Source organism: Thamnophis elegans, chromosome 7 (genome assembly GCF_009769535.1).
Source record: "Thamnophis elegans isolate rThaEle1 chromosome 7, rThaEle1.pri, whole genome shotgun sequence".
Taxonomy (NCBI): Eukaryota; Metazoa; Chordata; class Lepidosauria; order Squamata; family Colubridae; genus Thamnophis; species Thamnophis elegans.
Window position 1 is genome coordinate 8939291 of NC_045547.1, and position 72089 is coordinate 9011379.

Sequence of the window (72089 nt, forward strand, 5' to 3'; positions counted from 1 at the left end):
GGAGTAAATATAAACCTGTTACCCTCAATTAAGAGAAGGAGGAAATGAAATGTATGTGTCTGTCTGTCTGTCTATCTATCTATCATCATCTATCTATCTCTCTCTATCTATCTATCTATCTATCTATCTATCTATCTATCTATCTATCTATCTATCTATCATCTCAGGTGTGGGTTTCAACCGGTACGTCTGAGGAAGAGGGAAGAGGCAGAGGGGCTAGAAGTGTGCGTGCTGTGCACAGGCTGTGGGTTTTAAAAATGTCTTGTGTGTGCACAGGCTGTGAGTTTTTAAAAACGTCTGAGTGAATCCAGAAAGAGGGAAAAGGCAGGGGCTGGAAAAGTGTGTGCTGTGCACAGGCTGTGAGTTTTTAAAACTTCGAGTGAATCCAGGAAGAGGGAAGAGGCAGAGGAGCTGGAAGTGTGTGTGTAAGGTGGTCAGTAATGTTGAAGACTGGCAAGGACAGCCATATTTCCTCTGCAAGTAGCTATTTTATTGTTTTGTGTACTTATTTTATTCTTATTTAAGTAGTAAGTGCACAAAATAATAAATTTCCTTTTTTATATCTTCTTTTTGTAGGTCATTCTTTGGGGCAAAGACTTCAGTGACATCGACTTGGCCACTCCCACCTGGTCACATGACCACGAAGCCACGCCCACAAAACAGGCCACAAATTTTTGAAACCCACCACTGATATATATATCTAATATATATCTATATATTATATATTATATATATATGTGTGTGTGTGTGTGTGTGTGGTGTGTGTGTGTGTGTGTGTGTGTGTGTGTTTTAATTTGTGCTGATAAATAAATAAAGGGAGACTGGTATAGATCTATTTCAAGCTATTTAGCTCTCATCAACTAGCCATACCCTTACTGGGATTTGAACCTGGCCTATATTACATACTAGGCAGACTTCTTAGCCATTAGGCCACAGGCTCTTATCCGTTATCAGCGAAGCCAGGGTGAAAGGTATCTATTAGATTTTTACAACCCCTGGTAAGCCCCAATTATGGGAGGAAGCTAACTGCTTCCATCATCTGTCAATCGGCTCGTCACAAGAGTCCATCACGACAGAAACCCAATGGACTTGTGACGAGCCGATTGACAGATGATGGAAGCAGTTAGCTTCCTCCCATAATTGGGGCTTACCAGGGGTTGTAAAAATCTAATATGTATGTATGTATGTATGTATGTATGTATGTATGTATGTACGTACATACATACCTGTGGTGATCAAGTACTAATGCAGGACTGCCCTGAGACCCTTCCCTACTGTCACAACTCCTTCCTTCCTTCCTTTTCTTCTTTCTCCTTCCCTCTTCCCTCTCTTTCTTCCTCCTTCCCCTCTTTCCTTATTTTTCCTTCCTTGTTCTCTTCCATCTTCCCTTCCTTTTCTTTGTCTTTCCTCTTTCCCTTTCTCCTTTCCTGCCCCTTCTTGCATGCTCCAATACAAAAGGGGAAACATTTCTCCTTTTGTTTTTAGTTTCTTTTGATAGCCCTCTGCCAGTGAAAACGGCAGAGGGCTGGTACTTTGCTGGCAGAAGGCTGCAGGAGGCCGTTGTGGCTGAAAATGGGGAACATGGGGGGGGGGTGTGTGTCTCCCCCAAGCTCCATTTTCACTGGCAGAGGCAGCATGGGCTGGTCTTTTGCGGCTTCCAGACTGGCCCCATGGGTGAGTTTGACAACCATGTCCTATACCATTCCAGACAAATGATTGTCCATCTTCTTAAAAACTTCCAGTGTTGGAGCACCAGGGGTGGGTTCCTGCCAGTTCCAACCTCTTCTATGAAGAGGTTCCACAAATCTACAGTGCTGTTTAGAACCAGTTCCAGCTCCCTCCCTCCCCTCCGTCTGCACATCATCAAGATGAAGAGCGAGAGGAGGAATTCGGGAGTTGAAGTCCACAAGTCTTAAATCTGTCAAGTTTGAACATCCCTGGGGTTTTTTCTCCCTAAAGGGTTAGGGGTGCAAGGGTCTTGTAACTTGACAGCTTTAAGACTTGTATACTTCAAATGCCAGAGTTTCTAAGCCAACATTTTGATTGCTAAGCAAGAGCGTTGTTAAGTGAGTTTCACCACATTTTACAAGTTGGCCCACCCACCCAGTCACATGGCCAGCAAGCCACTCCCGCAAAGCAGGCCACACCTACAGAAGAGGTTCTAAAAATTTTTGAAACCCACCACTGTGGAGCACCCACATCCATTAGATGACTGTTCTCACCCTTAGGAAATTTCTCCTTGCTTCTAGGTTGCTTGTCTCCTTGATTCGTTTCCATCCATTGCTTCTTGTTTTGCCTTCTGGTGCTTTGGAAAACAGGTTGAGCACCTCATCTTTGTGGCAGCCTCTCAAACCCTGGAACTGGAAATACTGGAGAGAGGACATTTCTCTCCTCTTTCCAGTCTCATGTTATAACTCCGTGATGGCGAACCTACGTGCCATAAGTAGCACGCAGCGCCCTCTCTGAGGGCCCGTGAGCTGTTGCCCCACTTCAGCTCTGCCATGCATGTCTCCTGCCAGCCAGTTGGTTTTTGGGTCTCTGCCGCACATGCGTGGGGTGGGGGCATGCATGGGGTTGCATGTGCATGCGCAGGCCCCATGCAGTGGTGCACGCATTACATTTTGGGGGCTTGGGGTGTGTGTGCACATTCACTTTGGATACTGATCAAAAAAGGTTAGTCCTCACTGTTATGACCTAACAGATCAATGTAGAGTCCTCACTCAAGGCACAAATGATTGGGCACAAATTATCTTCCTTTTGACACCTTGTGGCAAGACTTGGTTTTCTAAAAAAAAGTCTCTTGTCCTGAGTAAAATATAAAGTAGAAGAAGTTGAGGATGACAAACAGCAGTCTGGATGGAATCAGTTGCAAATGTGATGGGTCCGCCATTAGAAAATGCAAAGGACTAAATTAATGGCAGTTATGGAGAAAAACTACGCATATGGTTGCTGGGTCAACACTGACTTGTTGGCACATAATCAATCAGTCAAGCTTCCAAGAACTCCTTAGTTTTTGGCTGGAGCAAAGTTTGCTCTCTGTTTATATACAGTAGTCTATAACATGCTAGGGAATTCCTCGAAGCTTGGCATTCAGACAAATCAACCATCAACAGACACATAGAGATAAACCACATTTGCACACCATTCAAAGAAGACAATTAAAAAAAAAGTTAAGGAAACCAAAAGACCAGAACGCATAGTCTGCAGCCGCTTAAACCCCAAGAAGCAGGGATTAATACCAGAGAAAAATCCAGCAGACAGCAACACCTTAATTAAGGAACTACCGAAGGGAAAATCACATCCCCACCATCGTTGACAAGCCAAACTACTGTATATTAACAGGGAGCAAACCCTACACTCATCAGCACTGATGATGTTACTAGTTGTGTAATGAAACTTTCTGCAAGCAAACAGTACAGACTCCGCAGTACATTGACATTGCAATGAGTTTCCTCAACGGCTAAACTTGGTTTTGAACCAACTCCTTGGATTAGTTAAGATTAAGAGCCGAGGTGGCACAGTGGTTAAATGCAGCACTGCAGGCTACTTCAGCTGACTGCAGTTCTGCAGTTCGGCTGTTCAAATCTCACCGGCTCAGGGTTGACTCAGCCTTCCATCCTTCCGAGGTGGGTAAAATGAGGACCCGGATTATTGTTGGGGGCAATATGCTGACTCTGTAAACCGCTTAGAGAGGGCTGAAAGCCCTATGAAGCGGTATATAAGTCTAACTGCTATGCTATTGCTATTCAAAGTCACCCATGGCTTTCATGCTTAAGGCAGGATTAGAACTCACTTTCTCCCAGTTTCTAGTGTGGTGCCTTAACTACTACACCAAACTGGCTCCCATTCTCTTTTACTGCTTAGTGTTATAAGCAATAACTTTCCACAAAGTCTGCCGCAAGTATTTTATAGATAAAGACATTTTTCAGATGAAGACATTATATATGTTGGGGGAAGGGAGGAAAGAGAAGGAAAGGAATCATTTATCACCAACACTACACTTGAGTGACATTTAATAGTTCAGTCAAATATGTATATTGACTTAACTGAAATGCCCAGAAGCTGAACAATCTAAGTGATAAAACTCACACATCATTAAAAGTGAAAATTGATTATTGGACATGTAGCCAATGAAGTTATTCATCGTACAGTCGAGGTGAAAATTGGCAAATATGGGTACCCTTAAGGCAGTAACCAAAATGCAGACAGAGAAAGTATATTAGTGAGTGCCACTGAGTTGCTACTACTAGTTGCTGGGTAGCGTCAGTCTAGAACATTTAAGCAAAGAACAAGTAACATGACATCAGGATGATGCTGTCTTTGAGGTGGCCTCTTGGGAAGGCGGTCGGATTAATTAGAATTGATGGGCCTAGAAAGTCACATCTGCTTTGTAGAGTTATCACTAAAATTGCAATTTAATTGGAGGAAACAGGAATTGAAAAATCCTTCCACAGTTGACCAACTCATACAGACAGTCCTCAACTTATGACCATAATTATTAAATTTGCGGATGACACGACAGTGGTGGGGCTCATAATAAGAACAATGAGTCTGCTTATAGGAAGGAACAATAAGGGCGACATTGTGGTGTTAAGAAATAATCTTACACTTAACACCCTAAAGAACTTACAATTGAGTTCAGGAGGAAGAGAGATGTACATTTACCATTGTACATAAATGGCGAGGAGGTGGAGCGGGCTGGTATTTTAATTTTCTGGGCATTTATAACTCGGAGGACCTCTCATGGACCATGAATGCTAACATGCTTGTGAAGAAGGCATAGAAGAGGCCTGAATGCTAAGGAAATAAATCTATCTCAGCTACTTCTGCCCTACTATTCGCAGCACTATTGAGAGTGTCCTGACATATGGCATTCTTGCATAGGGAGAGCAGCTGTGCAGTGGACAAAAAAGTTCTACAGAGAATCATTAAAGCTGCCCAGAATATCACCGGGCTCCAGCTACCAGCCCTGGATGACATCTTCGCATCTCGCTGTTCGAGGAAGTTGCATAACATTCTCAGAGACTCTTCCTATCCTGCTTACAATCTTTTTAGACTGTTGTTTCTGGCAGAAGATACAGAAGAATTAAAACTAGGACTACACGTCTTCTGAATAGCTTTTATGCCAGAGCTATAATTGCACTCAACAATGAACTAAAAGGCCACCATCAGTGAGCTATTGGACAGCACTGCTTGGTCTGTTGTGTGGATGCTTAGGTGGTTTAGGGGTGGGGAATTATTTTTGGTGGGTCACATCTGTGGTTTTCGTGATCCACAGGCAACTACATTCTGAGATCACAGACTTTGTACCTGTGTGTTGCAAGAAATGCACAGGATGGTATATTATCGGCGGCCATGTAGTGAGCAGGATTATATACATTAGAGTCTTTCCGATGTAAAGTCTATGATCAGTGTCACCGAACTGGCTTCTACAATCAGAGCCTAAAATGTCCTATCTGCTTGCATTTGTGCCCATGGGTGAGATGTTTTATCCAAAGACCACAAGGGAAGTAGCTAAAACAACTCAATGTCCTTCCCACTGCAGTGGCTGGATATAACTCAATAGTAATTGCTAGCTTAAGGAAAAGCCAATACAGATGTCAGAGGGTATTATTACAAATACCATGATCTGACTATATTCCCCTGTATGTTATTGACAGCTGTAACTTCAACGATCCTAGGGCTTCCAATAGTTAGAATAACCAAAGCTTAGAAGTTCTGAAAATGTCTCCAGCAAGACGGATGGATGTCTCTGTTGGAATAATCTTTCTCCTACTGTTAGCTTTTGACCTGTAGTCCTTTATTTCAGAAGCAGTGAGTATTACAGAAGCTGTTGTGCTTGAAAACTAAGTGGTAACTTGGTACTTGACTGCTTTGAATGTTGTTGAATTGTCCCCTCATCATTTGTTTGGTACTCAACGTGCAAGATGGAACTTGTTGGAATAGGCTGCCTTGTGACTCGCTATCTGTGGTGGCGCAGCAGTTGGAAGGCAGTACTGCAGGCTAACTCTGCTGACTGCCGACTGCCGGCATTTTGACAGTTCGATCCTGAACTGGCTCAAGGTTGATTCAGCCTTCCATCCTTCCGAGGTCAGTAAAATGAGGACCCAGATTGTTGGGGGCAAGATTCTGACTCTGTAAACAGCTTAGAGAGGCGTGTAAACACTGTAAAGCGGTATATATGTCTAAGTGCTATTCAGAGGTGGGTTCCTACCAGTTCGCACCTATTCGGTAGAACCGGTTCATCAAATCTACCGAACCGGTTAGAAGAGGTTCCACCAGTGGACCCGGAAAGCAGGCCACACTTACAGAAGAGGTTCCAAAATTTTTTGAAACCCACCACTGACTGACCACACACACACACACACACACACACAAAGAGAGAGATACAGACAGACTGACAGAGAGAGAGGAGAGAGAGAGAGAAAGGAAGAAAGAAATAAAAAAAAAAAAAAAAGAAAGAAAAAGAGTGAGAGATGAAAGAAAAAAAGAAAAAGGGACAGAGAGACAAAGGAAGGAAAGAGAGAGAGAGAGGGAGGAAGAAAGCACATGGCTGGCAAGCCACTCCCACCAGGTCACATGGCCGGCAAGCCACTCCCACAAAGGAGGCCACACCCACAGAGTAGGTCCCAATTTTTTTGAAACCCACTGCTGGTGCTATTGCTATGAATGTTTTTGACACTCGTGACCATTGTAGCCTCTCCATGGTCACATGATCAAAATTCAGGCAACCGACTCATATTTATGATGGTTTCGGTGTCCCGGGGATGATTGTGACAACCTTCTGACAAGTAAAGTCATCGGGGAAGCCAGATTTGTCACTAACCTAATAACTGCTGTGTTCCAGTTAACATCTGAAGCAAGTAAGGTCTTAAAATGAGGCAACGCTTACTCAACTACTGTCTGTCAGACATTTTGGGCTTAATGGTGTCCATAAGTTGAGGACTACCTGTACTTTAATACTGTCCTCTATCTTCCTAAAAAGTAAACACAATGCCTGTAATTAAAACACGTCCATCTTCTTTAGCTGGGCTTCATTTGAATTGGGTTAATGGGTATGGCCTCTCGAGAAAAATGGAGAACTTCAATAGTATTTCTGCTTTTTGATGTATACCTTGGCTAGTTCTCAGGTATTAGGAGATTAAGGTTCTCCCATTAAAATGAAGGATTATGTGCAGCGCAGCTTCACTTGAAAATGGAGAGGTGAAAATCGAATGTCTTCTTGTGGAGTTGAGGAATTCCACGTTTCTAAACCCTCATGAATATAGATAAGCTGATTTTGGAACGGTGCTGTTAATTTCCTCCAATTTAACCAGACTAACTGACTCTAATGTACGATCCTATTTTTTTTTCTCCTTAACTAAAAAAAAAAAAAAAAAAAAGGCATCAGAAAACCACCAACGAGGGTATTCAATTCATCCCATTTCCAAGAAGTAGAGAAAGGAGATTTGTTTCTGATGTTTGCTTTCTCCATTTCAGTGAAGTTGTAGGATTTGGTCTCCCGTGGACTTCCCCCTCCTTTCTTTCTTTTCTTTTTTTTCCTATGGATTGTGGCGTAAAAAATATTTTGAGATAGAATTTGTAACCGTAATGAATAATAGATGAAAAATTCTAAACTTTTTGAAGTTTAAAATCCAATGCTGTTTGATTTGCTGTGTCTTTATAGTTGCTTTTTGGAATAATTCTATATTTTTCTTTCCCGCTCCAGGGCTATGACCAGATGGTTTTTTAAATAAATAAAGTCTTCGAGCAGATTTGGGACTCTGCTCTTTTCTTACTCTTGTTGCTACCTTTGAGTTTTGCAAATATATTCTCTATGTTATCCCTTGTCCCTAATTAGAACAATCTCAAAAGGCTAAATCCAAGATGACAACACATACATATTATTATGTCAATATATCTCTATCTCTCCATCTCCATCATCTATCTCCATTTCCATTTTTATCTTCTCCATCATCTACCTCCATTTCTATCATCTCACTCCCTTTCCATCATCTCTCCACTCCCCTCATGCTCCATCTCCATCATGTATATCTATCTCCATTATCTATTTCCATTTCCATTCTATCTCCATCTCCATCATCTCTCCACCTCTATCTTCTATCTCCACCTCCATCATGTATCTCCATCTCCACCTCCATCATATATCCCCATCCCCATCTCTGTTATCCATCTCCATCATCTATCTCCATTTCCACCATCCAACTGCATCTCCATCTCTATTTCCATCTCCATCTCTATTATCCATCTCCATCCATCTCCATTTTTAAATCCCCATCTCCATTATAGTATTATGAGCCGAGGTGGCGCAGTGGGTAGAGTGCAGCACTGCAGGCCACTTCAGCTGACTGCTATCTGCAATTCGGCGGTTCAAATCTCACCAGCTCAGGGTTGACTCAGCCTTCCATCCTTCCGAGGTGGGTAAAATGAGGACCCAGACTGTGCGGGCAATATGCTGACTCTGTAAACCGCTTAGAGAGGGCTGAAAGCCCTATGAAGCGGTATATAAGTCTAACCGCTATTGCTATTGCTATTTCTTTTTCAAGTAAGCAACTTCAGCAGATCCCAGTGCCTCCACAGCAAGCAAGCGCTAAGCTCCAAATTTATTGAGTAGTGGGTCCCGTTCAGACCAAACTGAAAAAGAAGCCAACACAGTTTTAATAAAACAGGAACATTTTTTCAGTGGACTTCTTTCAGTGGGGGAAGAAATGGACATAAATAAATTCAAAAGGCTGATAAATTTCTGCTTGGATTATTTTTGATTACTACCTAAATAATTTTGAAAGGAAGAAGGAAGAAAGGAGGAAGGGAGAAAGAAAGAAGGAAGAACGAAAGGAAGGAAGATAGAAAGAAAAAAAGAAAGAAAGAGAAAAGAACGGAAGGAGAGAGAAGGATGAAGGAGGAAGGAGGGAGGGAGGAAAAAGGGAGGAAGAAAGGGGGAGGGAGAAAAGAGGAGAGAGGGAAGAAGGAGGGAGGGAGGAAAGAAGGAAAAAAGGAGGGAGAGAGAGAGAAAAGAGGGGAGGTAGGGAGAAAGGAAGGAAAGAAGGACATAAGAAAGGAAGGAGAGAGGAAGGAAGAAAGAGGGGGAGAGAGAAGAAATGAAATAAGGAAAAAGAAGGGAGGGAGAAGGAAGGAGAAGGAAGGAGGAGGAGAGGAGAGGAGAGGAAGGAGGAGGAAGGGGGGGAGGAGAGGAGGAAGGAGGAAGGGAGGAGGAAAGAAAGAAGGAAGGAAAGAAGGAGGAAAGAAGGGGAGGGAGAAAGGAAGGAAAGAAGGACAGAAGAAAGAAGGAAGGCGAGAAGGAAGGAAGAAAGAAGAGAGGAGCGAGGGAGAGAAGAAAGAAATGAAATAAGGAAAAAGAAGGGAGGGAGAAGGAAGGAAGAAGGGAAGGAGGAGGAGGGAGAGAGGAAGGAAGGAAAGAAAGAAGGAAGGAAAGAAAGAAGGAGGAAAGAAGGGAGGGAGAATGAAGAAGGGAGGGAGAGGGAAGGAGGAAGGAAGAAAGGAAAAAAGGAAGAAAGAAGGGAAGGGGGAGGGAGGAAGGAGGAAGGAAGGAAGGAAGGAAAAAAAGAGACAGGTAGATGATTTCAGATTCCCACCATCCTTTCTTCAGCTTCTACTTAGTACAGTCTGGTTGTCCTACTACCCAAATGTCCTCCCAAACTCATATGAGCCGCTTCTAAGCTCACAACCAAGAAGAAACCCACACAAGGAGATGCTTTGTACGGGAGCTGGAAATTCCAAGGGGGGCCTGGCTGTCTAGCTTCTGCCATTTGCACCATCTCAGTAGCATGAGAAAAAAAAAAAAACTCATGCCAGCATACAAATGATGGCAACCTCCATGTAGCCTCTGTGTAGAGACACTCTCCATAGGAGCCCTGGCTGGCTGGGAGCCCAGCAGTCTGAGCCGCGTGGCAGCTATCTTCATCTCCCAGTTGGAGGACTCTATTAAAAAATTGACCTCAAGAAATCCAGCTGAACTATAAACACCTAATATAGGCTAACTATTCGTGTTGAAAAGAAAGTTTATTCGCTAATGAACAATGTTAAATATCCTCGGGAATAGGCTGGCTCAAAATGCATGGAAACTGGTCCAGGCTGTAAAACAGCCTTGCAGATAACATGAATGTAATCTGCAGGCTGACATAAGCCACATTTTAGATCAGTGTTTCTCAACCTTGGCGACTTTAAATCCTGTGGACTTCAACTCCCAGAATTCCCCAGCCAGCACAGCTGGCTGGGGAATTCTGGGAGTTGAAGTCCACAGGATTTAAAGTTGCCAAGGTTGAGAAACACTGTTTTAGACAGATGTTGGAGATGGAGGAGACAGAGATATATTAACATAATAGTACGTATGTGTTGCTATCTTGGATTTAGCCTTTTGAGATTGTTCTAGTTAGGGACGAGGGATAACACAGAGAATATATTGCTTTGTTGCTACCTTTTGAGTTTTGCAAAAAAACTGACCTTAAAACATTTCTGTAAACAGGTCACAACGCATATTGGTCATCACGATATGCAAAATAAAAAGATGTTGAGATTCTAGAAAGAGCACAGAGAAGAGCGAGAAAGATGATCAGAGGGCTGGAGGGTAAAACACATGAAGAACGGTGGCAGGAATTGGGTTACATCTACTGTAGTGAAAAGAAGGATTGGGATGGTAGCGGTCTTAGAATAGAATGACAGAGTTGGAAGGGACCTGGGCTGGAGGTCTTCTAGTCCAACCCCCTGTTTAGGCAGGAAACCCTACACCACTTCAGACAAATGGCTATCCAACATCTTCTTAAAAACTTCCAGTGTTGGAGCATTTATAACTTCTGAAGGCAACTTCTGTTCCACTGATTAATTGTTCTCACTGTCAGGAAATTTCTCCTCAGTTCTAAGTTGCTTCTCTCCTTGATTAGTTTCCACCCGTGCTTCTTGTTCTACACTCAGGTGCCTTGGAGAATAGTTTGACTCCCTCTTCTTTGTGGCAACCCCTGAGATATTGGAATGCTGCTATCAGGTCTCCCCTAATCCTTCTTTCATTAAACTAGACATACCCTATTCCAGCAACCGTTCTTCATATGTTTTTGTCTCCAGTCTCCTAATCATCTTTGTTGCTCTTCTCTGCACTAGAGTCTCCACATCTTTTTACATTATGGTAACCAAAACTGAATGCCGTATTCCAAGTGTGGCCTCACCAAGGCATTATAAAGTGGTATTAACACTTCTCGTGATCTTGATTCTATCCCTCTGTTTATGCAGCCTAGAACTGTGTTGGCTTTTTGGCAGCTGCAGCACATAGCTGGCTCTTCCACTATCTCAGGAGTTGCCACAAAGAAGAGCAGGTCAATCTATTTTCCAAAGCGCCTGAAGGTAAGACAAGAAACAATGGATGGAAACTAATCAAGGAGAAAAGCAACCTAGAACTAAGGAGAAATCTCCTGACAGTTAGTACAATTAATCAGTGAAATAACTTAGCTGCAGAAGTTGTGGGTACTCCATCACTAGAGACTTTTAAGAAGAGATTGGACATCTATTTGTCTGAAACAGTATAGGGTTTCCTGCTTGAGCAGAGGGTTGGACTAGAAGACCTCCAAGATCTCTTCCAACTCTATTATTCTGGTTCCAAGGTATATTGGCTGGAAGGAATGTACTGAAGCTAAGTAAGACAGTGCTTGGTAGTGGGTATCAAAAACTCAAAGTAATAACCCTATGAGTTAGACTAGATTAAGAAACCAACGCCATGCAGATTCAGAATTACTTTTATTGTAAGTCTGAATGAGGGCATTACCAAATCCGGAAGCTTTGCAAAGCTACATTAAAGTATATTTTTAAGGCACAGTATTTTAGTCTTTTATGAAGGTTCTGGTTTTCTAATATTTGTTTATAGCAATAGCAATAGCAGTAGACTTATATACCGCTTCATAGGGCTTTCAGCCCTCTCTAAGCGGTTTACAGAGAGTCAGCATATTGCCCCCAACAATCTGGGTCCTCATTTTACCCACCTCGGAAGGATGGAAGGCTGAGTCAACCCTGAGCCGGTGAGATTTGAACCGCTGACTGCTGATCTAGCAGTAGCCTGCAGTGCTGCATTTAACCACTGCGCCACCTTGGCTCTTTATAGGCTTCGATACATTATGGATACAGATTTTTGTGCGTTTTTCATTGATTTGCCAGCACAAGTGGAAAAATTTGAAAAGTGTGATTTCTATGTGCATGCACATTTTGAATTATAGATAGATTTGAGACAAATAGGGGTGACTTTTTCCTCCTAGCTACAGGAGAAAATTCTTTAGGAAACCACAAAATGCAGCTCCGTGGTGAAAAATGTGAGGTTTTGCACTGAGGCAGGAAAAACCAGTTTCACAAATTTACATTCTCAATTTGTTCATCATTTACCACCAAAGTAATTTCCATTTCCACATCTTTCCAAAATTTCTTAATGTTCCATAAAGGTCAAATATTTACAAATATGTCTGTTTCCAGCCACGTGGGAGAGCTTCAGAGTGAAACATATTTTTTAAATAATCGATCCAAGGCATTTTAAAGGGGGGTTCTCTTGGTAGTCCTCGACTTACAACCAAAATTGAGCCCAAAATTTTCACTGTTAAGTGAGACACTTGTTGAGTTTTTGCCCCATTTTACAACCTTTCTGGCCACAGTTGTTAAGTGAATCACTGCAAATCTTAAGAAAGTGACACAGCGGATAAGCAAATCTGGATTCCCCGTTAACTTTTCTTGTCAGAAAGTTAAATGTGATCATGTGACCTGGGGAACTGCAACTGTTATAAGTACATGCCAGTTGCCAAGCTTCTGAATTTTGATCATATGATCATGGATATGTTGCTACAGTTATGTGAAAAATAATCATAGCTTTGTAGCTTTGACCAAGCACTAAATGAATGATTGTTAGTTGACTCAGTGATGAACCGTAATATCTTCTCCGTACTTTTCGCCAAAGCTACCACCACAGTATAGCAATAGCAATAGCCCTTAGACTTATATACCACTTTACAGTGCTTTACAACCCTCTCTAAGCGGTTTACAGAGTCAGCCTATTGCCCCCCCAACAATCTGGGTCGTCATTTTACCCACGTCGGAAGGATGGAAGGCTGAGTCAACCTTGAGCCTGATGAGATTTGAACTGCCAAATTGCAGGCAGCTGGCAGTCAGCAGAAGTAGCCTGCAGTACTGCACTCTGACCACTGCGCCACCATGTGCAGTATCCTCAGGTGTTACTTGGGGTTCCACATCTTAACAAAAACCCCAGTCATTTCCTCTTGCGTGGGAAGACTGAGTTTCAGAACCCGCCATTTTGTTTCTCTTCCAACACACCGCATATTGTGGCGGTTCACCGAAGTGCTATTAAATCTGTGTTGCAGAAATACAGGTGGCCTCTAGATGGCAGCAAAGACTTTTCAACCTAGATATAATAACTTTATTGTGCCTGACAGGCCATTTAAGGGAAAAGAGAGATTATAACTGTTTTTCCCTGGAAATCCTATTCAGGTTTTGAACTTTCTTGTTTTTTTGCTTAAGATCTTATAAAACTATTGAATTCTGCCTAAAGACACAATACTAGTTCTGGAGATTTAGACTCATTACTAAAACAATGTACTGCATGAAAAACATGACAAAACAAATTATCTGGAGAAGAATGAACATATTAATAAACAGTTCTTATATTTATTTGTCTCTATATCTTTTCTAAGACAGACATTTGGCAAATTTTAACATTATGATTAATTAGAAAGTGAAATCCCAAATAGCTTATTCATTTTAGAAATAATCTCTCTCTTTTTTTTTTAACAGATTTTGGTCACTATTGTGACACCATTCTTTTAAATCATTCTATTCTTCCTCCTGAAGAGATTTCAAGTCTTAGCCTCTTAATTTGAGCTCATTTAAATGTATTTAACTGTTTGAATTCATGATAATATGAATACAATTAAGCTTAGCAGGCCTAATGAGTAATAGAAAAAGGCTTTTTTTTGTCCTGACAAAGAATAATTTTTGTAAAGAAAAAAAGAACAGAGAATAAGCATTGAGTGTGATGAAACTATTAAGTGAATATAGTCTCATGAAGGAAGAAATATATGAATAATTATAACTGTATTTGCATGTAGTATTTTCAGGAACAGAGACAGCAACCAAATTAACTTTTAGACAATTAACTAAATGTTTTGAACCAATTTAAGAAAGGTGTGAGAGATAATTATGTAAAGCAACTAAAATGAGAAAGATTATAAGAATTGTCAATATTCCTAAAAAGTTAAAAATATTAATTTTTGTCTATTCATTTGGAACTGCCCAGAATTGTTAGGAGTTGAACATCCTTATTTATTTTATTTTTATTTTACATCCCACTTTTATAATTTTTATAAGTAACTCAAGGCAATAAAGATAGCTAATATTCCTTCCTCCCCTTATGTTCCCCACAACAACAGCCCTGTGAGGTAGGTTAGGCTGAGAGAGAATGATTGACCTAAAATCACCCAGCTGGCTTTCATGCCTAAGGCGGGACTAGAACTCTCGGTCTCCTAGTGATTGGTCCAGTCACCCAGCTTGCTTTCGTGCCTAAGGTGGGACTTGAACTCTCAGTTTCCTGGTGATTGGTCCACAGTCACACAGCTGGCTTTCATGCCTAAGGCAGGACTAGAACTCTCAGTGTCCTGTTGATTGGTCCAAAGTCACCCAGCCAACATTCATGCCTAAGGCGGGACTAGAACTCTCGGTCTCCTGGTGATTGGTCCAAAGTCACCCAGCTTGCTTTTGTGCCTAAGGTGGGACTAGAACTCTCAGTGTCCTGTTGATTGGTCCAAAGTCACCCAGCTTGCTTTCATGCCTAAGGCGGGACTAGAACTCTCAGTCTCCTAGTGATTGGTCCAAAGTCACCCAGCTTGCTTTCGTGCCTAGGCGGGACTAGAACTCTCAGTCTCCTAGTGATTGGTCCAAAGTCACCCAGCCAGCTTTCATGCCTAAGGCGGGACTAGAGTTGCCTGGAGTAGAGCCATCTACAGTGAGATAGGCAGCAAATAAATTTAACAAATAAATCTAATAAATAAACAGAGTCTCCCCGGTTTTAGCCTAGTGGCTTTTAATTTTAGGTTTATATTTTATTTTTATTATTTTAATCTAATTTATTTCACTTGGCTTACAGACCACTCTTATAGAATGAGTGAAGTCAAGCATATAGCCAAGGCTATGGTTTTCCCAGTTGCAATGGATGGCTGTGAAAGTTGGACCATAAGAAAGGCTGAGCGCCAAAGAATGGAGGCCTTTGAACTATGTTGCTGGAGAAGACTCCTGCGAGTCCCTTGGACTGCAAGGCCATCCAACCGGTCCTAGAGGAGATCAACCCGGACTGCTCTCTAGAAGGCCAGATCCTGAAGATGAAACTCAAGTCCTTTGGCCACCTAATGAGAAGGAAGGACTCACTGGAGAAGAGACTCATGCTGGGAAAGATTGAGGGCAAAAGAAGAAGGGGACGTCAGAGAAGGAGGTGGCTGGATGGTATCACTGAAGCAGTCGGCGTGGGCTTAAATGGATTCCAGAGGATAGTAGAGGACAGGAAGGCCTGGAGGAACGTTGTCCATGGGGTTGCGATGGGTCAAACGCGATTTCACAACTAATAACAACATAGAATGAGTGACTCTACTCATTGACCTATAATACTCAGGAAGGGACATTGTATCAGTGTCCCTTCCTTTGCAGCTTTTCCAAAATCCATATGGCCTGTATGGGGCTCAGAAAAGCTTCATGTGGAGGATTTTATTCTTGCAAAAGCTACATGTGCCTTAAAAAAAAAAAGGACTGAAGTAAAGAGAAGAGCAACTCCTGATGGCCATAAAAAAAACAGTCCAGCTAGAAATACCATCCTGAAAATACACCAAATGGAAGAGGACCACAACAATAGAAGAGGAGAGGAAGAAGCGAGGAGAAGAGAGGAAGGAGAGGAAGATTGGGAGGGATAGGAAGAGGAGGAGAGAGGATATGAAGGGGAAGAGTTAGAGAAGAATAGGGGACAGGAAGGGGAAGAAGGAAAGGGAAAGGAGAAGAGGAAAGAAGAAAGTAGAGAAGAGAGGGAGGGAGGGAGAAAGGGAAAGGAAAGAAAAGTAGGATGATGATAAAACGAAGTAGGTGTATGGGATGGGAAGCAAAGCAATCCCGACAGTGGTGGGTTTCAAAAATTGTTCGAACCTACTCTGTGGGTGTGGCCTCCTTTCTGGGAGTGGCTTGCCACCCATGTGACCGGATGGGAGTGGCTTGCCGCCGATGTGATCGACGACACTTGTCAGAACCACCTTAAATTACCTCACGCACAGCACTGGCATGCATAAGAATATGATGTAAACTTATTTTTTAAAAGGCATCTTTGGTTTGCGTTAAAACAACTTCAACACCCGCAATGTTCTGATTGCACCACAAACGCAGTAGTCATCCTTACCTTTCACAGAGGCACTGAGTTTTATAAATATGAGCATGATAGTGTAGAATAATCCTATCCAAGGACCAGTGGTGGGTTTCCAAAAATTTTGGAACCTCTTCTGTAGGTGTGGCCTGCTTTCCGGGTCCACTGGTGGAACCTCTTCAACCGGTTCGGTAGATTTGACGAACCGGTTCTACCGAATAGGTGCAAAACTGGTAGGAACCCACCTCTGAATCCCGATTATATTTTCATTTTTATATGGAAAAATGAATGTTTAAAAGTGTTAAAATGTGAGAAGAAGAATAACCAAGAGAATGTATACTTGTAAATGTGTGTAGGAGACTAAAAATAAAAAAAAAACTTTTTAAAAAACAATTCAGCTACAGAAGCTCATTTTTCAGCCTCATCTTATAGACTCTTGATATACAACACATCCCTGTTTTAAAAAATTATTATTTCTTGGAAAGCTGCCCCCTGGGAGTGAAAAGTGCTCTCTAATTGTTCGGCACCTGTTTCCAAAAACCTCAGTGAAAAACTATTTAGTTTTCTCTGGTGAGAAGACTATACTATAAGTCCTGTTCAGACTTTTGACTCCCGGCCAAGCAAAACATTTGTTGATATAAACCCGAGCACTGTGGACTCTATTCAAACACTGAAAACGTGTGTGTGGTGTTAGAGGGTGGGTGGGGTGGGGGGGGAGAGAAATCTCTATACGAATTTTAACTGGGAATGGGACCATTTTAAAGATTTTTTTTTCCAGTTCGGGGGTGAACATTGAAGCTTTGTTAAAGCAACTGTTGAATGAGCACAGCTCTGTTATACATTGACCTGGCGTTCAATAGCAACAGTCAAAACCCTGGGCCGGAGGGGATCAGATAGCCATCACAGAAGATGGAAGTGAAGAAGTAGGCAGCAGGGACACTTCCAAACAGTGGCTCCAGTGTCCATGGGCTCGTGTCATATCTCCTTTTGCCTATCGCCATCGAGCTGAGTTTGCCTTCCCCCACAGCCAGTCCAGAGGTGGTATTCAGCAGGTTCTGACAGGTTCTGAGAACGCGGTAGCGGAAATTTTGAGTACTTCAGAGAACTGGCAAATACTACCTCTGGCTGGCCCTGCCCCCATCTATTCTCTGCTTTCCAAGTCCCAGCTGATCGGGAGTGAATGGGGATTTTACAGTATCCTTGCCCTGGATTGGGGAGGGAATAGAGTTTTTACAGTATCCCTCCCCTGCCATGCACACCAAGCCACGCCCACCAAGCCATGCCACGCCCACCAAGCCATGCACACAGGACCAGTAGTAAAAAAACTTTGAATCCCACCACTGAGCCACTTCCACTCTCCATGCTTACATTCCAGGCCCAGATCTTCCTATTCCAACCCCACCCCCATATCTACAGTAACTCAATCTCCTTCCAACCACCTACTTTCTCCCACTGGGAACCCAACCATCACCAAGTGCACTGATCAATGGTATTTTGGCCATCTTGGCAGGATAGACAGGGAAGGGGGTTCCAAGCCCAATGGATTAGGGACTGCTCAAGCTCTGCCCTCCACCCCAACCCAGACCCTTAATGATGAAATGTCCAGAGCAATGCCACTTTCTGGAACATCTAACACTCAGAAAGCTTGGACAGCTGGATCCACTCCGCCGATGTCCAGAGGTTGCTTCAAAATAGAATGGAGATACAAGCGATGGCTTTGGCAACTCCCAAAGTGCCTCTTGTACAGAGGTGGGGTTCAGCAGGTTCTGACCAGTTCTGGGGAATCGGTAGCAGAAAATTTGAGTAGTTTGGAGAACCTGCAAATACCACCTCTGGCTGGCCCTGCCCTCATCTATTCTTTGCCTCCCAAGTCCCAGCTGATCAGGAGGGAATGGGGATTTTGCAGTATCTTTCCCCTGCCACACCCATGAAGACATGCCCACAAAGCCACACCCACAAAACTGTAGCAAAAATTTTGAATCCCACCACTGCTCTTGTAGATAAGACTGTGATGAACCTGACTTCCTGGACATGGATGCAAAGGTCTGTGAAGAGCCCCTCTGTGAGGGAGATGGATGGCTAGGAAGTTTGATAAATAGAAAAGAAAGAAGATCATAAATGGAACAATTGTTAAGTAAGGATAGAGAATCTATTGGCTTCAGGCTGGTGATGGTTTCATATCATTCAAACAATGCTTTGGTGGACGGTGGTTGGGTTCCATACCTAGCTCCTAATTGAATGTAAGTCTAGAATGAAAATGTACACAAAATATTTATTCCAAAATAAAGCTATTAGTTGGAACAGGGTCTAGGACAATTTACTGCCAACTTGCCATGGCCAACTCACCATAGCCAACTCACTGTGACCAACTTGCCAACTTGCCATGGCCAACTCATCAAAGCCAACTCACTGTGGCCAACTTGCCATGGCCAACTTGCCATGGCCAACTTGCCATGGCCAACTCACTGTGGCCAACTTGCCATAGCCAACTCACCATGGCCAACTCACTGTGGCCAACTTGCCATGGCGAACTCATCAAAGCCAACTCACTGTGGCCAACTTGCCATGGCCAACTTGCCATGGCCAACTCATCAAAGCCAACTCACTGTGGCCAACTTGCCAACTTGCCATGGCCAACTCATCAAAGCCAACTCACTGTGGCCAACTTGCCAACTTGCCATGGCCAACTTGCCAACTTGCCATGGCCAACTTGCCATGGCCAATTCACCACAGCCAACTTGCCATGGCCAACTCACCACAGCCAACTTGCCATGGCCAATTCATCACAGCCAACTTGCCATGGCCAACTTGCCATGGGACAATGCACTGCAAGACAATTCAACAGTGTATTAATTGTTTCATTCAGGTACTTGTATTATTGGTGACCACGTTTTTGTGGAAATTATTGTAACTCTTGTATTTCTGGATTGTTTTTTTATTATTGGGCATGGTTCTATCAAAATTAATTTAACTTTTGTATTTGTTAAATTGTCCTGCGGAGAGTTGGCTACGGCGAGTTGACCCATTCTGATTGGAGAAGTACATGTTTCTGAAACTAAAAGTAGCTTGATTCCTAGTTTGATCTTATTTTAGAATGTATTTCAATCTAACCAACATTTTCTCTTCTGTTATTCTGGTTCTGATTATATTTTCAGGCTATTTTCTTTTTAAAAGAAAGATTTTCAGATGCCAGAAGACAGTCTGTTATACAACAGAGTGTAAATACCAAAAATAAACGAAAAGCACAATATTTTTCGTATTACAACAGTTCAGTCTGGGCAAGCCAACGTTTCCCCCTCTTCTAAGGTTTCTTATAACCTTTACTGGAGTTTGAAAATGCATTTCTAATTGTTCTGTCTTCAAGAAACAGCCTTTATCTTATCTCTGAGTAACAGATGAAGCTACCTAATTTAGTATTTATTTGATCCCAGGTTAAGGTGGAATTTTGCATTTCTTGCTGTGTGTGTGATTTGTGGCACTTTGGTGGTGATTATGGTGATGGCCGGAAAGGGCTGGGATCTGCTGAGGCCCAACTGGTTTTTTGTGTTGTTGTGGGCAACTTTCCTCCAGATCTTATAATTGCTAGATGTGGTCATTTTCTTATTGAGCAGCAGGTTGGGCTAGAAGATCTCCAAGGTCCCTTCCAACTCTATCATTTCATATGCTATGTTCCTTGCACAGTCATTTTGGCACTGGGCACGTGTGCATTCATAAAGGACCACATGGGCTCTTGGTTTAGGTGGTCCCACAGTCTCACACCAGATCCCCAGGCGTGCATTAAAAATTGCGATTGATAGGCAGCGAGGATGCAGAATAGCACTGCCTGTCTTGGTCCTTGGGTAGCCTCCATCACCTCACTTCTGTAGATCAAGCACTGAATCCTCAGGATGGGTAGGAGATTCCAGATAGAAGAGCTATAGAAGATCTTGTGTCCTGCTTTATCACGAAGCCCTCAGCCATTTACTGCCTGATCCACCCGGGTGTTGTAACTAGGCTTTGCAAGGAAGTTCCCATGAATGCATGGCAATAAATCAGGATCTGCAGGTGATGTCTCCTGCTTTATCAGGGATCCCTCCTCCCCATTCCACTGATTAAGGCCGTGATGGTGAACCAATGGCACGCCCTCTCTGCGGCAGTGGTGGGTTTCAAATTTTTTTAGAACCTCTTCTGTAGGTGTGGTCTGGTTTGTGGGAGTGGCTTGCTGGCCATGTGACTTGGTGGGAGTGGCTTGCCAGCCATGTGACTGGGTGGACATGGCCAACTTATAAAATGTGGTGAAACTCACTTAACAACGCTCTTGCTTAGCAACCAAAATGTTGCCTCAGAAACTCGGCATTTGAAGCACGCAAGTCTTAAAGCTGTCAAGTTACAAGACCCTTGCACCCCTAACCCTTTAGAAAAAAAACCCCAGGGGTGTTCAAACTTGACAGCTTTAAGACTTATGGACTTCAACTCCCAGAATTCCTCCTCTCGCTCTTCATCTTGATGATGTGCGGACGGGGGGGGGGAGGAAGCTGGAACCGGTTCTAAAAGGCACTGTAGATTTGTGGAACCTTTTCTATAGAAGAGGTTAGAACTGGCAGGAACCCACCCCTGCTCTGCGGGTGTGTGAACTGTCACCCAGCTCAGCTCCACCGCGCATGCGCTTGTACCTCCCGCCAGCCAGCTAGTTTTTGGGTCTCTGCCATGCATGCAGGTGATGTGTGCACATCCATGGGAGGGCGAGGGGGTCACACACACATGTGTGTGGGGAGCATGGGGGCATGTGGTGCGACCCCCACACCCCGTTTTTTCTTTCAAGAGGCTTTAGGGGGACTTGCTAGGCCCAAAATGGAGTGTGTGGGCAGTGACACAAAAATCAGCTGACCCCATCTCTGCCTCCGACACAGAGCCCTCGTCAGAGCCTTCCCCAGACTCCAGGACTGTCCCATGCTCCTCCCCAACCTCCTCACTGTCTGAGTCTGCCCTCTATCTCTGCTGGCCACTGGCGGGCCACAACAGTCATGTGTCTCCTGCCATGTTGGGAGTCCTCTGTTAAAAAAAGAAACCCCCCGGCTATTTTAGATGTTGGGTCTGTTCGTTTATGACCATAACATCAAGCTGCGATATGAACGTCTTTTTGAGTTTGACTCTGGCTGTGGATTTCAGGACAAGTACGTCAAACTATTGGGGAGGAGCTGAAACAAATCTGAGCGGTAGACACTTATGTACTCTTGAACATAGATGCTAGAGTTGAAACCCAAACACATGGAGGGGAAAAAGTGAGTCTGGAAGCACTTGGGAACAGCTGGGTTTGATGACTAACGCAATTGGGTGCCATGAGGAACAAATTAAACAAGTGACTGCAGCCCGAACTGCTCCTGTGACAGACACTTTAATCAGGAAGTCAAAGGCTGATTGACAAGATGAAAAGCTGGACGACATGAAAAATGGAAACAGAAGGATCAACACAAGAAAAGGGCCCCAGGTCAGCGGGCTGACAAAATAATCAAGTACAACAGGCCATAATCCAATCTTTGAAGGCTTGGCAAAAGGCTAGTTGTGAGAGGAGCAGCTAAAAGGAAAAAGGAGAGGAAAAAAAAGAACAGCCGTTTTTAGAGCAAGAAACAGATTTCTGGGACTCAGGGCTCGTGTGAGTGAACCAATGAATCCCCTTCATCTTGAAAAGGGCTCCTGCTGAATTACAGGGGGTGATGTGTAAATGTGCCATTATATATGCGTGCATACAGCCAAGGTACCCAAAACGAGAAGAGTCCTCCGCTCCTCTGCTCACAATAGAATCCCTTGTGCCGCCAGGCTCGAAATTTGGGGCTTGGACAATCTGGAAGAGCCGTGGTGGCGCAGTGGTTATGGTGCAGTACTGCAGGCCACTTTAGCTGACTGTGATCTGCAGTTCAGCGGTTCAAATCTCACCGGCTCAGGTCGACTCAGCCTTCCATCCTTCCGAGGTGAGTGAAATGAGGACCCGGACTGTGGGGGGCAAGTTGTTGACTCAATTTGTTAAAAAAATTGTAAACCACTTAGAGAGGGCTGAAAGCCCTATGAAGCGGTATATCAGTCAAATAAATAAATAAATAAAAAACTGCGCCGTCTGCGGTTTGATCTAAGCCCAGTACACAAAACTGTCTGCTACAGCATCTTGCCTGTCAACAACTTCTTCATCTTCAACCACAACTATACGCGGGCAAACAGTAGATACAAATTCAAGGTAAACCGCTACAAACTCAATTGCAGAAAATACGACTTCTGCAACAGAGTGGTCAACGCCTGGAATGCTCTCCCTGACAATGATTGGTGAGCTAAATCCTGGTGTCTCGGAATGATTACACACACATTCTTACATATCCTTTACAGAGGTGGTATTTAGCCGGTGCTCTCTGGTTCGGGCGAACCGGTAACGGCGGTTGCGGGAGTCTCCGCCCGCCCTCCCCAACAATGCGCATGTGCAGACAAGGCATACATGAGTGAAGCAGTAGGGAAGGTAAGTGAATCCCACCTCTGCTTTATACATGTTCCTTCATTGGGCGATCTTGGCCTCGAGTGATAGTTTTGGTGGGATTCCATCGAGGACTTCTTTGATATTTTTTGCAGGCCAAGGAATGTGTAATAGTCATCTCCAGCACCATAGTTCAAAGGCACCCACTTTTCTCCTCTCTGCCTTTTTCAGAATCCGGGTTTCGCCGCCATAAGTTGCATTGCATTGGCATCCATCAGTAGTATCGTGTTCTGGAAAGAGGTAAAGCTGGAGTGTCGTCTCCAGAGCACGAGGCCTGGATAGATTAATATAGCAATAGCAATAGCAATAGCAATAGCAATAGCAATAGCAATAGCAATAGCAATAGCAATAGCAGTTAGACTTATTATCGCTTCATAGGCTTTCAGCCCTCTCTAAGCGGTTTACAGAGTCAGCATATCGCCCCCACAGTCTGGGTCCTCATTTCACCCACCTCGGAAGGATGGAAAGCTGAGTCAACCCTGAGCCGGTGAGATTTGAACAGCCGAACTGCAGAACTGCAGTCAGCTGAAGTAGCCTGCAGTGCTGCATTTAACCACTGCGCCACCTCGGCTCTTTATGGAGGATGGATTGTTACCCAAGCAGCAGATCCCCCTCTCCACATTGCTGAAATAGTCCAATGGAAAGGAAGAGACGATATGATTGGTTCTAGCTGCGTCGCAGGAGTTACCAGAACATGGTTATACACAGTCACAAACTGCTTCTGGGACTTCCGGCTCTGGATTTTGCCTCGAGGTTGACTCCGGAAGCCTTTTTCCAGTAGTGGATATAGCCACAAGGCAGTGGAGGTTTGTAATCAGAGTTTCTCTCCTTCTAGAAGATGGTTCTGCTGCTTTATCTGCCGTTGGGGCGTAGAGCCCTCTTCTGCCTTCAAAACCATTGACCGTCTTCTCCTGTAACCCTGGAAAGGGGCCCTTACGAGGTGCTACCAGCCGGGCCAGCTGGACCAAGGTTTTTTAAGGAGGTGTTACTCCTCCATCATTCACTTTTGTCCTGGCTTGTGACAGGCAGAGCCTGGCTTCCCAAACGTTGGGCCAAGGACGGCCGTAAGTAGCAATTGGAAAAAATGTTGCTAGTGAACTAGAATCTAGAGAGCAGCTGGGCAAAAGAAGCCAGCAACAGGTGTGAAGCAATGATGCGTGTGCTTTCCTCTACCACAGAGGTGCCAACTTCCCTGCCAAGCCCAACTAAAGTTTGCAGCCACCCATGTGGAAGTGTGCTCATTCCAGAATCAAAGCAGTTCATCCTCCGTATTGCTTTTCTTGTCCTGTTGATGAAGTCTACCATCAAGTATGACAGCAACAACTGTGATTCAGACAACAGGTAGTGATCATTGGCAAGTAATTAATTGAAAAATAGTCATTCCTCAATGGCTCATCAGGTGGTAGGGGGTTTAAGTTAAATTCTGTTGAGCAGTAAACTACAGGATGTTGGTTCTGGCAACATCATATTAATCAATGAACAGAGGTGGTTCCTACCAGTTCGCACCTATTCGGTAGAACCGGATTGTCAAATCTACCGAACCGGTTAGAAGAGGTTCCACCAGTGGACCTGGAAAGCAGGCCACACCTACAGAAGAGGTCCCGAAATTTTTGGAAACCCACCACTGGTCCTTGGATATGATTATTCTACACTATCATGCTCATATTTATAAAACTCAGTGCCTCTGTGAAAGGTAAGGATGGTTACTGCGTTTGTGGTGCAATCAAACATTGCGTGTGTTGAAGTTGTTTTAACGCAAACCAAAGATGCCTTTTAAAAAACAAGTTTACATCACATTCTTATGCATGCCAGTGCTGTGTGTGAGGTAATTTAAGGTGGTTCTGACAAGTGTGTCGGCATCTTCATATCCGGACACATGGGCGGCAAGCCACTCCCACAAAGGAGGCCACACCCACAGAGTACGTTCGAACAATTTTTGAAACCCACCACTGTCAGTGAAGGATGACACACATGTCAGTCTGGAAAAACTACCTTCTATCCTTCAAGGATGCGGTGGCTCAGTGGGTAAGATGCTGAACTTTTTGATCAGAAAGGGTGAGCTCCCATTACTTGTCCCAGCTTCTGCCAACCTAGCAGTTCGAAAGCATGTAAAAAAATGCAAGTAGAAAAATAGGAACCACCTTTGGTGGGAAGGTAACAGCGTTCCGTGCGCCTTCAGCAATCAGTCATGCCAGCTACTTGACCAAGGGCACATCTTCGGACAAAGCTGGCTCTTCGCGCTGGCTTTGAAACGGAGTTGAGCACTGCCCTCTAGAGTCAGGAACAAGTAGCACATATGTGTGAGGGAACCTTTATCTTTATCTTCTCCTTCAGTTAATGTGACAACCTGGCCTTAAATTCCCGTGTAGAGCTTTTAGTTTTATTTTAGATTGAAAATTTAGGATAAACTGGTAAGAAAAATATGAAAGACATGCTTTCCATCCTGCGACTGGTTACCACTCCCTAAAACTTCACACACTTTTGGGGAACTTCTTAATTTCAGTGAAAATCCCACCATGATATTTTCGTTGATGCATTTATCACTATTCCTCTCCATCTCCATGGATCTCAGGGTGAGATAATCAGTAAGAAGCGATAAAATTATTGTGCAATACTCAAGCTATTTAGAATATCAGGCCAAATTAGATAGCATTAGTAACAAGTGACCATGCTTTTGCACGCTTAACTGAATCAGTTAAAGACTCAGTGTTAGTATGTGTATAGTTGGTGAATTTGTTCAATTATAATCTTGATTAGATTTAGTGGCTAGCAGGTTGTTTGAATTTAGGTCATTGGGTTTACTTTAACGCAGTGGGCAAATCCAGTAAATATAATAATTTTGTACACAGTTAAGTGTATTATATGAATACAACCTTGATTAATTCAATTTCAATTTAATAAAATTTGTATGCCGCCCACAGTCCCTTGGGACTCTGGGCGGCTTACAGGCAAGATAAAAAAGCATTTAAAAATTTAAGATAAAAGATACAATTATTAAAATTACACACCATCCATTCGTCTAAGTGGGGCTGGATATTGATCAACAGCCTCAGGCCTGCCGGAAAAGCCAGGTCTTGGTGGCTTTACGGAAGCCGGGAGAGTGGTAAGGGTCTGGATCTCCACGGTAGATTGTTCCACAGGGCCGGAGCAGCTACAGAGAAGGCCCTCCCCCAGGGAGCCGCCAGCCGGCATTGTCCGGTCGACGGCACCTGGAGGAGGCCCAACCTGTACGATCGTATTGGTCTTGGGAGGTAAGTGACAGGAGGTGGTCTCTCAGGTAGCCAGGTCCTAAACCATGTAGGCTTTAAAAGTAATGACTAGCACCTTGAAGTGCGTTCGGAGACCAATAGGAAGCTAGTGCAGCTCGCGGAGGATGGGTGTAACATGGGTGTATCTAGGTACAGCCAATATCGCTTGCGCGGCTGCATTCTGGACCAACTGCAGTCTTCGAACACTTTTCAGGGGCAGCCCCATGTAGAGCATGTTACAGTAATGCAGTCTTGAGGTGATGAGGGCATGAGTGACCATTTGAAGTGCCTCCCGGTCCAGGTAGTGTCGCAACTGGTGCACCAGGCGAACCTGGGCAAAAGCCCCCCTAGTCACAGCTGACAAGTGGTGTTCTAACGTCAGCTGCGGTCCAGGAGGACACCCAAATGCGGGCCCTCCTGAGGGGTGTAATAATTTCACCCCCCAGGCTAAGAGGTGGAATGTCTGGACTATCCTTGGGAGGCAGCATCAATAGCCGCTCAGTTTTGTCTGGATTGAGTGCAAGCTTGTTCGCTCCCATCCAGACCCTGACAGCCTCCAGGCACTGGCACATCACTTCCACCACCTCGCTGAGTTGGCACCCCGAGTTGGATTAATTCATTGAGTACTGTCCCGTTGGTGCAAATCTTAGTAAGCGTAAAGTTAACAATTGCTGTTGCAAAGTTGGCCATTTAGGCATCTTTATGGGACTTTTCTTGCAGTCCCAATTGAGTCCATCCATCTTGCTGCTACTCAGTCTCTATTTTCTCTCAACTTCTAGAAGTCTATTATAGATTTCTCTAGATAGTTAGGTCTTCACATAATGTATAAATTATAATAATTTGAGCCCAATCATTTGTGCCATAAGCGATAACGCTGGATGGGCTTTTCTATGACCCCATTGTTTGATGATGTCAATGGTATGATGTCCTTAGGTATCTTCTCCAAGATCAAAGTTTAAAAGAGCCAATACTGTGTTCTATCCTTCTTCAAAGTACAACTTTTGCTTCCCTAGAATATCACAGAGAGTACCATTTCCTGCACATTTCTAATCTAGGTATGTCAGCATATATGAGTAGCTTTCCCAAGATCCATCCTTCCTTCCTTCCTTCCTTGCTTCCTTCCTTCCTTCCTTGCTTCCTTCCTTCTTTCCTCCCTCCCTCCCTCCCTCCCTCCCTCCCTCAGATATTATCATCACAGGATGTAAGCTATTTCAGATAAAGCTGCCTTTGCAATTGGCTATGTTGAATTGTTAATGCCAATAGTGTTCAAATGGTGTTGTATAATATGATTTAATTCCATTTCTTTCCTATCACCTAGTGGTCACCTCACCAGTTTCCAGCTTGCCAGTAAGCATGAAGATCTTCAGTTTCTCATCAACAGAGTCCACAGTATTTTTCAGGACTCTAAGACGCACGGGAGTATAACACACACCACGATTTGAAGAGGTAAATTTTTTTAAAAAAGTTTTTGCATTCTGCAGGGCCCCCCAAACCCTCTGCATGCCTCATTTTTTTTTTTGCAAAAAAGGGGCGGGGGCATGCAGAACTTGGGAGGCTTGTAGAGTGCTCCTAGGGCTGGCGGGGGAATGATCAAAAATGGCCCGTGTTTCTGTTCGTTTTTTGCCCTCCCCAACCCCCAAGAGCACTTTGCAGGACTCCCAAACCCTCTGCACATTCATTTTTGCAAAGGGGTGGGGTTTCGGTAGGCCAAAATGCTGTATTCAGTGTATAAGACGTGCCCAGAATTTCATCGTCTTTTTAGGGGGAAAAGGTGCGTCTTATACTCCGAAAATATGGTATCTGAAAAATACAGCTTGAAGCTTAACACCCTCAAAAACCAAGATCCTGGTCGTCAGCAGACAACCCATTAATTTACCACCATAAATTCGGAAAGAATACCGCTAGAAAAAGTTGAAAGGCTCACATACCTCGGTTCTAATTACATGAAAGCTGGGACATGACCCCTGAAGTAAAGACAAGGATAGAGAAAGCTCGAACAGCATTCTTCAAAATGAAGAAGGTCTTCTGCTGTCAAGACATAAGACTGAAAATGAGAAGTGTCAGATGTTACATCTTTGCTATCCTGCTCTACGGAGTGGAGAGTTGGTCTCCGACAGAAAGTCCCTTAAAGAGATTAGAAGCACTTGAAATGTAGATTTACAGGTTATGTATCAGTTGGGTTGACAAAATCAGAAAGGAGAAGGTGATAAGCCACCTGGGAAAGCCAAGGGAGATCATCAGAACCATTAAAAAGCAAAAGTTAGAATATTTTGGACATGCGATGCGACACCCAGAGAAATACACCATGCTTCACTTAATCCTCCAGAGAAAGACTGAAGGCAAATGAGGTACAGGCAGAAGAAGAACATCATGGCTTCAAATCTATCGGGCTGGTTTGGACAAAACTCAGCAGTTGTCAGGCCTTCAGCCATCTTTTCTTTTGGATCTTTGGCCTGCCACACTTTCTATTATTCCACTAGGCATTTTCTATCGTGGGAAAATAGGAGGGGGGGATTGTACTGAGTTAGATACTACGTAGCCATAACAACATTCTTTCTAGAAAGCCAAGGTCATCCTTTGTCTTTGCACCTCGGCACCTAACCGGAACTGGAATGGGTGGAACTGCCAGCATGGCAGTGGGAGATTGGACCATGTGATTGACCTGTGGGTGTGGGGGGAAAGATCATGAACTTTCAACTGGGTGGTGAAAACCGGGAAGCTTTCAGATTTGGATTTTCCTAGATGTGCCAACATGGCTCTCTTAATAATTGGAACTTTGAGCAATACTTTGCCTTGGACTCTGATTTACTTTTTGGGTGCTATTTGGAACCCTATCAGTAGCACTTTTTCAGGGAGCTGAGGTGGCGCAGTGGTTAAATGCAACACTGCAGGCTACTTCAGCTGACTGCAGTTCTGCAGTTCGGCTGTTCAAATCTCACCGGCTCAGGGTTGACTCAGCCTTCCATCCTTCCGAGGTGGTAAAATGAGGACCCGGATTGTTGTTGGGGGCAATATGCTGACTCTGTAAACCGCTTAGAGAGGGCTGAAGCCCTACGAAGCGGTATATAAGTCTAACTGCTATTGCTATTGCTATAAAAATAGGATCGCCAACATGATCGCCAACCTCCGATGATGGATATGGCACAAGAAGAAGAAGAAGTGGTCATCTGGTAGACCTAAGTTAGTGATCTCAATGGTTGTCATTGAACTATATTCCCCACTGGTTAGCATTTTATAATGGAAAATATACTGAAAACTGGTACACTGAAGTTCCTAAGCAACAATACAGAAAGTTTACAAAAGTGAATTGTTGTGCATTCACAGCACTTCCTGTAAAGTGAATACCAAAATTCAGGAAACAATTAACTTTTGAATGTTATCAATTACAGTTCGAACTACATGGGGTTTCCCCCCCCCCCTCCAAATGATCTATTAATTTTAAAAACCAGAGACACCTTTTTCATGCCATCTGTTAATTTTTAAAGGCAAAGGAAGCATTTTAAAGCATCTATTTTTAATTTTTGTACCAAACAATTTCAAGAAAACAAACAAAACATATTGAAGAGAGCTTGTGATGCTTCTTCTCCCTTCTTTACTGTTGAAAATCTGGATTTGAGGATCTATTCAATCTGCTAGTATCTGGTTGCTGGGGCATGCACTTTTTCCCCATTAATGTGCTCACTCACACATTTTTCTTTTTTTTCTTTTCTCCTCCCCCTCTTCCTAATTAACACATTTTACATTGGGGTAATTGGCTTGTTCTCTTCTAAACAAATCTCTTTCTCACTGTCCTGATTTGCTGCAGAAAAGAAAAACGTGGACGATTCTCAGTGATGCGGTCAAAAATGATAGATTTCTTTCTCTCACAGGATCTGCAGGGGGAAACTGAGGAAGGCAACTGAGGAATGCACAGAGCTCATTCCTTTGCATAAATGCAGTGTGTATAATCATGATCAGGGCAGAAGGAGGAAACCCACAAAGGGAGCATTCACACAACATGCATAACCAGACTCAAGTTGAGTGGCTGCATTCACACAACACACCAGTCATGGTTAAAGCTTTTATAGGAGCTTTTTTTAACATGTTGATCCAAAGACATTTGGTTTATATGGGACCACCATATTATGCAAACCCAGAATCTGGGTTAATTCATGAGTTAAGACACAACAAAAAGAAGCATGCAGGTATTGTAGGCTTATTGTCAAGTGCAAAGAATCAGGACCACATGGAAAGTTCTTCCAGTTAAGTTGATTTATTGCTCATGTCTATACACAAGAATCTAGTCAACTAAATATTATGGCTATTAGTTGACTAGATTCTTGTGTATAGGCATGAGCCATACATCAATTATTAAATTGTGGTTAAATAAGAGTTAACAGAATTCAAGAGCAGTTGGAAATAGATGCTTATGCAGCGGTGGGTTTCAACATTTTGTTACCACTGGTTTGTCACATGCACGCGGGCTTTGTGGGCAGACGTGCCCCTTCCAACCATGCGCCCGGCTTTCTGCGTATGCACTTTGCTCTCAACACACCTTCTCCACATGTGCCTGCCCTCAAAAACATGCCTAAATAGACAGCATAGAGCCAGGGTGGGCAGGCGGACCCACCCGCGATTTCTGCTACTGGTTCAGGCCAACCGGTTCTAACCGGCTGAATATCACCTCTGCACTTGTGGGAATGTAGCAAATCTAGGCTGCTTATTCTCTTGACTATGCTCTTAGGCTCTGCCTGTCCTTTTATCTTACCTATATAATAACTGAGTTCAATGCATGGTGTAATCAATGCAATCAAAGAGAAAGCTAGAGATTTTGGTGCATTGTGGTTCATGACAATGAGATCCATGGTTTTGTATAACCAATGTTAATGTAATTGTTAGGAATATAATCTAACGGTTGGGTTGGCAATATATAAATCATATAGCAGTGCTGTACCTGTTTCTTTAAATCATGCTGTAAAATGTGATTGGCTGCTGTGTTCCCCAATTGGCCATAAGAGGGAGCCAGAATGACTGTTAGCTCTCTGTTTGTTAGATGCTGGGCTGATCTGATCTGAGTGTTTTGGAAGCTGGCTGTTAGAAAGTGCTGTGAGCTATTGTAAGTTTTGCAACTGCTAGCAAACTTTGAGTACTGAACTGATTATATGATACTGGACTATGTTATTTGGATTATCCCTTAACTGAAAGACGTTGATGACTGACTGTCTTATCAGTGTATGACTTGGACTGTTTGATGGACTCTGATACCTCTATTTCCACGAAAGTAAAAGCCTATTTAAACTGCAGTGTCTCTGTATGCTGGTTTGTGTGTTCTCCAACACAACTCTCACAATGCTTCTCTGAACGCACTCGCTCTCCCAACGGGGAGCTTACCTAACAGTATGGTTAAGACAAAGGAAGGTTGGTGACTTCCCTGTCATTCTGAATGGATGGATGAATTGCTATTGACATGGACTCTATTTTTCAATGGTTTGAAAGCTTCCCCGGTGTCAAGATTATTCAACGTGTTATTTTCAGGGAAAGCAATCACCGGAGAACTTACAGTTCTTCTGTGGATTCCTTCTTCCTTTACTCATAAATACAACTTCAGCTGGCTTCACTTGGAAACATGCCGACATGAAGCTCCTAATAAAGACTGGATTTCTTTTGAAACTTGGCTCAAGGCTCATGATTTAATTAGATCATCCTGACACAGCATACTTTCACCCTTTCGACTTATAACTAGTTTGTTGGTGTAGAAACAGACCAGATCTAAACAGGTTATGGATTGATCAAAAATGTCATGCCAAACCATTTATTTCATCTTACTGGTTCTTTAACGCCTTCCATTTGAACAGTGTCTTCTTCTGATCTCTGTAACACCTTCTGGATAAGAAATAAGAGGGAGCTGCTTTGTGTATCCTATAATAACTTCCTTCTCAGTAAAATCATGAGGAGACATATGGATGTGAAACCTGTTGTTAACAGTTCTCACATGGACAGTTCATTTTTTATAGGATGTAAGTCTCCATATCATTTCAGAGCTTCGTATTCCAAATTTTCCTTCATTGCATCTCAAGAGAGTTATAAACACAGCATGTTCAAAATAGGTGTTATAAAGAAACAATGGAGAAAGTTTAGCCTCTCTGCAGGTATTTGACTATTAAAATATTTCAAGTTCCAAATTAAAAAGTAACCTTTTAATGGGAATGGGGAACACCCCATTTTCCTCATTCTTTTTTTTTAAAAAAATCAAATGCTCCTAGATTGATTTTAGATATTTTAGTAAAGAGTACAAAGACATGGATTTTACGTGATTTTGTCTAATGATTCCTTTAATAGAAGAGAAACACCTTCATAACATTTTAGTTCAGACGACGACCCTGGGGAGCTCAGTTTAATAAATCTTGAAGCCTCCTGGGGAATGAAGGCCTGAATTTCAGGAGATCAATCAACAACATTCATCAACCCATCCTCATTTGTTCTCCTTGGGTATCTAAACATGGGTTCAACACAAATGAGGCTGAAGGATCAAACGCTTCTGTGAGTTGAAATTGTCTTGTTGTTTAATGCACTTCAGTGTTACAAAAATATAAGCATGTTTGAACAAAGCTGCAGGGATCCTTTGAAAGTTTCACATAGATTGAAGAGAAAAGAACCAGATGTTTTCTTGCAGAGGGAATTCACAAAGACAAGATAAATATTTCATAGCCAGAGACATTCAACAGTTAACGCTATGGAACACAACAGTTTCTTTACTTTAATATTGTAAGTGTTGATCAAGCAAACCATGATTGATTCATATCAGTGATGGCAGTCAATTTTTGTATTACTGGTTCTGTGGGCATGGCTTGGTGGGCGTGGCATGGCTGGTGGGCGTGGCAGGGAAAGGATACTGTAAAATCTCCATTCCTTCCCTACTCCAGGGAAGCTTACTGAAAAATCTCCTTTTCCTCTCAATCAACTGGGACTCAGGAGGCAGAGAATAGATGAGGGCAGGGCCAGTCAGAGGTGGTATTTACCAGTTCTCTGAACTACTCAAATTTCCGCTACCAGTTCTCCAGAACTGGTCAGAACCTGCTGAATACCACCTCTGATTCAGATCAACTGCACTATAACATAGAGATGTGATCAGCATTCTCTTTTCATTCCTTCTCGTACCAGATTTTTGGTCCCATCTGCCAAACAATTAAACGCCATGAAGTCTACTTATTCTGAAGAACAACTTGCCTCCAGAAGTTGTGAATGCTCCAACAGTGGAAGCTTTTAAGAGAGATTGGACAACCATTTGTCTGAAATGCTATAGATTTCCCACTAAGCAGTGAGTTGGACTAGAAGACCTCCAAGGTCCCTTCCAACTGTGTTATTCTATATCTATTTGTGTAAAGGCTACGGATGTGCACACTGTTTACATTAGCTACTGTTGATGATGGGCACACTTGCAACCCATAATAAGCTACAGCGATGTGCCAAGGACAGCACCATATAATGCCACAGTTGCATATCTCATTCACAATATCTGACCAAGGAAATGTCACGATATTTGCATGTTGATCTCATCACCCATGCCATCACGTATCTTCATTGTGAAGGAAAGACCACGGATATTCTCAATGTTGCAAGAAATGACATTAGGAATTGTAATTAGCCAATCCTGGATGCTAAATTTAAATTGAGCTCCAGGATAACTCAGGCAATATTCTCAAAAGGCCATTTGTTCTACATCAGGACTAGCTGCACAGGTGGAGTACAATGCTTGGATCAGCCGGTGATGTCATGGAGATGGATTTGGATTTGCTAGGCGCTGGGGAAACAGGGGAGAATCCTTGCAAGAGAGATGGACTCCCCATTAATCCAAATGACACCCGTCCTTTCAAAATGAGCCACATCAAAAAGAGAGCAAAGCAGCTTGTTGGATGGAACTTTGGGGGGAAGCCAACAGGTGTGGTAACATCTGGTCCAAGAGGAGGAGATATTTCAGGAAATACCATAAAAGACAAACAGAGAAGAGAGTTGATAGTAACCATGACAATCACAAGACGGAAAGGAGACGAAAAACAGTGGAAAACCCATTTGCTAACAACATCTGGGGAAAAGATATGGGTGTAAGTATTTCTGTGACACTCCCAGAATCACAAAGAAGTGGCGCTCAGGAATAAAACCCTATTGAGTTCCAGAACTGGAGGCTTAAATGACCACTTTTGAACACCATTTGTCAGCTGTGACCAGGGGGGCATTTGCCCAGGTTCACCTGGTGCACCAGTTGCGCCCCTACCTGAACCGGGAGGCTCTCACAACAGTCACTCGTGCCCTTGTGACGTCTAGGCTGGAGTACTGCAATGTGCTCTACATGGGGCTGCCCTTGAAGAGTATTCGGCGACTTCAGCTAGTCCAGAATGTGGCCCGCAGAGTGATTGTGGGTGCACCCTCGCTTCACCCACATAACACCTATCCTCCGCGAGCTGCACTGGCTACCTGTCGATCTCCGGGTGCGCTTCAAGGTGCTACTTGTCACCTACAAAGCCCTTCATGGTAGTGGATCTGGTACTTGAGAGACTGCCTACTGCCAATTACCTCCTCGCAACACTATTAGATCTCATCGATTAGGCCTCCTCCGAGTTCATCTGCCGGTCAATGCCGACTGGCAACTACGCGGAGGAGAGCCTTCTCGGTGGCAGCTCCGACCCTATGGAACGATCTCCCGTGGAGATTCGTACCCTCACCACCCTCCAGACCTTCCGCACAGCCCTCAGAATCTGGCTATCCCGTCAGGCCTGGGGCTAAGATTGTAACCCGCCCGAATGGTATGAATGTTGTGTTTTTTAATTATGTATTGTCTTATATGTTAAAAGTTTGTCTCCCCCTTCCCCTTGGGTTGTGAGCCACCCTGAGTCCCCCAGGGAAAAGGGCGGCATATAAATAAACTTCAAACTGGAGGCTGGGGAGGGCAAAAAAACAGGCCCAACAGGCCAAGCGGAAATTTGGGAACAGTGTGCATTCAGTCTGTAAGACACAGCTAAATTTTCACCCATTTTTTGGGGGGGGGAAGGTGGGTCTTATACACTGAAAAATACAGTAAATGTGAGCGTTACTTGCAGTGGTGGGATTCAGCCAGTTCGCACCTATTCGGGAGAACTGGTTGTTAACTTTCTAAGCAGTTCGGAGAACAGTTGATGGAAGAAATCTCCTTTTGTTTTTTTCCACTTTACAGGGCTGATCCCTGTAAGGAAGAGGAGCCAAGGTGGCGCAGTGGTTAAATGCAGCACTGCAGGCTACTGCTAGATCAGCAGGTCAGCGGTTCAAATCTCACCGGCTCAGGGTTGACTCAGCCTTCCATCCTTCCGAGGTGGGTAAAATGAGGACCCAGATTGTTGGGGGCAATATGCTGACTCTCTGTAAACCGCTTAGAGAGGCCTGAAAGGCCTATGAAGCGGTATATAAGTCTACTGCTATTGCTCTACTGCTATTGTAAAGGAAGGCAGGAAGGAAACATTCTTGTGTTGTTTCTAGCCTCATCTTTATTGCCCTGCTTACAGAAACTGCCTCCGGTTAACCCTTATTACATTGTAACCGTTGATGCGAAGCGCCCATTGACGTGAGTGACGTTGAGTTGGCCACACCACCCAGTCACATCACCACCGAGCCATGGTGCGTATTTCTTTAAATTCAAGAAAGCTGTTTAGAACGTTCTTAAAATACACAGGAATGAGCCATTGAATGGAAAATTATCTGGGTGATGCAGGGGAAGTTTACACCCACACAATTCATTCAAGTTAATAGGAACAGTATGAAAACTTTTCTGTTTGGAAATTGTCCCCTTTGTCTACGAGAAGGAAAAGAACGAGAGCTGTGGGACTCTCAGTATTCTTTGCAAATGATCCATTCACACTGACGCTAAAAACTCACCAGTCAAAGGATTCATAGGGGTAAGCTTTGCCTTATGGAGGCTTCCTAATGTCTCGGTTGCATATCCATCCTTTTAGTCTCCTTTCTTTTCTCCAACCATCCTTGCGACTTGCATTAGACAAGAAGAGAAATATTCCAGAGTTAATTCAGTACTACTTGCCAATTTTGAGAAGGAAACAAGTCTGGTGTCTATTTTTTGAATCGCCTTGAAAAAGTTTACACATTCAGGCTCTCTGATTCTCAATTTACATGACTGCCCTGCAGAGATTTCATCTTGAAGCCGAATCTGATTAGCTGTGTAACATTTTGATGCATATTTGATGCCTATGTAGAAAGGAAACTAACTGCTTACAGTGTTCACATTGTTTTAAATAAACATTACATCTTGGAGAAGCAAAACTAGATTTTGCAGCAAAGGATTGCTTTATTCCATGCATGGCTAGAATGTGTAAGAAAAGAAAAGTACCTTGGAATTTTCAAATTTTGGACTATATTAGGGAGGCATTTGCTAAAGTGCATAAACTAAGCTTAACGTGTTGTGTGAACAAAGCAATTAGGTTTTTAATTGACTTGGTTAAACCCAATCACTATGGAACTATTGATCTCAACTCATTAAAGTTTACACTGTACAATGTGCAAATTTATTTATTTAACAAATTTATATAGCCCCCATCTATCCAAAGAACTCTGGGTGTGAACAGAAATAAAAGCAAATAGGTCTATTATCAAGAAACTGGGAAGAGGCCCCTAAAAATTTCATTATCAACTCATCAAATAAAAATAAAAAAACCCACATCCACAGAGTTCCATCCACTTCCTGACCTCAGCACCAAATCTTTACAGTTTTCCAGAATATTAATAGGCCCCCTTTCTCTTTCTTTTTTCTTCTTTCTTTCTTTCTTTCTTTCTTTCTTTCTTTCTTTCTTTCTTTCTTTCTTCCTTCCTTCCTTCCTTCCTTCCTTCCTTCCTTCTTTCTTTCCTTCCTTCTTTCTCTTTCTTTCTTTCTTCCTTCCTTCTTTCTTTCTCTTTCTTTTCTTCCTTCTTTCTTTCTTTTTCCTTCCTTCCTTCCTTCCTTCCTCTTTCCTTCTTTCTCTTTCTTTCTCCCTCCCCCTCCCCCTCCCTACCACAGTCAATAGAATACATGCTCTTGCACAGGAACAGGAAGCTCAAGGGCAAAGCCCAAGAGAAGATATAAAAACCCTTCACTCTCAATTCCAGGTGGTCAGCTACCCAGAACTCATGTGGTTCTGCTTTGTCATTAAACCCTCTTTTTTTTCCAATCAGCCTCCATGTTTCCAGTGTCTTTTTCCTGGCTTGGAACTGAACCAGATGGATATTTCTTCCAACACTGGGAAAGATGGAAAGCAAAAGAAGAAGGAGAGGGCTGAAGGATGAGATAGTTAGATAGGGCCATCAATGCAATGAACATGAATTTGGCCAAACTCAGCAGACAATGGAGGGTAGGCTGGCCTGGCATGCTATGTTGTGGCCCACCAGTAGCCAGCGGAGCTGGCAGCAGATTCGGACAGTGAGGAGGTTGGGGTGGAACCTGGGTCAGTCCTGGAGTCTGGGGAAGGCTCTGATGAGGGTTCTGTGTTGGAAGCAGAGGGGGGGGCAGGGCCGTCTAACAGTTATCAGCTGCCTTCGGAGTCAGACATCAGTGAGGCAGACGAACAGCTGGAGCCTGTTCCCAGTGTGCGCATGCACAGAGTTGCCAGACAAAGGAACAGCTAAAGAAAAGGGGTCGACTTGGGAGTAAGGCCGCAGGTGGACGATGAATGGTCCTTCCCAGAAGAAATAAAAGAGGAGTGAAAGGGGAGGGGTGTTTGCAGGAGACAATTAGTTCATTCTTGCATTCTTGCCTAGCACTGCGGCATCAGAAAGATAACAGCCTGGCCATTCTCCAAGCCTAATAAAGATTGGTAATTCTAAACTATCTTGAAAGACTGTGGGTCGGGACTTTGCTGGAGAGGAATTGACTGTAAATTAAATAAAAGGAGTTTATCGGGACAAGGACTCGGCTTCATGCTTCTGGGGAAGCCTAAGTGAGAACATGCTATTCCGTGGAATCAGATGTGGCTTAGCAACTATCATCAACAACCTGCATGTTCCGGAAAGGCCATAGGTAGCCAATAGGTCCCTGTCACCACCACAAAGTTGCCCACAACATGTCAACAGAATGACTGCAAGAACATCTACACCAGCCAGCAGACATATGGGAAGACTTCAGTGGTGGGTTTCAATTTTTTTTAGAACCTCTTCTGTAGGTTTGGCCTGCTTTGTGGGAGTGGCTTGCTGGCCATGTGACCGGGGTGGGAGAGGCTTGCTGGCCATGTGACTGGGTGGGAGTGGCTTGCCAGACATGTGACTGGGTGGGCGTGGCCAACTTGTAAAATGTGGTGAAGCTCACTTAACAATGCTCTTAAGTGGAACCCTTGCAGGGCAGAGCTGAGGATTATGCCCAATTCTTAGCGGACAAAATTGCTCAGTTTCGGTCGGACTTGGACTCTATCTCTGCAGTTCCAGCCGAGGCACAAGAGGATGAAGTAGACCACCTCTGGGTTGAGTTTCAGGATGTTGCTCCCGGGGATGTGGACAAGGCCATGAGGGCTGTAAGTGCCTCCACCTGTGTACTGGATCCGTGTCCCTCATGGCTGGTTACTAACAGCAGTGAGGTGACACGAGGCTGGATCCAGGCGGTTGTTACCGCCTCTCTTCGGGAGGGGAACTTCCCCACCGCGTTAAAAGCGGCGGTGGTGAGACCCCTCCTGAAGAAGCCATCTCTGGATCCAGCTGTTCTTAATAACTATCGCCCAGTCTCCAACCTTCCCTTTCTTGGGAAGGTTGTTGAGAAGGTGGTGGCCTTCCAGCTCCAGCGGTCCTTGGAGGAAGCAAGCTATCTTGACCCCTTCCAGTCAGGCTTCAGACCCGGTTACAGCACAGAAACCGCTTTGGTCGCATTGACCGATGATCTTTGGAGAGCCAGAGATGGAGGACATCCCTCCATCCTGGTTCTCCTTGACCTCTCAGCAGCTTTCGATACCATTGACCATGGTATCCTTCTGCGACGACTGCGGGAGGTGGGAGTGGGAGGCACCGTGTTGCGGTGGTTCTCCTCCTACCTCTCGGACAGGTCGCAGTCGGTGTTAGTGGGGGGGCAGAGATCGACCCCTAGGCCCCTAACATATGGGGTGCCTCAGGGTTCGGTCTTATCCCCCCTACTATTCAACATCTACATGAAACCGCTGGGAGAGATCATCCGCAGGCACGGGATAAGATACCATCAATATGCGGACGATACCCAGTTGTATCTGTCCGCCCCGTGCCAACTCAATGAAGCGGCAGATGTGATGAACCGAGGCCTTGAGGCCGTTATGGACTGGATGTGGGCTAACAAGCTTGTACTCAACCCAGAAAAGACCGAGTGGCTGTTGTGCTTCCCTCCCAAAGATTCGACCAATATTCCATCACTCAGGCTGGGGGGTCAAATTTTACACCCCTCAGAGAGGGTTCGCAACTTGGGAGTCCTCCTGGATCCACAGCTATCCTTTGACCACCACCTGACGGCTGTGACCAGGGGGGCATTTGCCCAGGTTCGCCTGGTGCGCCAGTTGCGACCCTACCTGAATCGGGAGGCTCTCACAACAGTCACTCGGGCCCTTGTGACCTCTAGGCTGGAATACTGCAATGTGCTCTACATGGGGCTGCCCTTGAAGAGCATCCGGCGACTTCAGCTAGTCCAGAACGCGGCCCGCGCGAGTGATTGTGGGTGCACCTCGGTTCACCCACATAACACCTATCCTCCGCGAGCTGCGCTGGCTACCTGTCGATCTCCGGGTGCGCTTCAAGGTGCTATTAGTCACCCATAAAGCCCTTCATGGTAGTGGATCTGCGTACTTGAGAGACCGCCTTCTGCCAATTACCTCCCTGCGACCAATTAGATCTCATAGATTGGGCCTCCTCCGAATTCCATCTGCCAGCCAGTGCCGGCTGGCAACTACAAGGAGGAGGGCCTTTTCAGTAGTAGCTCCGACCCTTTGGAACGAGCTCCCCGTGGAGATTCGTACTCTCACCACCGTCCAGGCCTTCCGCATAGCCCTTAAGACCTGGCTAGCCCGTCAGGCCTGGGGACAAAGATAGCCGCCCCTCCCGAATGATGAATGAATGTTGCCTATTATTTTTACTTATGTGTGTCTACGTTATTGTTTGTATTCCCCTTCCTGATTTTATGTGAGCCGCCCTGAGTCCCCTCAGGGAAAAGGGCGGCCTATAAATGTTAATAAACTCTAAACTCTCTTGCTTAGCAACCAAAATGTTGGCTCAGAAACTCTGGCATTTGAAGCACGCAAGTCTTAAAGCTGTCGAGTTACAAGACCCTTGCACCCCTAACCCTTTAGAAAAAAAAACCCAGGGGTGTTCAAACTTGACAGCTTAAAGACTTGTGGACTTCAACTCCCAGAATTCTTCCTCTCACTCTTTATCCTGATGATGTGCGGACGGGTGGGGGGAGGGAGCTGGAACCGGTTCTAAACAGCACTGTAGATTTGTGGAACCTCTTCTATAGAGGTCTTAGGACTGATAGGAACCCACCCCTGGTAGACTTCCTATTGAAGGGACAGGGATCTCTGTTTTCCTTTAACAAACAGTTTAGAAAAGGGTGTTGAAGAACAAGAAGGAACATTGCAGGAGTTACTTGTCCTTCTATGGCGTTCCCACGAAAGACTTAATTACTGTGGTACCAGGAAACACACAGTCATCTGCCATTATTTGGCCAAACCAAACAATGAAACAAAGCCATAAATTGCACATTTATTTAGTCAGGGAGGTGGGAGAGCTGGGTGAATTTATTACTCCAGGGTGTTCTCAAGGAAAAGCATGACACAAGATTCGGTCAGCTGCATAAGGCCACAAAACAAAACATATTAGTTAGTATTTCACTTTTCCTTTCCTATGTTGCTAATAAATTATGAAGTCCCCCCGTTGAAGGCTGGGAAGGAAATGACACATTGGAGAGAAATAAAGATTGTCGTGCCTCACTCCTCTTGCCCCACAAGAGTGTGTTCATAGTTTACTCAGCCAGAGAACAAAACCAACACCCTAAGCCTAAACAAGTCATAATGATGCCCTACTGCGTGGTATGCACTTCTATTGCCAGCAAGGATCTGTGGGCAGGACAGCTGATCTGTGCTTTTTTCATGTTTTATTTATTTTATTTATATACTTTCCATTTCCAACCAACAGTGTGAGATCTGGGTTTTAAACAATCAAAAATCCACATATTTGCTATAATATTCATTACAATACTATTAATAATATAAGTATTTTTCCATACAATTGCAATAGTGCATAACATCTTCATCCTCAATTTCCCTCCACATTAACATGTCCTTTTATTTAATATTCCATCCTTTCTAACTTCTGTTTCTATTGTCTAACCATTGGTAGAATACATCCTACATCAAGAAGTATTCCGTTTCTTGTTTATCCTTAATAATGAGCGTTAATCTGTCCATTTCTGCACATTCTAATATTTTCTTAATTACACTTCTACCTAAAGGTATTTCATCATTTTTCCATTGCTGTGCAAATACAATTCTAGCTGCAGTTAATATTTGTAAAACCAGATACATATTCTTTTTGTCATGTTTTTCTGGTAGAATGCCTAACAAAAATATTTCATGTTTCAGATCAACATGTTGCTTTATCCTTTTTTCCAACCAAGTATGTATTTTCGTCCAAAATGTTTTGGCTTTTGAGCATGTCCATCACATATGATAATATGAACCTACTGATTGATTACATTTCCAACAGTCAGCAGATCTGATTCGAAGAGCAATATCATCTCCAAGGGACATACAGGTGGTTCTCAACTTAACGTCCACAGTGGGACTAGAACTTCCATCGTTAAGAGATGCTGTTGTTAAATGCCAGATTTTACAACCTTTGTTTTCTTTGCTGTGGCCGTTAAGTCAATCATCACAGTTGTTAAGTGGTTTAGCAAATCCAGCTTCCCCATTGATTTTTGCTTCTTGGAAGACTCCTGGGAAAGTGGCACACGCAACACCAGAATGCTGAGAACTGTTGTACAGAACGATAGTCATATGCCATAATGCCAAGCATGTCAAATTCTGATCGTGTGACATTGTGAATGCTGTGATGGTCGTAAGTGTGAGGACCATTTATAACCTACTAATAAGCACCGTTATAACTTTGAAGGGTTGTTAAAGAAATAGTCATGGAACTACTGAGCCGAGGTGGCGCAGTGGTTAAATGCAGCACTGCAGGCTACTTCAGCTGACTGCAGTTCTGCAGTTCGGCTGTTCAAATCTCACCGGCTCAGGGTTGACTCAGCCTTCCATCCTTCCGAGGTGGGTAAAATGAGGACCCGGATTGTTGTTGGGGGCAATATGCTGACTCTGTAAACCGCTTAGAGAGGGCTGAAAGCCCTATGAAGCGGTATATAAGTCTAACTGCTATTGCTATTGCTACTATAGGAGATTGCCTATAGTGAATCAACGTTGCTATGTTCAAGTTCAGGGGTGTCAAACTTGATTTCATTGAGGGCCACATCAAGGTTGTGTTTGCCCTCAGAGGGCTCTCTCTCTCTCTCTCTCTCTCTCTCTCTCTCTCTCTCTCTCTCTCTCTCTGTGTGTGTGTGTGTGTGTGTGTGTGTGTGTGTGTGTGTGTGTGTGTGTCTGGGGGCTGGTCATGGTCATGGTGGGTGTTTGACACAGGCTCAAGATCAGAAGTGGATCGTTCCTGATTCGGCCTAGTTTAGCCAAACTGGTAGTGGTGGCAGAGGGAGGTGCAGAAGTGTTGCGCGTGCGAACATGAGCCAACCAGTAGTAAACCGCTTAGCAAATCACCACTGCTCCAAATGCATTTTTCCCCTTCTCTTCTTTCTTTCCACGGTTCTTTACTGTAACCATTTTCCTATCTCTTCTATCAGATATTACTGGCAAGCGTTTATTACTTATTCTTCAAACTCCAATAAACTTTTTATTTCAAAAATGTACACCCCCTTTGTTTAATAGTAGATTGCTTTTCCAGGCCGAAAAGCTATTTATCCTATTGTTATTTTTACTATCCAACTAATAATAAAAATACAATAGCATAAATAACATGATAATACAAGATCTAACAGCAGAAGTAGATTTCCAGGATAGAAAATAGAAATGGCTGTCAATCATAAATTGTTGATTGTAGATTAAATGGATCTACAGTATATAAAATCTGGCATTAATCTGTAGTATTAACATAGGATGTTGCTTGTTTTCTATCCAGATCAGGCACTTATTTGAGGCTTCTTGTTCTGTCTTCAGATGCTTTGGAGAACAGGTTGATCCCCTCCTCTTTGGGGCAGCCTCTGAAATACTGGAATATTGCTATCATGTCCCCTCACTAGTCCTTCTTCCCTCTGGACTAGCCAAACCCCAATCCTGCAACCGTTCCTCATAGGCTTTTAGTCTCCAGGCCTTTGATCATCTCGTTGCTCTTCTTTGCCCTTTTCCCAAAGTCTCAATGTCTTTTTTGTAATGTGGGGACCAAAGCCAGATGCAGAAACCGATCAGCGACAGGAAGGCTTCATCCAGTGGTGGGATTAAAAAAGTTTTACTACCGGTTGTGTGGGTGTGGCTTGCCTTGGTGGGTGTGGCTTGGTAGGCATGGCAGGGGAAGGATACTGTGAAATCTACATTCTCACCCCACTCCAGGGGAAGGATATTGCAAAATCCCCATTCCCTCCCCAATCCAGGGGAAGGATACTGCAAAATCCCCATTCCCTCCCCACTCCAGGGGAAGGATACTGCAAAAGCCCCATTCCCTCCCCAATCCAGGGGAAGGATACTGCAAAATCCCCATTCCATCCCGACTCCAGGGGAAGGATACTGTAAAATCTACATTCTCACCCCACTCCAGGGGAAGGATACTGTAAAATCTCCATTCCCTCCCCACTCCAGGGGAAGGATACTGTAAAATCTACATTCCCTCCCCACTCCAGGGAAAGGATACTGTAAAATCCCCATTCCTTCCCCACTCCTGGGGAAAGGATATTGCAAAATCCCCATTCCCTCCCCAATCCAGGGGAAGGATACTGCAAAATCCGCATTCCCTCCCGACTCCAGGGGAAGGATACTGTAAAATCTACATTCTCACCCCACTTCAGGGGAAGGATACTGCAAAATCTCCATTCCCTCCCCACTCCAGGGGAAGGATACTGTAAAATCTACATTCCCTCCCCATTCCAGGGAAAGGATACTGTCAAATCCCCATTCTTTCCCCACACCTGGGGAAAGGATATTGCAAAATCCCCATTCCCTCCCAAATCCAGGGGAAGGATACTGCAAAATCCACATTCCCTCCCTACTCCAGAGGAAGGATACTGTAAAATCTCCATTTTCACCCCACTCCAGGGGAAGGATACTGTAAAATCTCCATTCCCACCCCACTCCAGGGCAAGGATATTGCAAAATTCACATTCTCTCCCTACTCCAGAGGAAGGATACTGTAAAATCTTCATTCCCTCCCCACTCCAGGGGAAGGATACTGTAAAATCTTCATTCCCTCCCAATCAGCAGGGACTTGGGAGGCAGAGAATAGATGGGGGCGGGGCCAATCAGAGGTGATATTTACCGCTTCTCCGAACTACTCAAAGTTTCCGCTACCGGTTCTCCAGAACTGGCCAGAACCTGCTGAATGCCACCTCTGGCTTCGTCCCTAAGATAGCTACGTGACACTTTTTGCATTGATCTTCTTTCATGGTCTACAAAGCTTCCATTATTCTTCCCGAAGCATCTCAGCCTAATTATTTCTTTTGTCAGAGACAAGACGATAACCCCGTTGAGCAAAATCACACGTTTCCCTCTTTTGTTCTGGCTTGCTCCATTGTCCTCGCAAAATTCAGAAAGCCTTGTCGATACAGCCGCCGAGGAAAAGTGGGGGACGAAAGAATGAAAAAGGGGTCAGCGAAGCAACGTGGCACCGTCTGAGCTAGACTGCACTTCTGATGGTTTTAAAAAGCCCTTGTTAAGCCACCCAGGCTAATTAGTTCCTTTAGACTGGCAAGCAGAAATATCACTTCCCTCTGTCACCTCCTTGGCAGTACGATTCCTTAAAGAGGAAGAGGAATCTTCATCGGAGAATATTCAAGTAGTCCTCAACGCAGAACCATCCGTTTAGCGACCAAAGCTACAACAGCACTGGAAAAAAAGGAATTTACAACCAGTCCTTGCACTTATGACCATCACATCCTTGTGATCACAGCCGGCATGTATTTAGAGTTCATGTGATCATTATTTACAATCTTCCCAGCCAGCTTTCTCCTCGTCCCGACAAAACCCCTTTTTATTAAGCTCATGTGAATTCCTCACAATCACACCCAGCAAAATCCCGGCAAACAGTCTTTCAAGGGTGAATTTACAACCACAGACCTTATCAGGCTTGGAGAGCTGCCAGGCCGATATCTTACAAACGCAACGCTGTACAAGAAAATACTTGGCGAGGAGTCTCTGAGAGCCACGAACAAATCTTCATAGTGAACTAATTGTATCCTGCAAACTCCACTCCCCTTTTGCTCCTCTTTGTTCCCTATGAGAGGGGCCATTTACCGTCCACATGTGCCTTTACTCCAGAGTCGGCCCTTGTTCCTTACTGTTCCCTTCTCCTGGCAGCCCTGTGCATGAGCACATCGGGAACAGGCTCCAGCTGTTCTTCTGCCTCACTGTTGTCTGACTCCGAAGGCAGCTGATAACTGTCAGACGGCCCTGGCCCCCTCTTTGCCTCTGACACAGAGCCCTCATCAGAGCCTTCCCCAGACTCCAGGACCGGCCCATCTTCCTCCCCAAACTCCTCACTGACTGAGTCTGCCCCAGCTCCGCTGGCCGCTGGTGGGCCACAACATTTTCAACAAGCAAAGTCAATTGGGAAAGCCATATTTTTTTTTATGAAAAAGGTTTTTATTTTCCATTTTTTCATTTTCATACACTCACATATATACTGTGCATAGCCGGAGCCATACAACATTAAACAATAATCGCAGCAATTCCTCTTGTCAACAATACCCCCCAAAATAGAAACCCAATATACCTCTTCCACTCTCCGTGCACCTCTTTCTTCCACCCCCCTCCAACTTTCTATCTTGGGAAAGGCATATTAATAACCACACACACCATCGCTTAATATTTTTAAAAAATGAGATCGTAAAATCAGGCCTGGCTCACTTAACAACTGCCTTGCTTAGCACTGGCTCCCATAGTGGTCTTAAATCGAGGACTACCTGCAAAAGGCAAGGAAAATGGCATTTAGATATTTGTGAACTGAAAGTCATAGGTGTTCTATATTATGGCAAGTCTCGTTCTCAGGGCTGGGTGTCCGGCCTGTTTCACATAACAGCAAAAAGAGATATGAACTCCAGAAGGTGCATTTACAAAGCCCCAGTTTTTCCAGTCTGTTTTAAAAAAAAACCCTTATGATACAATGATTCCCAAGTCAGCTGGTCTCAGAATTCAATAGAATTTTATCGTGAGTGTTCTGGCCTGGCTCGCAAGCATGACATACCCTCTGTAGTTACATTAATTTAACTACAGCAAAAAGCTTATCTCTCACTCACAGCAGGCTAACAAGTCTGTCCGGACGGGAGATAAATATTGTCTGCCACACCAATTCATCCCTGCCCCCTGCCTTTTATATCCAGGGCTAGGGTGATGCTTCGCCAGCAGCAGTGGCTCTTCCTTCCCAACGACCGGCCCATAGATTTCCACTGCTCTCCTCTCCTCTGCCTTCTGTGCAGCCATGTGTCAGGCATGGGATCCAGCTGTTCCTCCTCTTCCTCATCAGCCCTCTCCAGAGGGTGGGAAACAGCCAAAAATGAAGGCCGAAGTCAGCTGGCCAGCACGCACATGTGCACTGGATCTGACAGGGCAACGCCTTGCATGCCCCAACAAATGGCTCCATAGGCCACCTGTGGCACGCGTGCCATAGGTTCGCCATCACGGCTTTAGGGCATGGTTTTGCACTCCTTCAGGCTTCCATGTGCCAAAATGCTGAGACTCTAGAAAGAGTACAGAGAAGAGCAACAAAGAGGATTAGGGGACTGGAGGCTAAAGCATATGAAGAACGGTTGCAGGAACTGGGTATGTTTAGTTTAATGAAAAAGAGGACTAGGGGAGACATGATAGCAGTGTTCCAATATCTCAGGGGTTGCCACAAAGAAGAGGGAGTCAAACTATTCTCCAAGGCACCTGAGGGTAGAACAAGAAGCAATGGGTGGAAACTAATCCAGGAGAGGCACAACCTAGAACTAAAGGGAAATTTCCTCACAGTTAGAGCAATGAATCAATTATTGTATGAGAAGCAAAACATTTTCAAAGAAAAAACCCCAATAAAGTCCAGTTGCCTTTTGGAAAAAGCAACCATGCCTCTATAAACTTTGAGAGCATGAAGTTAATTCTCTCAAATTATTATCTTGTTATCCCAAAGGTGCTTTTTTTTTCCTCAAAAGGCAACTGGACTTCCTTTGTTTTTTCCTTGAAGCCATTTCCCTTCTCATCCAAGAAGCTTGTTTGGTTCTTCATTAGATTCTCCTCTGCCCCCTACAAATGGAGCTGATTTTGTTCCCTAGCCACTAAGAAATATTATGCACTGTGGCTGCTGTTTATTTTTACCTGTTACGCCAACAAAAATGAGCTTCTGGCACTGTGAATGTTAAAATGATGGTGTTTCTGTTTGTTTTTGCATTCTTTTTCACAAGAAACCCTGTGTTCATCTCAATAACTGGAATAAATAGGCAGACATTTAATGTTTCTCGCTGTTTCTCATATTTCCATTCATACTTGCTGCCCATCCCATTCAGTGGTCCTGTCTGTTTATTTGTTTTGACATTTTATGCCTGCTTGTACATTGCTCTCCTAAGTATACATCGTTGCTTACCGTTTTTGAGTTTTAAACAATTATAATATAAAGCCATTTTGTGTGTGGTTTTTTTTTTTTGCGAATACTAGTGTTTTTCTCAGATTTCTGTAATCTATCTATCTATAGATAAATGTGTGTTTATGTGTGTTCTAGCCAGTGGTGGGTTTCAAAAATTGTTCGAACCTACTCTGTGGGTGTGGCCTCCTTTGTGGGAGTGGCTTGCCGCCCATGTGACCAGAAGGGAGTGGCTTGCCGCCCATGTGACCGGATATGAAGATGCCGACGACACTTGTCAGAACCACCTTAAATTGCCTCACACACAGCACTGGCATGCATAAGAATATGATGTAAACTTGTTTTTTAAAAGGCATCTTTGTTTTGTTAAAACAACTTCAACACACGCAATGTTCTGATTGCACCACAAACGCAGTAGTCATCCTTACCTTTCACAGAGGCACTGAGTTTTGTAAATATGAGCATGATAGTGTAGAATAATCATATCCAAGGACCAGTGGTGGGTTTCAAAAGTTTTTGGAACCTCTTCTGTAGGTGTGGCCTGCTTTCCGGGTCCACTGGTGGAACCTCTTCTAACTGGTTCGGTAGATTTGACGAACCGGTTCTACCGAATAGGTGCGAACTGGTAGGAACCCACCTCTGGTTCTAGCATAACTCTGGAACGCTTCGAGCAATTTCAACCAAACTTGTTACACAGATAGCTTAGTCTCTGGAAACAAATATTGTGGGGGTAAGACACCCCTAACACCCCTCAGTGTGTGTGTTCTGTTAAGATACAGCCTGTTGTGCCTTAAAACGACTTCTACTGTACTGTCGTAAAATGGATTCTACTGTACAGCGCTGTGGAGTTGCCATGGTAACTTCTTCACAGTACTCCACAAAGGGGCTCCCTCTGGTAGGAGGGAAAATCCAACATTAGAAATTGCAGCGAAGTTCATGGAAGGAGGGTTGGGATACATAAATACCCGGGCAGCACTGGGTTATCAGCTAGTATAAGTATAATTGTTTAACTGCATTTTCAAAATCTGAAAAATGTGAATTTCAAGTTATAATATCTTAGGTTAGAGAGAAGCCTGTGTTAGCTTGCAACAGTTTTTAATTTTAAGTTACACAGGAGCAATTGTTACTGGATTCTTATATAAACCATTCTTGATTCTTCTCAACAGCTTCTATTAAGGCAATGCAAAATCTGTTTGTTTCCAGCAGAAGTTAATCTAATTAAGTCTGCTAAGCATCTTCAATCAAAATTGTTGCACATTCTACTTATTTAAATTTTTAGAACAAAGATTAACAATGATTCCCCTTAAATTATTATTAATTTATACCGTGAAATAGTTCTGCTCGACAATCTACTGACATGTGAAACAATTGTTTTCTTTAAACATCATTTATTAGAATCCTTGTATTGCGGCACTGCTATTTTAGTGTTTAATCTCATTTCATTTCTTTCTTTAATCAAGCCTACTCTATTGCCTCTCGTTTAAATACAAATACAAATTTAAATTTGAGACACACATGCAAACTCGGAAACAACACCGTTTTTAATTCAGCCTCCAAGGGCTTGCAATTTTTGCAGGAAAAATTATGCAACATCATTTGTTTTAAAGAGTGGGTAGAAACAATCATCTAATTGCTAGGTATTTTCTTTATATGCTTTTAAATCCATTTTAAAAATAAGCAATTCTACTAATACCAATGGAAAAACTTTTTTTTGCTCTTTCATTCTTTAATAGTGAATGAATTAAACTTGTCCTCAATTTACAACTGTTCATTTAGGGATTGTTTGAAGTGACAATGAAAAAAAGTGACTTATTCCTGTTTTTCACTCTTGTGACTATTGCAACATACCTGTGGTCATGTGGTCAAAATTAAGATGCTTGGCAAGTGACTCATATATATGACAGTTGCAGTGGGCAGTGGTGGGATTCAATTTTTTTTACTACTGGTTCTGTGGGTGTGGCTTGGTGGGTGTGGCATGGCTTGTTGGGCGTGGCAGGGGAAGGATACTCCAAAATCCCCATTTCCTCCCGATCAGCTGGGACTCGGGAGGCAGAGAATAGATGGGGGCGGGGCCAGCCAGAGGTAGCATTCTTGTGAGACAGACAGACCCACACACCCCAATTACAGCCTTCCTGATTTACTTTCAAGTGTGTGCCATGACCTTCCTTTAGCAGTCAGCCCATCATTCCCCCCACCTCCTTTGAATCTGAAAATGTTCTAATTTTCCAAGATACACCCAACATCAATATGTGCCATATTTTGCTCATTTTTGCCCCCTCCCCAGCCCCCTGGAGTACTCTATAAGCCTCCGAAAGGATATGCAGGCAATTTTTTGGACAAAAAACGGGCCCGTTTTTGTTAAAAATGGGCCATTTTTTGCTCATGGGGGGGGGGGGCTACCCACCCAAGAGCACTCTGCAAGCCCCCTAAAGACTATTCATTAAAAAAAACCGGGCCCATTTTCGGAAAATGAGCTGTTTTGGGGAGGTTTGCAAAGTGCAAAAACCTTTTTTTAAAAATTTGCTTCTTCAAAACCTTGTTGCGTCTTATACTCCAGTGCATCTTATACTCTGAAAAATACGGTAAACAAAAGAAATTTGGGGAACAAATTTTAACAACAGCGCCCAGAGTTATCTTTCTCCATTCCAAGCGATACAATGCTATCATTTTTTCCCCTCTCCCTTTTAATTACAAACCACACGGTGACACTGTTTGCTTCCTAGAGTCTCTAGCAGCAGTGGTTTATAATGAAGAGGCAACAAAAATCGCATTTTTTAAAAAAGGAAGTCAAGGACCAGCAGTATTTTACTTTAAAACGCAAGTTTGCTTTTTGGACAACTGGCCACGGAGTCTGTGGTTGACTGAACAGAAAAAAGATAAGGAAGCTGAGTTGCTTTTCAGGTGTGATATTATATTTCCCTGGATGAGAAATGGAGAAACATGTTTTTTTTTTAGGTAGGAAGCAGACTCACTCTTAATAGCCCCCACCCTCCTCAATAGCCCACAGCAGATAGAATAGAATAGATGGAATTGAATGGAGAATAGAAAACAGAATAGAACAGAATAGAACAGAATAGAACAGAATAGAACAGAATAGAATAGATGGAATTGAATGGAGAATAGAATAGAAAACAGAATAGAACAGAACAGAATAGAATAGAATAGATAGAATTGAATGGAGAATAGAATAGAAAACAGAATAGAATAGAATAGAATAGAATAGAATTCTTTATTGGCCAAGTGTGATTAAATACACAAGGAATTTGTCTTTGGTGCATATGCTCTCAGTGTACATAAAGACAAATAAAATAGAATACATTCATCAAGAATCATGATACAACTCTTAGTGATAGATGTCAGCACTTAAGAGATAAAGAGATAGCTAGGTCTATTCATAAGCAAATGCCCTCACCCAAGATTCAACAAAGGTAGGATTAGCCCTCAGCCATAATAGGAATTGCCCAGAGCCCCTTCAACACATCATCACCCAGCAAGAGTCAACCTGGCCCCATGGGAGTCTTACAACCAATCAGAATACATTTCTTACACAGGAACAGGAAGCTGCAAGGCAGGGTCCAAGAGAGGGTATAAATCTATCTCCCTCTCCCACTCGTGCTATTTTTGCCCAGGATCTCAAACCATGTGGTCCTCCTATCCATTAAACCATCTTTCCAAGCAATCTCCACGTTTCCAGTGTCTTTCTTCCCACTTGGAACCGAACCCATATGGACATTTCTTCCAACAGTCCTCTCAGTGTTGGTGGGAGTGTTTGTGTCTTGGTAGCCCTGCGAGTCCCATGGACTGCAAGGCGATCCAACCGGTCAGTCCTAGAGGAGATCAACCCTGACTGCTCTTTAGAAGGCCAGATCCTGAAGAGGAAACTCAAAGACTTTGGCCACCTAATGAGAAGGAAGGACTCCCTGGAGAAGAGCCTCATGCTGGGAACGATGGAGGACAAAAGAAGAACAGGACAACAGAGAATGAGGTGGCTGGATGGAGTCACTGAAGCTGCCGGCGTGAGCTTAAATGGACTTTGGAGAATGGTAGAGGACAGAAAGGCCTGGAGGAACATTGTCCATGGGGTCCTGATGGGTTAGACATGACTTTGCAACTAACAACAGCAAAGTTCCTTGATTAGACTGCTGTTTATTGTTTGTTTGTTTGATTGATTGATTGCCTGTTATCAATCCTAGTGTCAATCTCTCCTTATCTGGGTGGTGATTGCTGGTGAAAAAGTGTTTTGGTTTCCATTTCAATTGCACCACGTCCTGCTGACACACTTGGTTTCCTGGATCTTCAGAGGCACCAAAACCACCGTACAATCAAAGCTGCCAAGGAACAAAGGCAAAAAACAAGCTTCGTTTCATAAATGGACGCGGTCCGATTTCAAAAAAGGGAGGGTGTCTTTAAAACACAGAGACACTTAGCAATAACACGCCACAAGGAGAGCAATGTGAGGCTTGTTGGCATCATCTGTTCAGATTATGGAGATTAACAAGTATTTGAATGGCTGCGTTATATTAACTAATACATAAGGTCAGTCAGGACAGAACTGATTGTTCTGTCCTTGCATGGTTATTAGAAAAAAAAATTAGGGAGGGGAAAGGATTGGAAGAGGTTGAGTGAGACTAGCGAGTGGGTTAATGCTAAAGAAGAAAGCAAAGCTCAATAGAACAAATTTGCTCTTGGAGACAAAAAAACATCAGGGAATTATTGTTGTCAGGGATGAGAATGTATAAATAGAGGGGTGAAGCTCTGGATCTTATAAAAAACCCTGCCTGAAATTTCTGCCTTGTTCTGGATCGGCTCCCATTTAATGCTGTTTTCTCATTTAGGAAAAATTCAGCATCTGGATAGCACCACTTGGAGAAGGTTAGGTAAAAGGTAAAGGTTCCCCTCGCACATATGTGCTAGTAGTTCCTGACTCTAGGGGGCAATGCTCGTCTCCATTTCAAAGCCAAAGAGCCAGTGCTGTCCGAAGACGTTCTCCGTGGTCATGTGGCCGGCATGACTAAACACCGAAGGCGCACAGAACGCTGTTACCTTCCCACCAAAGGTGGTTCTTATTTTTCTACTTGCATTTGTACGTGCTTTCGAACTGCTAGGTTGGCAGAAGCTGGGACAAGTAACAGGAGCTCACTCCGTTACACGGCTCTAGGGATTCGAACCACCGAACTGCCGACTTTCTGATCAACAAGCTCAGCCTCTTAGCCACTGAACCACCATGGCCCTTTTTGGAGAAGGTTAGCCTAGTCTTTTCTTAAAAAAAAAAAAAAGCTTCTGGAAACACAACTGCTTTTTGCAAGTAGACCAGCTTGAATTGCAAATCATTTTACATATGGAGATGCTTGATGAAAATGCCGGTAAAACGATGCAAACATGTTCCACAGCATTTTCCACTTTTGAGTGAAAAGCATCAGCAGGACTGCAATCGATGTTCCAGGGCAAAAACAAAATTTCTCTCCTGGGAGTAAAAAGATTATAACGTATAAGGCAGGCGAGCATCTTGTGGAAGAGAAATAAGGGGCCAGCAATAAGAAGATCATGTTCTTTGGTAATATCACATTGCCTTCTAGGATAGCAACGTCTAAAACTATTCATGTCATACCTTGTATAAAACATTGGGTAATGGGGACAGCTCACAGAGATTTGGAGCAAGATCTAATTTAATTTTCAAAATGTATGCCCTTATGAAGTTTCCAGTATATTCCCAGAAAGGAATGAGTGAGCTAGAAATAATGAGACAGCTGTGTGTGTGTGTGTGTGTGTGTGTGTGTCTGTGTGTCTGTGTGTGTGTAGAGAGAGGGAGAGGAAGGTGAGGGAGATGTAGGAGAGGAAGGAAGGATGAGGGAGAGGAAAGACAGGGGGGAGATGGAGGGGAAGATAGGGAGAGGGAGACAGGAAGGGAGAGAGAAGCAAACAGAGAAGGAGATGTAGGAGAGAGAGACAGGAAGAGGGAGATGGAAGAGGGAAGAGAGGGGGAAGACAGGGAGAGGGAGACAGGAAGGGAGGGAAAAGGAAACGAAGAGGGAGAGAGAGGGAGATGTAGGAGAGGGAGATGAAAGAGAGGAAGAGAGAGGGGAAGAGAGGGAGAGGGAGAGAAGGAGAGTGAGAGAGAAGGAAAGAGAGGGAGATGTAGGAGAGAGACATAAAAGAGACGGGGAGAGGGGAAGACAGGGAGAGAGAGGTAGGGAGGGAGAGAGAGGGAGATGTAGGAGAGGGAGACAGGAAGAGGGAGAAGGAAGAGAGAGGGAGAGAGGGGGAAGACAGGGAAACATAAAGGGAAGGGAAGAGGAAGGAAGGGAGGAGGAAACAGAGAGGGAGGGGAGAGAGGGAGGGAGGGAGAAGAAAAGAGAGAGGGAAAGGGAGAGGAAGAAAAGGGGGAGGAGGAAACGGGAGAGAGGAATGGGAGAGAGAAAGAGGGAGAGAGAGGGATGGAGGGGAAGGAGAAGGGGAGGAGGATAAAGGGGAGAGGGGAAGGGGGGAGATAGATAGATAGATAGATAGATAGATAGATAGATGATAGATAGATAGATAGATAGATAGATAGATAGATAGATAGATAGATAGATAGATAGATAGATAGATGGAAGAGAGTGACATCTTTTCCCCTCCTTAAAGTCTCCCTCTGGGAATTTAGGGCAAAAAGAAAATGGAGCCCCTGACCTACTGGAAGTTCTCACCAGTTTCCCAGCTCCTCAGATTAACTACTCAGTTTCTCCCACCCACATCCAAGCCTCCCTCGCCTCTCCAAAGAAACAAAGGACAAGAAGCCCATTTCCAAAACAGCCAACGTCAGTCGTATCACTCCACGCATTATGCTCCTGCGATGGAAGAAGGATTCAAACAAACATCTCCGGGAAAGACCACCTGCTAACAATGCGCATTTAGTCTCCTCAGAAACAGAAGACGGGGCCTCTGTTTACATCACACTCATCTTAAAGCACTCAGCTGGCTTTGTGCTCCTTTTCATCGGCTGAATGTCTTTCTCATTGTTATTACACGGCTTTCATCTCAGATAAATATTGCCTTTAACAAATGATGTGTGTACTTGAAACTTAAGAATTCCTTTTGTTTCACACCAAGCCAGAGATTTCTTTTTCTCCTTGACTCCCTTTCAGGACTAAAAATAATAATAAAATCATGAGATACGTTGTCTAGGTCAAGAACGATGCAGACTTGAACTCACAAACAGCTCCTAATTTGGTGATCCTTCTCTTTTTCAGATTAAAACCACAGGCATGCCATTTCTTCACAGGGACGCGTGTGTGAGCTCCATCGAACAACAGAGCTCTGGCCAGTAGTCTCTCAGCTGCTGCTTCTTCACTCAGCATTATCCAACGAAAAATGATGTTGAGTCCAGTTCATATCTTTTTCCAGCTGAAAGACACAATGGAGCTAGGCTGCAAGAGCCGCTCTCCAAAAAATAAATCAAGTCAAGTCAATCAAGTCAAGTCAAGTAACACAGTTGTTAATTAGAATAGAATAACAGAGTTGGAAGGTACCTTGGAGGTCTTCTAGTCCAACCCCCTGCCTAGGGAGGAAACCCTACCACCACTTCAGACAAATGCTTATCCAACATCTTCTTAAGAACTTCCAGTGTTGGAGCATTCAAAACTTCTAGGGGGAAGTTGTTCCACTGATGAATTGTTCTAACTGTCAGGAAATTTCTCTTCAGTTCTAAGTTGCTTCTCTCCTTGATTAGTTTCCACCCATTGCTTCTTGTTCTACCTAAATCAATCAAGTCAAGTCAAGACTGGTAAGGCAAAGTGTAAAATAACACACCCTGTTTTCCCAAAAATAAGACCTCCCTGGATAATAAGTCCAATTGGGCTTTTGAGCACATTCGCTAAAATAAGCCCTTCCTCGAAAATAAGCCCTCCCCTGAAAATATTACAACACAGCAGCAGCTATGAGGTGACCACACTCGCCACCTCCTGCACCTCAGAAATAATAAGACCTCCCCGAAAATAAGGCCAAGCGCTTATTTCGGGGGTGAAAAGAAAATAAGACCCTGTCTTATTTTCGGGGGAAAATGGTAGCATGTTATGGGAACAGGAAAAAAAATAGTTCATTTCATTTCACTTCCAATAAACTCACACTACAGACACCTGATATGATCACTCACTGTTAAGTATTTAAGGATTTCTTCTTGTTAAAATTACAATTGTGTAAAACGATGTTAAAATGTTAAGGAACCATATCCAAAGGTTTCAGAGTCAAAACCAGAGATGGTATTCAGCCAGTTCTATCTATCTACCTGTCTGTCTGTCTGTCTGTCTGTCTGTCTGTCTATCTATCTCTACTGTATCTATCTATCTATCTATCTATCTATCTATCTATCTATCTATCTATCTATCATCTATCTATCTATTTATCTATCTCTACTGTATCTATCTATCTATCTATCTATCTATCTATCTATCTATCTCTACTGTATCTATCTATCTATCTATCTATCTATCTATCTATCTATCTATCTATCTCTACTGTATCTATCTATCTATCTATCTATCTATCATCTATCTATCTATCTCTACTGTATCTATAGCAGTAGACTTAGCAGTAGACTTATATACCACTTCATAGGGCTTTCAGCCCTCTCTAAGTGGTTTACAGAGAGACAGCATATTGCCCCCAGCAATCCGGGTCCTCATTTTACCCACCTCGGAAGGATGGAAGGCTGAGTCAACCCTGAGCCGGTGAGATTTGAACCGCTGAACTGCTGATCTAGCAGTAGCCTGCAGTGCTGCATTTAACCACTGCGCCACCTCGGCTCTTATCTATCTATCTATCTATCTATCTATCTATCTATCTATCTATCTATCTATCTATCTATCTTTACTGTATCTATCTATCTATCTCTACTGTATCTATCTATCTATCTATCTATCTCTACTGTATCTATCTATCTATCTCTACTGTATCTATCTATCTATCTATCTATCTATCTATCTCTACTGTATCTATCTATCTATCTATCTATCTATCTTTCTATCTATCTATCTATCTATCTATCTATCTCTACTGTATCTCTCTCTCTCTCTATTTATTTATCTATCTCTACTGTATCTCTCTCTCTCTCTCTCTCTCTCTCTCTCTCTCTCTCTCTCTCCATCCATCCATCCATCCTATCATCTATCTCTTCCATTAATAAAATTGAATGCAATCAGGGAACTTCTTTCACTGGATTTTTTTTTTTCAAAAAATCAAAGGTGGAAAAGACTGTGAAATCTCTACAGCAGGTCTGAATCTTTCTCAGTCGATTCAATTTTGAATTATTTTAGAGATTCAGTATAGAAATAAGAATTGGGTAATAGAACCCCTCAAAGTGGACAACAAGACAAATTGTTGGTGTACAATCCTAACAAAGACAACTGCTTGGCGAGATACAAACAGTCACAAAGTCCCAATGTTTCTCTCTTCAGATAGAACTGAAGAATCTTCTTGGATGAGAAGCGAAACGTCTCCAAGGAAAAAGAAAGAAAGTCCAGCTGCCTTTTGAAAAAGCACCTTTGGGAGAGTCTCTTTAGATACTTGAAGGTGAGAGCAACCTCATAGAGACCCACTCCCCATTTCCATAATTGTCGTAATAGCTCGTGGTATATTGGACTGTGGCCGAATGGGAGCACTTTCTGATTCTAGTTGCTATTTCTTCTGATTTGAGAAAATGACAGTGCGCTGTAAAAACCTCAGAGTTTCGATTTCTTTTCTTGATTGGTTTCATCAATTGATCTGCCAACTGAGTAATGACAGGGACCACACCAAGGTAACAAAGGGAAGCTACAAAAGAGGTCGACAATTCAAAGGTTCAAATCCCTAGCACCGGGTAACGGAGTGAGCTCCCGTTACTTGTCCCAGCTTCTGCCAACCTAGCAATTTGAAAGCATGTAAAAATGCAAGTAGAAAAATAGGAAGCACCTTTGGTGGGAAGGTAACAGCGTTTCGGCCTTTAGTCACGCTGTCCACATGACCACAGAGACGTCTTCGGACAGCGCTGGCTCTTCAGCTTTGAAATGGAGATGAGCACCGCCCCCTAGAGTCAGGAACGATTAGCATATATGTGCAAGGGGAACCTTTACTTTTACCTTTACCTTAGAATGGCTAGGCTTGTCTTGAAGAGATGCAGTGAAGCGGAACCTACCACGTCTGAACTCCAGAGGAAAAGCAAGATAGATATGGAATCAATAATGAAGATCTCATTGAAATGGCTACGGTTTTGCCCATAAAAATAAACATACGGAAGGACGCAGTCCATCTACAATAAAGTTCCATCTGTTCAATTAAAGTGAAAATGTCTTCATTCATACATTCATTCTCCCTTGAAACACATATGTATGTCCGATTTGTCTAGCGGTGACAATCTTGGGCAGTCCAGTTTTTCCTAGTGAGTTTGTACAAGGAATGATTTTTCCAGCTTTTGAGATAGCTAAGAAGGAGTCAATCCACGCAATTGTAAAATTCCCTTTTGTTCTGCTAGAGCACTTTACGTCTGCTTCCCCACCCCCACCCCCCCTTAGACAAGCAAGCTTGAATGAGCAATGAAGAGTGGGAAGGCAATGTAGACCACCTCCCGAACGCTCTAATTGATTTCACAGCAGGTTAAAAAACAATGCTAAGTATTGTCCCGGATGGTCCCTCGTGCCCCTAAATCAAGTTCCCCGAGATAGATTGCATGCCATCCGCAGGCTACGTGAAAATCTCAAGGGCAACCTCACATTCTGCGATTTATGGCGGCTTGTTAGGAACCAGCCCTCTCTGGAGTCCAGGGTGAAACAGAGATGAGTAACATGCAAACTCCATCATGCCCTTCGTGTCCAATGTAGAACGGAACTCCTAAATCTGTCTCGCGGATGGTCTTTTTTTTAGTACAGGAAGAACCATCACAGAACCAGCCTCATTTTGCAATGTGTCCTACTGACAATTAAACACCCTAAATGGAAGACCCTTTTTGTACTTCTGGGCATTTTACAGGACACATATAAAAGCATTAAGGATGCATCTTTAGTCGACGTCCTGAAAATGAACTAATGAGGCTGATATACCAGATCCTAAATTGACATTTATTAATTTATTAATTTATTAATTTATTAATTTATTAATTTATTAATTTATTAATTTATTAATTTATTAATTTATTAATTTATTAATTTATTAATTTATTAATTTATTAATTTATTAATTTAGTAATTTAGTAATTTAGTAATTTAGTAATTTATTAATTATTAATTATTAATTATTTATTATTTATTATTTATTTATTATTATTTATTATTTATTATTTATTTATTATTTGTTTGTTTGTTTGTCTTGTATGCCTCCCACTCCTGAAGGACTCTGGGCGGCTCACAATAAACAAGGGAAGGGGGATAAATAGACAAAGACAACACTTTAAAAAAACCGCAACATTCACACTTTCCGTGGGGCTGGATGTTTCACAAGCCCCCCGGCCTGCTGGAGCAGCCAGGACTTGGTGGCTTTGCAGAAGGCCGGGAGGGTAGTAAGGGTCCGGATCTCAACGGGGAGGTCATTCCAGAGGGCTGGAGCTGCAACAGAGAAGGCTCTCCCCTGGGGAGTCGCCAGCCGACATTGGCTGGCAGATGGAATCCGGAGGAGACCTAACCTGTGAGATCTAATCGGTCTAAGGGAGGTAATTGGCAGGAGGTGGTCTCTCAGGTACCCAGGTCCGATGCGAACACTCTTCAAGGGCAGCCCCATGTAGAGTGCGTTACAGTAATTTTAAATTTTTTATTTATTTGGTTTGTCAAACATGTACAAGATAACAGGTATAAGGATAAACATGGACATGAACAAAGGAAACAAGTACAGTAGGACAGTAGGGGGTCCTACTGGGGGACAGTAAGACAGGGTCAGAAGGCACGCTGGTGCGCTTATGCACGCCCCCTTTATGGACCTCTTAGGAATCGGGGTGAGGTCCATGGTAGACAGTTTGACATTGAAGCTTTGAGGATGTAACAACAGAGTCAGGTAGAGCACTCCAGGCGTTGACCACTCTGTTGCTAAAGTCGTATTTTTTGCAATTGCGTATGGAGCGGTTTACGTTGAGTTTGTTTCTATTGTTTTCCCATGTATTATTGAGGTCTAAGCTGACAGGATGTTGTAGCAGACAATTTTGTGTACTATGCTTAGGTCAGAGCGTAGGTGGCGTCCAGTGGTGGGTTTCAAAAATTGTTCGAACCTACTCTGTGGGTGTGGCCTCATTTGTGGGAGTGGCTTGCCGCCCATGTGACCGGATGGGAGCGGCTTGCCGCCCATGTGACCGGATATGAAGATGCCGACGACACTTGTCAGAACCACCTTAAATTACCTCACACACAGCACTGGCATGCGTAAGAATATGATGTAAACTTGTTTTCTAAAAGGCATCTTTGGTTTGCGTTAAAACAACTTCAACACACGCAATGTTCTGATTGCACCACAAACGCAGTAGTCATCCTTACCTTTCACAGAGGCACTGAGTTTTATAAATATGAGCATGATAGTGTAGAATAATCATATCCAAGGACCAGTGGTGGGTTTCAAAAATTTTTGGAACCTCTTCTGTAGGTGTGGCCTGCTTTCCGGGTCCACTGGTGGAACCTCTTCTAACCGGTTCGGTAGATTTGACGAACCGGTTCTACCGAATAGGTGCGAACTGGTATGAACCCACCTCTGGTGGCGTCGTTACAGGGGGTTTTTTTGTACAGGAAGAACCATCAGAGAACAATCCTCATTTTGCAACGTGTCCTACTGACAATTAAACAACCTAACAGAACATTCTTTCTGTACTTCTGGGCATTTTATAGGACACATAAAGCATAAAGGATGAATCTTTAGTAGACGTCCCGAAAATGAACTAATGAGGCTGATATACCAGATCCTAAATTGACTTTTTAATAGCGTTAAGTAATGTCTGTAATAATTCGAAGTCGTCTAAAGGTGTCTTCTGCTGTAAAAACTCCTCCTTTAACTAAAGGATTGGGTGAGTTAGTACACATAGTTTCAGTTTATGGGTATGGTAAGTGATTGGAACATTTCAAGCTTAGTAATTCAGAAGGCTTCCTTTAAAGCTTTTATAGAAGTCAGCTTAAAGGGGGGGGGGGAAATTAATCTACCTTCCCTTTCTTTCTCTATTTTCTTAGGCAGTAAACCCGGAGACATAACAAATAGTATAAACCGCAACAGGATCAAACCTAGAAGAACCTACATTACAATTTTGTTAGGCTTAAACCTTTGGCTTTGAGGCTCAGCAAACCAAACCTTTTCAGCTTATTAGCTGACATACTGTTCACAGACCACTGGCTATGTATTATAGATTGTAACATTAACGACAACTTTAGTATATCCTGGAGGGAGGTTGGGAGGGTTTAATTTTGCAAACCCCCCCTCTCTCTCCCTCTCTCCCTCTCTCCCTCTCTCCCTCTCCCTCCCTCCCTCTCTCCCTCCCTCACCCCCCCTCTCTCTCGGTGTGTGTAGAATTGGAACAGCCATTCTGAGCTGCCTGAGCTTTTAAAAAAACATATATAGTAGTCAGTTTGTTTAAACATGCATCTTGGAATCAGTAAAAGTTTTCTCAAGGGCATTTGTGATCATGTAGGAGAAGAGCAGGCTGAGCAGGAAGGCGGAGTGAAACGTGTCATCGGTTTGGATTCATAGCGTTGCCACAAGTCCAGCCCCTGGTGAATTCCATTTACTTTTATCAAGTGCAAATTTAGCCTTTCCGGTTTTCTATATTTATTATTTAGTAACTTTATTGTACATGGATTTTAACACGAACATGTCAATTTGAGCGGTTCACCTTTGTTTAATTTATACATTTTTATCTGTGTGTGTGTGTGTGTGTGTGTGTGTGTGTGTGTGTTCTAGCATAACTCTGGAACGCCTTGAGCAATTTCAACCAAACTTAGTACACAGATGACTTACCCTCTGGAAACAAATACTGTGGGGGTAAGACACCCCTAACACTCCTCAATGTGTGTGTTCTATTACAATACAGCCTGTTGTACCTTAAAATGGCTTCTACCATACTGTCGTAAAATGGCTTCTACTGTACAGCGCTGTGGAGTTGCCATGGTAACAGCGTCACAGTAGTCCACAAGGGGTCTCCCTCTGGTAAGAAGGAAAATCAAACATTAGAAATTACATTTGGTCCAGACATTTCCCCCCTATAAATAAATACCCAGGCAATGCCTAGTTATCAGCTAGTTAATAATAAAAATAACCTCTTCCCCATCCAATGCTCCCATTGCAGCTGGATATCTTGATGCTAGAAATGACAAAAGCATCCAGGCTGTGGCCTCCATTTCCTGTTTCCTGTATTCTAAGAGGTGCCGATGCAACTAAGGTCAAAAATATTATAATCGTGATTGACCTCTGAGAAAGGCACGATTGTTCATGCTGAAATGGGATAAATGAATCCATATTGGTGTCCAAATGCATTATTTCCAGGCCCGAATGTTCATTGTATGCGGGCTGATCACAGGCAATGAATATCAAACATAATATTCCGTATGACATGAGCATATTCTGAGCAAAGTTCTCCTAACGATGCTGCTGGACCTCACATCTGTCAATTCATGTTTCGTGTCCCCAAGAGGCTGTGTGTTCCAGAGGACTTCGGCTTTCTTGTCAAGGATGAGGGGGAAGAATGTGACACAACAGATATATCTTTCTTCAAGAGAGCCTATCTTAACATCAGTTCCTCCACCTCAGGGAGAGAATCTTCTTCTTGATGTGGGGCTCACGTCAACAAATTTCAAGAAGGAACAAATGATATTTTGGGAGGGAGGCTGAGTTCTAAGCAAGGTTGTAGACAACTTTCAGTTGTTCAAGGTTCTGGGGCAGTTATTATTTTTCATTTCTTGGGATAGGATTTTCCTTCCTTCTTCCCTCCTCTTTCCCTTTCTTTCTTTCTTTCTTTCTTTCTTTCTTTCTTTCTTTCTTTCTTTCTTTCTTTCTGTTGAGGATTCATAAAATCCTCCACTTACGACCGGGAGGCCAGCATATAAATAACCGTCGTTCCTGCCTCGATCTTCTAAACTTTCTTTCTTTCTTTCTTTCTTTCTCTTTCTTCTTCCCTCCCTCCCTCTCCCTCTTCTCCTCGCTTTACTTTCTTTTCCTTCCTTCCTCCCACCCTCCCTCCTTTCCATCCATCTCCTCTCTCCTTTCTTTCTTTCTCCTTCCTTTCTACCTTCTTTCTTCCCTCCCTCTCCCTCTTCTCCCCTCTTTCCTTTCTTTTCTTTTCCTTCCTTCTTTTTTCTGCCCTCCCTCCCCCTTCCTCTCTCCCTCCCTCTTTCCCTGTCCCTCTTCTTTCTTTCCCTTCCTTCCTTCCTTCCTTCCTTCCTTCCTTCCTCCCTCCCTCCCTCCCTCCCTCCCTCCCCCAGATACTGTTTTTTGCATCCACTTTTAGCAATGAGATGCTCTGTGCATCTTGAAAGCCAGGACACCAAGAATTCCCATCTGCAAGAAAATAGCCCGGCCTCATGCTCCAATCAGATGAGCAAGTGCTTGTAACAACCAACACAACAACTTAAGACTGTGTACATGTTTGCAAAGCCTACACACACACACACACACACACACACACACACACAGGGACACACACACACACTCTTCTTTGAGCATCTACCATTGAATAGTGGAATGCCATTTTGTTCTCCATGGAACATTCAGATTCTTGTGACGTTTTTTCTCCATTTTTAAAAGCTAAAGTATAAATTGTTAAAATATTTAAACTAAGCAGAAGAAAACTGGTACTAATAGATCAGTGTGCATGAATATGAACCAGATACTCATCGCTGATCAAGTCAGTGACCTTATTTCCAATACAGAACTTTGACTGTCCATACTTCCTCATCAGTTTGTTCATTTAATGACAATCCTGCCTTTTCTCCTGGAGCGTGACCTGATATAGCTAGTCCACCATCCACCAGACTCCCTACTCCAATATATATGGGGCAGGTTAGACTAAAAGAGAGCAAATCTGGTTTGATTCCTATGTATCATGAAGGGGCCCCTTGACATTGAGGGACCTACATACAGATGGTCCTTGACCAGTGTTAAAATTCAAAATTTTTACTACTGGTTCTGTGGGCGTGGCTTGGTGGGTGTGGCTTGGTGGGCATGGCCTGGGAAGGATACTGCAAAATCTCCATTCCTTCCCCACCCAGAATGACATTTGCCAGTTCTCCAAACTACTCAAAATTTCTGCTACTGGTTCTCTGAACTACTCAAAATTTCCACTACTGCTTCTCCAAACTACTCAAAATTTCTGCTACTGGTTCTCCAAACTACTCAAAATTTTCACTACTTCTTCTCCAAACCACAAACGCAGTAGTCATCCTTACCTTTCACAGAGGCACTGAGTTTTATAAATATGAGCATGATAGTGTAGAATAATCATATCCAAGGACCAGTGGTGGGTTTCAAAAAAGTTTGGAACCTCTTCTGTAGGTGTGGCCTGCTTTCTGGGTCCACTGGTGGAACCTCTTCTAACTGGTTCAGTAGATTTGATGAACCGGTTCTACCGAATAGGTGTGAACTGGTTGGAACCCACCTCTGAGTTAGAAATAAGGTTGTTGAATGAATCTAACTTCCCTATTGACTTTGTTTGTCAGAAGGTCACAAAAGTTGATCCAAGGACCTGGGGATACGGAAAGCGTCATAAATATGTACCGGTTGCCAAGCCTCTGAATACCTGAAAATAATGGTCCCTCTGTGCTAATATATAAAAATCCAGCTGTATTCATATATAAGGTAACATGTGCAAAGAGGATATTTTTAACCCCTGAAGAATCACAACTTAAACATGCTTCAATTTTTTTTGTTGTTTTCCAATTTCCCTTTTAAATCAAGCATGGCTGGCTGGGGAATTCTGGGAGTTGAAGTCCGCACATCTTAAAGTTGTCAGCTTTGAGAAAAACTGTTTTAGGTGATTTTGATCCAGGATTTCTGCATTGAAATGATTCCTACCCTGGGTAAAAATTTGGGAATGTTTTTTTTCTGTTGCTTTTCTGGTTCAGATGCAATGCATATTAAGATGTTATAAAATAAAATGCTTCTCTTCTGCCAGCTAAAATGGGGGCACAGAGCCAGACCCATTTAAAACGGGGAAAAAATGGATAATAAAAATATATTTTTGTTTGCTTCTTTTTAAAGGAAAAAAAATCTAATGACCCAATTGCTTTTCTATTCATTGTTTATCTGTTTTTGAATTCCCTCAAATAGATCTGTTGATAGCCATCCAATTGCTTTATGGATGCTGAATTGGCTCAGCTAAACGCAAATAAATGGTGCCACTTTATGACATGGATTTTTAACACTGGCATGGAGGGGAAGAGAGTGGCCAAAAACCCTTTGTATCAATTGCTTATATTTGGCCTTTGCTCAACACCCTGACACTCTCATTGTATTGTACAATTATGCCTCCCTCTGCCTAATGTTGTTATCGATTCAATATAGCGCCTCTTCAAGTTGGCACATGGCATCTGCCAGTCATACTTCATTCTCGGCCTCCATTTATTAACAGGACTCTCTCATCTTCTGGCTGTTTTTGAGGCATTTCCTGCCTCGTAGATCATACCGCTGATCTTTTGTCCTACAATTAAATATGTTTACGGCCGCAGGGGTGGGCTTCTAAAATTTTAGCAACGGGTTCTCTGCCCAGTTGCTGGGCAGGCGTGGCCATGGTGGGCATGGTCTAGTCAGCACCATGGCAAGGGGGTAGCGTTTTCACTCTCCTGGGCTCTGGAGGGCTCCGGAACAGTGGTGGGTTCGGACCGGTTTGGCCAAGTAGCGGTTTGGTGACCAAGGCCTGCCATGCCCCCGAACTGGTTCTCCGTAGGTGCTGCCATCTTGGTTTTTTTGCTTCTGTGCATGCACAGAGCAATTTTTGCTCTGCAGCACAGCCATGAGCGAACCAGGAGTAGCAACTGCCAGAATAGCAATAGCAATAGCAGTTAGACTTATATACCGCTTCATAGGGCTTTCAGCCCTCTCTAAGCAGTTTACAGAGTCAGTATATCGCCCCCACAGTCTGGGTCCTCATTTCACCCACCTCGGAAGGGTGGAAGGCTGAGTCAACCTTGAGCCGGTGAGATTTGAACCGCTGAACTGCAGCTAGCAGTCAGCTGAAGTGGCCTGCAGTACTGCATCCTAACCACTGCGCCACCTCGGCTCATACCCAGGGGTATGAGAACCCAACCCTGCCCCAGAAGTCCTGTTTTTCACCCTCCTTGAGCCTCCGTACATGCCCTGCACTTACCTGGCTTCCAAAACGGGCCACATGGACACTCCTGAGAGGGACGGGGTAGGGTGGGTGGGGCCAGCCAAAAGTGGGATTTGGGAGTTCGCCGAACTGCACAGAATCTTAGCTAGAGGATCACCCGAACTGGGGCCAACCCAGAGCAGTCCACCTCTGTTTACGGGTAATCCTTGACTTATTAGAACCATGTGTTTAGTGACCATTCGAAGTTATAACAGTACTGAAAAAAGAATTTGTCTCCGGTGTAGAAGCTCTTAGTGAACACACAAACAATGAAGTAATATAATCATAAGACACTAAGAGGAGAAGATAGTAGGAAAAATGGAACGGATAATAGTAATACAATCGTACTACACGTGGGTAAATATCTTTAGATCTAAGATGGTACTCTGGTAATTAGGTGTTCAGCAGAGTGATGGTGAAAAGAGGAAAAACTGTCTTTGTGTCTAGTGCACCAACAGCCATGGTGGTGCAGTGGATAGAATGCAGCATTTCAGGCTAATACTGCCAGCAGTTCGGCAGTTCGATTCTCACCGGCTCAAGGTTGACTCAGCCTTCCATCCTTCTGAGGTCAGTAAAAGGACCCAGATTGTTGGGGGCAAGAGGCTGACTTTGTGAACCGCTTAGAGAGGGGCTGTAAGCTCTGTGGAAAATAACCTGGCCTTTTCCTCTCTTTGACAACCCCTCAAATATTGGAAGACTATTATCCTGCCTCCCCTGGTCCTTCTCTTCACTAGGCTAGCCTTGCCCAGTTCCTGCAACCGTTCATCCTATGTTTTAGTCTCCAGTCCCCTAATCATGCACTTTTTCTAGAGTCTGAATATGGAAAAAGCCAAGATGAGTGAAGAATAAGTAAAAGTAGAGAGGAAGAGAGTGAATTAGGTCAATGAAACAGGAAATATACATAAGGATGATGTTCCTTAAGTATCCTCAGATTTCCTTTTGCCTAAGGATAGGAAAGGATTCTCAGAGCAATTCACCCACATGGGAAGCCTCCTACATTGTTGGCAACCTCTTTGAGTTGGGGGCACATCTGGAATTTGGATTATTCATAAAAAGGCTTGTTGGAAGAAATGTCCATCTGGGTTCAGTTCCAAGTGGGGAGAAAGACACTGGAAACATGGAGGCTGCTTGGAAGGATGGTTTAATGGTGAACAGGAACACATGATTTGAGGTCCTGGGCAGTTGAGCACATGGAAGAGAGAGGGAGGCAGATTTATACTCTCTCTTGGGCTTTGAATTTGAGTGTCAACTCTCAGTGTTGTCATGGTGACAGAATGGTGTGTGTGTGTGAGTGCATTCCACATATACTGTCGACTGGAGTCGGATCTCAGTTTACTGCAGCTGATTTGGGAGGGGTGCATTTTATAGGGTAATGTGATTTATGACACAGACTGAGGGGAGGGAAGGAACAGGGATAAAATTCAGAGATAAATCAAACAAAGCAGAGGCTTGGCTGCGAACAGATCTTGCCTAATGGTGCTCCTAATAAATGACTGGTTTTGCATTGAAAACTTGGCTCGATGCTTATGAATGAATTAGGGCATTTTTAGGAAATCTGATAGAGAGTCAAGCTTCTGCTTTGTTTGATTTATCTCTGAACTTTACCCCTGTTCCTTCCCTCCCCTAAGTCGGTGTCACAAATCCTATTGGTTGCAGCCAGGCTCCCATGGGGCTATGCAGTCATAGCTGAGGTTGTCTATGTCCCAGGCTTGGTTGAATCTTGTTCAGTGATGCAATGAAGGGCGATTTCCTATTGTGGCTTAATGGTTTTGCCCCAAAGGATCGTGAGTGAGGGCTAATCCTATCATCCTGAAGCTGAAGGCCTTTTGTCTTGGAGATAAGATGGCCCAGACTTTCTTGGGCTATTAGCAAAGGTGGGGGGCTGCTTTCCAAAAGTTGGAAGTTCTGAAGATCCAACCTGTTCGCTCATCATGCTGCCATAAGCAATTTTTTTTCTTTAGAAGAACGTCTTTGCTATCAATTTGGCTTCCAGGGTTTAAGCTCCATAGCTCTGACTTATCTGACATCATTAGACACGCCAAATTACTCTCCCAGCAGAATTTTGATTATAATCCTTTTGAAATTAATATGTTTGTCCCGTTATTCCACATAAGCAAGTTCTGAGAGATTTTAAATCTTATTACACAAAGTTTAGTAGGACAAGCTGACTTTTTAGTCAAACTTTGAACAACCCTTTTCAAGAATACATGGAATGCGGCTCGCACGTGGAATTTTGTTGCCTACCTATTTTTCTGAGTATAAGACCCTCCGAGGTATAAGACACACCTAGCTTTGGGGGAGGAAAACAAGGGGAAAAAACTGCTTCTGCCTCCCAGCAATTTACCTCCTTGCAACAAAGAGCAAACAGTACAGAGAATATATATTGTTTGTAGTGCAGTGGTGGGTTGCAGGCGGTACACCCCATACCGGTGCCTGCCGGGAGCACCGGGTACCGTTCCCGTATGGTGCTCCAGAGGATCCACCCGCCTGCCTCCCTCCTTACCTGTTTTTGAGCTCTTCGGCTCTTCCACGCACATGCACGGAGCGTACGGCGCCTGCGGGATGCTCCACTGAGCAGCTGGAGCATCGCAGAGGCATTGCGGAATGTTGCAGGAGGAAAGAACACATGCGCGCACTGTGTGGGAATGCGCGCGTACTGCGCACATTCATGTGGTAGACACAGGGCCCCGTTGCACCGTACCAGTTGCACCGGCATCCGGAACCCACCACTGTTGTAGTGTTATATTTCAGACTATACTTGTACAGATGCTGTTAAAATTGATGTGCTTTCTGGAAGTATAGTTATTCTCTGCTATTTAAAAGAAGAGACAGTAGCACCGTGCCTCTTCAGATCAGGCATTTATTTTAAAAAAGCTTCATTTTGTTAAGCTTTCTAGAACAATAATAAAGCAGTCTTTTAAAAAATGTCCAATAATTTGAACATTCTGTACGCATTTATAGTTATTGACTTACCTCCTTGCAGCAAACAGCAAACAGCCGGATTAGCACAAGAAAAAAAAATCTGCCTCTGCCTCCCAGCAATTTGCCTCATGGAGCAAACAGCAAGTTTCACTTTCAGTTTGAGCGCGCCTCTCGATCATCAGCTGTTTCAGGCTGCAGGGATTGCTATAGCCTATTGCAGCCTATGCAAGCCCCATTTTCCCCGTTTGCTGCAAGGAGGCAAATTGCTGGGAGGTAGAGGCCAGAGGGTGGGAGACAGTGGGTGGGTGGGGCTACATTCAGTGTATAAGACATACTCAAAATTTCACCCTCTTTAAGTGGGGGAAAGGTGTGTCTTATATTCCGAAAAATACAGCAATTATCAGGTGCCAAAGCTGAAGGTTTATCCTTTTGACACTGAGATCTCTTTTAGACAGAGCCTTGTGTAAGTACTGTGTTCAGTACCACAAAATAAGGAGGATTCAGAGAATGGAGAACAGTTAGAGCAGTGATGGCAAACCTTGTTGTCGTTGCATGCCGAAAGGTCGTAAAAAGGGGCAAAACTCACTGAACAACTGTCTCACTCAGCAATAGAAATTTGGGGGTCCATTGTGGTTGTAAGTTGAGGAGTATCTGTATTAGTCTTGCTATTGACGGCTGGGGAATTCTGGGAGTTGAGGTCCACACATCCTAAAATTTGCCACGTGTTAGGCATGCAGCCATGTTCCTTTGGGATCTTTGGCCTGCCACACTTCTATCCTATCATACTATGCTGTTTCATTAGTGGGGAATTGGGACGGGGCATTGTATGGAGTTAGATGCTATGTAGCCAAAGCAAAATTCTTTCTAGAAAGCCAGGGTCATCCTTTGTCTTGGCACCTCTGCACCTGACCGAAACTGGATGGGTGGAACTGCCAGCATGGCAGCAGAAGATTGGACCATGTGATGGACTTGGGGTTTTTGGGGGGCAAGATCATGAACTTTAACTTGGGGGGTGGGTGGGAACGGAAGAAGTTTCAGATTTGGGTTTCCCCCCAGATGTGCCAGTATGGCTCTCTTAATAAATTGGAACTTGGAGAAGCATGTTGCCTTGGATTCTAATTTAATTTTGGATGCTATCAGGAACGCTGGCACCACGTTTAAAAAACCCTGTTTGAAAGGACAAGGGCCTCAATCATCTTAAAATCTTTCTTAAATCTTGCTTTGATCAATCGATCTTGAAGGTTCAGTTCAAAGGGATGTTTTGATGGAATCACCTTTTAGGTCAACTCACCCTCTTAAAATTAATTTCACATTTCCATAGAAACATTCCAAAAATTCAGTTTACTTTACTTTAGCAACTACAGTAATTTCCCCTGCCCTGTTTATAATGAATTTGGTGTTGTGGCCCATCAGTGGTCAGTGGAGCTGGTGGCAGATTCAGACAGTGAGGAAGGTTGGGGAGGAACATGGGCCAGTCCTGGAGTCTGGGGAAGGCTCTGATGAGGTCTCTGTGTCGGAGGCAGAGAGGGGACAGGATTGTCCAACAGTTATCAACTGCTTTCGGTGTTGGAGATCAGCGGGGCAGAAGAATAGCTGGAGCCTGTTCCCGATATGCGCATGCGCAGAGCTGCCAGGAGAAGGGAACAGTTAAGGAACAAGGGCTGACTCAGGAGTAAAGTCACAAGTGGATGATGAAGGCCCCTCCCACAGGGAACAAAGAGGAGAGAAAGGGGAGTGGAGTTTGCAGGAGACAATTAGTTTACTTAATTAGTGTGAAGATTTGTTTGTGACTCTCAGAGATTCCTTACCAAGTATTTTCTTGTACAGTGTTAAGAAGATATCGGCCTGGCAGCTCTCCAAGCCTGATAAGGTCTGTGGTTGTAAATTCACCCTTGAAAGACTATTTACCGGGACTTTGCTGGATGTGACTTTGCTGGATGTTCACATTAGCTTAATTAAAAGAGGTTTTGTCAGGACAAGGAATCTGCTTCGTGATTTTGTGAAGCCTGGGTCAGAACGTTTGGTTCCATCTCTTAGCTAATGCAAGAAATTCAAACATGTTTTGTTTTAAATCGCCAAACTATTGTTCTTTTATTACAAAACCAAACCGGAATGGCTTTTAATGCAAGCTGTGTTTGCTAATATGAGCTAATAAACTCAGAATGTTACTTCCTATTGGACTAATGGATATTGCATTATACTTTATTAACGAGACTATCTCCATTTTTCCAGTGTATGCAGTATAAATCTGGATAAGAATATGCAGCCTACAAAAATATGAGGATTTCCTAATATATTAGAATAAGGAAAAGCTATAAAAAACAAGAATATAACTGGAAATAGGGGTGGGGGCACTAAACAGAAGCTTTTTAGTGGAATAAATTTGTGATGTAATTGAATCATGCTTTAACTACATTTAAGCACAGCAGGTGGCAAGAAAGGAATAATGCCTGTTTGCCCATCCTTTAGAAAATATAAATAAAGGACTTTTAGGTTTTAAAAGAACCGCTTGGTGAAGTGGTTAAATGCGTCGGGAGTACACCAGTTCTAGTTTTTATTTTAAATATAAAGACAACAGGATATTCTTCACCAAATAAGAATAAGACAGAATACCAGAGGTTTCTCTGACACATTAGCATGTTTTGGGCAATAAATCTTTTTTTTAATTAATTTTTTTGAATACCATAAAAGCATAAGAAATTAAAGGCAACATTAGAAAAAGAAAAGCTGTAAAAGTTAGAAAAAGAAAGGAAGGGAAAGAGAAAGAAAGAGGAAAGAAGAAAGAAAGAAGAAAGAAAAAGGAAAGAACACCAGAGGTTTCTCTGACATATTAGCATGCTTTGAACAATAATATATTTTATTAATTTTTTTGAATACCACAAAAGCATAAGAAATTAAAGGCAAAATAAAAAAAATGAAAAGTTCTAAAAGGAGAAAAAAGAAAGGAAGGTAAAGAGAAGGAAG